The sequence below is a fragment of the Bidens hawaiensis genome, unplaced genomic scaffold, assembly GCF_021521415.1.
Source record: "Bidens hawaiensis isolate Kalapana, Puna unplaced genomic scaffold, B.hawaiensis_p1.1 tig00001433_1, whole genome shotgun sequence".
NCBI classification, from domain to species: Eukaryota; Viridiplantae; Streptophyta; class Magnoliopsida; order Asterales; family Asteraceae; genus Bidens; species Bidens hawaiensis.
In genome coordinates this window covers 104,646-176,734 of record NW_027491080.1, presented here as the reverse complement: position 1 = coordinate 176,734, position 72,089 = coordinate 104,646, and the positions used below count along the sequence as shown (strand labels likewise).

Sequence of the window (72,089 nt, the reverse complement as noted above, 5' to 3'; positions counted from 1 at the left end):
CGAAGCAAGTCCTTAGCAGATTCCAAAGCCTCCATCAGCGAAAGCAGAGATCGGAAGGAATTGTCCGAAACGGCGTCCTTAATATCCCGAATCTCTTCAAACAACGGAGTCAAAAGCTTGAGCCTCCGAGCTAAGTTGAAAAACGGCTTCCGTACGGTAGTCCTGTAATCGGATATCGCCGAAATCTCGTTGACGATATCAATCAGCTTCAGTATCACTCCAATTCTACCTACCTCATCATCCGCCATAACTAAACAAAGTAATGAGATCTGAAAATATTACAGTAAACAAGGGATTCAACAGCAACGGACTCGTTGTTGTTAGTCCATGAAAGAGAATAGAATGGAATATAGGAACTAGGATGTGTCACGAGCAACAGGAAGGAAGAGAGTTTGGCTTTTTGTGAGAGGAGAGAGTGGCGCGGCTGGTGTGAGCTTAACTTAACTTAACCTAACCTAATGGATGGTTGCTTAACTGTGGTTGAGTTAACGGATGATGATGATGATGATGATGATGATGATGATGCTGATGATGATGATTCTGTTATTTTGACAAGTGTTAGCTGGAAGTGAGAAAACAACCATGATTCTTTCAGCTTAAATGGCTTTGTGTTATGCTTTTAGCGTAATATTGTTTTTCATTGTTTAAACAATGATAAACTGATATTCAATATACGGGTTATATAATTTTTGTTTTTTACATATCACACGTCTTATAACCTTATACGGACCTGTATGATATGAAAAAGATTATACGGCTTGTATATATACTTTTAACTAACATATGTGAAGAAAACATGTAGATGGTTTTAGACTTTAGTAATATGTAGTTAGTGCATTGACTCTCACTTTGGCAGAATTTTGGTTAAAAACTGTCTCTGTGGTATGGAGACGGATAAGATTCAATGTTGGGGCTATATTTGTCATTAGACTTATTAGGCTTTTGGTTTGTTGGGTTGGAATAAATATAGAGTTGAAATAGAAATGGATATGATTCCCAAAAGTATCTCGGCCTTTTTTACTAACTTTGTTGTTCCTTACTATTAACATAACCTTTTCCTTGGTTCTTCCTTTTTTTCTTTTTATAGCAGCTTCATTATATTTATAAAAAAACGAGAGAGACACACCACTATAAAATATACTAGGCAGAAATAAAAACAATTATAAAGTTAACAATGGGTTTTACAACCAATTAACCAATTTGGTAATAACCTTATTGTCTCCATTAACTATTATAAACCAAAATAAGAACAGAAAAAAATAAATGAATAAATAAATAATATCTTTAGATAAACTACTCCCGATACATAAGAGTCATCTTGAAAACTGATGCCTTCACACCAAGAAGTCAAGACAACCAAGTGAATCTGTAACAAATTTACCTTTGAAACAGAAAGATGATATATATATATCTTAACTACTTATTCAAAAAAAAGTACAATTTTTTCAACCGATTGTTCAAATATATAGACATATTTGCATATTCAAATTATATTATTTATTCAGCCCGTTTAGTACAAGAGTTTCTTTCATGCTTGTAATTTTAATATAAAACATTATTCTACTAGCAATATGTAATAATTGTTATAATATTAACCCTAACTATAACAAGATTATTAGGGTAATGTGAGAATTTGAATAAAGAAACAAGAGGCTAAAGGGAAAGTGAGAATGTAAATTCTTCTGGATCTCTTTACTCGTTATAGATACATCATATTTATAATGTCAAAACATTATTGAAGAAACACTATTTTGGGGGACAAAGCCATTTAATTGCTTTGAAAAAACGGTCATCTAAAAAGTGAAAGCGTCGGTGGATTCATAACACTCCCCCTTGGATGACACCTTTTCAAAACTTCGGGGTCTTGAAGTACTGCCTCATTAAAAACCTTGCTAAAGGAAAACCCAATGGGAAAAAAAACTTTAGCTAAGGGAAAAAGAGTGCAGTATATAGCTCCCCTTCAAATTGCAGGTCGTTACATTGTTCGTACATGGCGCATGCCAATATCATGGACATGTTTTCTGAATGTTGCTGTGGGAAGCGCTTTTGTGAAAAGATCAGCTGAGTTGTTGTTGGATTGGACATATCTCATCTCAACCTGATTGTCTTTAATAAGGTCTCGAGTATACTCAAAGTATCTTGGTGGTATATGCTTTGTTCTGTCACTTTTGATATATCATTCCTTCATTTGCGAGACACAAGCTGCATTATCTTCATAGATAGGAGTTGGAATTCGATCTTTCTCTAGTCCACAAGAAATCAATATGTGTCGTGACATAGATCTTAACCATACACATTCTCTTGAAGCTTCATGCAATGCAATGACTTCAGCATGATTTGAAGATGTCGCAATGAGTGTTTGTTTCTGAGAACGCCATGAAATCGCAGTTCCTCCATTCTTAAATACATATCCAGTTTGAGATTTTGCTTTATGGGGATCAGATAAATAACCTGCATCTGCATAACCAACTAACCCTTCTTTTGAATCGTTAGGACAAAATAAACCTAAATCAACAGTTCCTTTTAAATACCGAAAAATATGTTTAATGCCATTCCAATGCCTTTTAGTAGGGGATGAACTGAATCATGCCAATAAATTAACTGCAAAAGAAATGTCAGGTCTTGTACAGTTAGTAAGATACATAAGTGCTCCAATTGCACTGAGGTATGGTACTTCGGGACCGAGAATCTCTTCATTATCTTCGCAAGGACGAAATGGATCATTGTCAACATTGAGTGATCTAACAACCATCGGTGTGCTTAAAGGATTTGCTTTGTCCATATTGAAACGTTTTAAGAGTTTCTCAGTATAAGTTGACTGATGCCCAAGTATCCCATTATGCATATGCTTAATTTGTAAACCAAGACAATATTTGGTTTTTCCAAGATCTTTCATTTCGAATTCTTTCTTTAAAAGAGCAATTGCTTCATTAATTTCTTTTTGTGTCCCAATTAAATTTAGATCGTCAACATACACAGCTATGATCACATATCCTGATGTTGTCTTCTTGATGAAGACACATGGACAAATAAGATTATTTGTGTATCCTTTGCTTATCAAATAATCACTCAAACGATTGTACCACATCCTTCCAGATTGTTTCAGTCCATACAATGATCTTTGTAATTTGATGGAATACATTTCCTTAGGCTTTGAGCTTATTGCATCGGGAAGTTTAAATCCTTCGGGAATTTTCATATAGATGTCACTATCTAGTGATCCATACAAGTAAGCTGTGACAACATCCATAAGGCGCATCTCTAAATTTTTAGAGACAGCTAAGCTGATTAAATATCTAAACGTAATAGCATCCATGACAGGAGAATACGTTTCTTCATAGTCAATTCCTGGCCTCTGAGAAAAACCTTGAGCTACAAGTCTTGCTTTATATCTTGTAACTTCATTTTTCTTATTTCGTTTTCTCACAGAAACCCATTTATATCCTACATGTTTCATTGACTTTGGTGTAATGACAATAGGTCCAAAAACCTTTCGATTGTTTAGTGAGTTTAATTCAGCTTGCATAGCATCTTTCCATTTGTTCCAATCTTGTCGATTTTTACAATCATCTACAGATTTTGGTTCAGGGTCATCATTTTCTTCCATGATATCGCTTGCCACAAAATAAGAAAATATATCATCAATATTTTCCATTTCATATCGATCCCACATTATATGTAATTTACCATAGTTTATTGACAATTCTTTATTGGAATCATTTATTTCTTCCTGAGGAAATGTTATATCATTTATTCTTTCCTGAGGGAAGGTTTTGTCAATCATTCCTTCCTTAGGGTCAGTATCCTTCTCAGAACCCTTTCTTTTTCGAGGATTTTTATCCTTTGAACCGATTGGCCTTCCACGTTTTAAACGTTTTTGAGATTCATGAGGTGCATTATTATGGTTTTGCTTGCTTGGAATCTCAACTCGAGCTGGAGCATTAGCAGCTGGTATATGAGATTTAGTGACCCTGTTTATATCAGTAAATGCATCAGGTAACTGATTTGCAATTTCTTGTAGATGATTTTTTTTGAACCTCTGTCTCACTTTGTTTTGATCTTGGGTCTAGGTGTAACAATGATGGTACACACCATGATATATCTATTTCTTGCTTTTTAATTTCTCCCCCTGATGCTGAGAACATTGTCTCGTTAAAATGACAATCAGCAAAACGTGCTGTAAATACATCACCTGTTAAAGGTTCAAGGTATCTTATGATGGAAGATGTTTCATATCCAACATATATTCCCAACCTTCTTTGGGGACCCATTTTTGTGCGTTGTGGTGGTGAAATAGGAACATACACAGCACAACCAAAAATTCTAAGATGAGAGATATTTGGCTCATTTCCAGAAACAAGTTGTGTGGGAGAGTATTTATGATTTGCACTTGGTCTCACGCGGATTAATGATCCAGCATGCATAATTGCATGACCCCAAATAGAAACAGGGAGTTTTGTCCTCATTATTAATGGTCTAGCTATTAGCTGTAGGCGTTTGATCAACGACTCGGCTAAGCCATTTTGTGTGTGTACATGAGCAACAGGGTGTTCTACAACAATCCCCACAGACATGCAATAATCATCAAAAGCATGTGATGTAAATTCTCCCGCATTATCAAGCCTTACTCTTTTAATGGTATAATCCGGAAAATGTGCACGTAATTTGATAATTTGAGCAAGAAATTTTGCAAAAGCAACATTACGAGTCGATAATAAAGAGATATTAGACCATCTGCTGGATGCGTCTATTAAGACCATGAAGTATCTAAATGGTCCACATGGTGGATGAATTGGTCCACATATGTCACATTGAATTCTTTCAATAAACATTGGTGTTTCTTTATCGACTTTTAATGGCGAAGGCCTTGTAATTAATTTTCCAAGATAACAAGATGTACATTGAGGCATTTTATCTATTTTGTGGATCTTTTGACCTTTCAGTGGATGCCCGTGTGTATTTTCAATGATCCTTTTCATCATTGTGGATCCTGGATGGCCTAATCTGTCATGCCATAAGTTTATGATACCAGAATCGCAACAATTTTCTTTGACTGCCATATGTGCTTGAGGCACATTTATATATGTATAATGCAAACCAGAATGGAGCATTGGCAATTTTTCCAATATTTGATCTTTGCTTATGATATGCAAATATTTTTCATTACTAATAGTCCTTGACTGAGTATCATATCCATTATGATATATGTTTCTGAAACTCAACAAATTTCTTGTTGATTTTAGGGAAAATAAAGCATTTTCTATTTTGAGCTTTGTACCATTTGGTAATGCTAAATTAGCTTTTCCCACTCCTTCTATCAAGTTTGTAGGACCTGATATTGTATTGATGATCCCTTTTGTTGGTTTCAGTTTATAAAAATATTTTTTAGATCTAAGTATAGTATGCGTGGCTCCACTATCCGCTATACATATATCTTATTCATTTGTTTGATCTTGTGCTCCGGTGATTTTCATTTTAAATCTTGAAAAATATTAAGAAAAAAATAAGTGTATAACGAAGACATATGATATTTTAATAAGAACTTTATTTAATTGAAACACAAGTAGTACATGAAAGAGGAACTACATAATTAAAGATAATGAGAACACACTTAATAATTGCATCTAATTATAGTAGTCAAGCAACTTTGTTTCAAAGTTCTACCCCAAAGTCTTCAACGCTCAGCTCAGCATTGATATTATTAAAGTTATCAACATGGTTCACTTCTTTCTCTTTTCCTTTTAGAGAGGCTTGGTACAGTTCACACAGATGTGGAGCTGTGCGACAAGCCTTTGCCCAGTGGTTTGTACTTCCACATCTAAAACATGAAGTGCCATTGTTTTCGGACCTACCAGCTTCATTCCATTTATTTTGGTGGTTGGAATTGGTATTGTGTGGGACATGATAATTATTGGCTCTCTGGTTACGACCACGACCACGGCCACGACCACGACCGTAAGAGTTATTGTTCCATTTGAATGGATGCTTACGATCATTAAAATGCCTTTTGTCAAAATGACCACGTCCACGTCCACGGCCTCGTCCTCGACTTTGTTCCCATTTATGATCAGAATTTTTATAAGAACTTTTGTGAGCAACATGTGCTTCTGGTATTGCTAATGAACCCGTGGGACGAGATTGATGATTTTTCATCAATAATTCATTATTTTTCTCTGCTACAAGGAGTAATGCATTTAGATCAGAGTATCTCTTAAAATTCTGCAAACGATAATGTGTTTGCAAGTTTATATTTGATGCATGAAACGTGGAGAAAGTTTTCTCTAACTTTTCTTCCTCTGTTACGGGATACCCACAAAATTCTAGCTTTGAACAAATTCGGTATAAAGCATAGGTGTAATCATTTACCCTCTTAAAATCTTGGAACCTAAGACTGTTCCATTCATCTCTAGAAGTATGAAGTAAAACTTCCTTTAGATGACCGAATCTGCTTTTCAAATCTTCCCATATCATATATGGGTTATTATAATTAAAATACTCATGCTGTAGTAATTCATCAATATGTTTATGGATGAAAACACCAGCTCTTGCTTTATCCTGGTCAGAGCAATCATTGTATTCTTGGATTGCGTCTAACACATCCATAGACTTTAAATGTCTTTTGACATTTGTTGTCCAAAACATATAATTTTCTCCAGAAACGTTGAGTGATGGGAATTCGAGTTTTGCTATATTTGACATTTTTGTTGCTAAACATAATAGAGCAAATAATAAGATAAATATTAGAATCCATATATATCAATCAACAATGAGATACAATACATTGGTAGAGCTATAAACATATAAAAGAAAAAGAAAATGCCGAAATCTTCAGATGGGAGATTAAAAATTAGAATGAGAAGTAGTATAAGCATTGTAGTGACCAACATCAAAACCGGGTGAATCATTTTGAGAATTTTATCTTGGATAAATTTAATAAGAAGAATGTTTGTTGTAAATGAAATGGGGTTAATGGTTGGTTATTTATAGTGAAAATTTATAACCCTTTTATAACGGTTATATTACCGTTTATAACGGTAACATTACCGTTTGTGTGTGTGTATATATATAATATATAATATTAATTATTTTAAAGTAAGATAATAAATAAGATATTAAATACAGTTTATTTTATAAAATATATATAATTAGTATGCACAATAATAAGAATAGAATTGTTAGTGTAAATAAATCTAACTTCTAAATGAGATATTAGTGTGCATATATAAATAAAAGTTAGAATAGTTATCAAATTTTAATAACAATGTTTATACACATTATTGCTATTACTCAGTATATTAGTTAGTATATGTATATGCATAGATATATATCTAATGTACATAATTAAAGAAGTGTTTATGATGCTTATGTAGATACCTTTGTGTCTATTACCTTTCTTGGTTAGGATATAAGCGGCTCGTGCTGATAACGTGTTATAATATTAGCCCTAACTGTAACAAGATTATTAGGGTAATGTGAGAATTTGAATAAAGAAACAAGAGGCTAAAAGGAAAGTGAGAATGTAAATTCTTCTGGATCTCTTTACTCGTTATAGATACATCATATTTATAATGTCAAAACATTATCGAAGAAACACTATTTTGGGGGACAAAGCCATTTAATTGCTTTGAAAAAACGGTCATCCAAAAAGTGAAAGCGTCGGTGGATTCATAACAATAATTTTATTTTTTGTTGTATTGTGTTTAATTATTACAGGTTATAAATTTTCATGAATTATTCGTATAGTACACGGATCTCAAACTAGTTTGTTTATAAAAACTGTTGTTCTAAAATCTTGGAATTAACAATTGTAAAATATGTATAGTATTAGAGACCAAATTTGAAAGTAAAAAATTGTTAGGGGTATAAATGAAAAATATTTTGTTTTAAACATGTAATAGAGGAAAACTATTAGGGTTAAAAGAATGTTGAAAAAAATTATATATTAACCAACCATAAATAATTAAATACAGCCCATTATGCACGCTAACTTTATTTCAACCATTTATAAGAAAAAGACTATGGGTATGTTTGGCAAAACTAGCTGGAAGCAGGTGACTGGTGGCTGTAGCTGGAAGCTGTAGTTTTTAGATATATTTAGGTGTTTGGCAAATAAATGTATAAAATGACCAAAATGGGCATAATTAAAAAACAATAATATTAAATATACTTATTTTGAAAGGTTATTTAAGTAATTAAAATACTAAAAGCTTGTAGCTCTTTCTAAACACTACGGGTGTGTTTGGCAAGAAGCTTTTAAGAAAAAACTCATACCTAACAAAAAGCCTTGTTTGGTTCAATGGGCTTGAAGCTTTTGTATTAAGAGAAAAAGCTCTTTTTCTAAACACTACTACTACTAACGTTTGAGAAAAAGCTACAAGTTTTTACAATTGAATTTACAATTGTAGTACTTGAACTTTCATCAACTTTTGTTAATTTATATAATAGTTACATATTTTACCCTTATTTAAAACTAACTACCCCAATGACTCTTTAAAAGTCCATAACTTTTTCACTGTTAATATTTTTTTAAACACATTACATCATAAAAAAGAGTATTTTATTCTATTTAATTTGAGTATGATATTGATATACTTCTTTATCGGTTACGATTGGCAACAAGTCGAGTCAGAAGAGCTCGGGTCATGTGTAAGACCAAATTAGGGTCGGAACGAGTCGATAAAAAAAGGTTAATTTAGTTTAGTTCGTGTCGGTACGGTTTTGGGTCAAAAGGAGCCAGGCCAGAACATGTTTCAGATTAAAAACGGTGTCGGGTCGGAAAGGGTTTCAAATCAAAAAAGGTTGTTTTAAAAAACTATCTATTTGAAATTACTGCATATTTTAGTTTTGTTTCTTGATTTTCGCCACGATTACACACTTGTTGTCTTTACACGAAGTACACGTCTGCATTCGGGTTATGCGTGCACTAATATCAAGTGAATCACGTACTGACACTGATTATGCGGTTGATCTCAGGTTGGGCGCGCACTCCGCCGCACCGCGCTGACACCCAATTAATTTTATTAAAAGCTCCAGCTACTCTGCCAAATACCTAAATATATCTAAAAAGCTCCAGCTACACTGCCAAACACCTAAATATATCTAAAAAGCTACAGATACCAGCTACAACTACCAGCTTCCAGCTTCTAGCTACCAGCTAGTTTTGCCAAACATACCCTACTAGTTGGAGCTTTAAGCTTTAAGCTTTTTCTTATGACCTAAAAGCTTCAAGCTCCTTCCAACCAAACAAGGCTTTTAATTGAGTATGAGTTTTTTCTTAAAAGTTTGAAGCTTGAAGCCCCTAAAAGCTTTTAAAAGCTTCTTGCCAAACATACCCATATGTCACTAATATTAAAAATTTTAGATCTTTTATAGTTGTATAATGTTTGCCATTGTCATAAAAAAAATGACGTGAGTCTAAATCCTTATAAGTATAAGATATTTAAAAAAAATGTTGTTAAAGAAAACAATCACGTGTTACAATTATATTCGATGATTTGATATTTTTATTTTAATGTAATGTTATCATATGAAAAGAATAATAAACTTGTTGTCACTGGACTTCATCGGTTATTAGTAAAAATTATTATGTATTATTTTCTAGTAGATCGCGTTTAGCGTAAAGAGGCAAAAAATGATATCAAGATGGGGAAGAGGTGAACACAGAAGAACAAAGATACGAATTGAAGGTGATTTTGATAAACGCGTGAGTTTGAATTTTTTTTTTTTTTTTCCATTTTATGTTGATACAATATGGTTTTAATTAGCAAAATAAGGTTCACGCTTCGCAACAAGTTAAATTACGTAAGAAGAATATACAAAGTTGTAATTCCATTTTAAACATCAAAGCACGCATTGACCAAAATTTATGCCTAATAGTATGATAAAGGTGCTTAAAATCCAATTACAATTTACATTCGACGGGATGATCTTTTATAAAATTTATGTGGAAGCTTAGATAAAAATAAGAACGCCGCATGGGTATTTTTGAGATTTAAAAAAACCTAAAAAAATTATAAAAATCCAAAAAGTATCAAAGAATTAAAATATAAGAATACTCATGATAAAAAATAACTGAAAAATAAATTATAAGAAATAACAAAAAGAAAAAAACATCAAGTATAATACAACTAAAAGACTATCTAGTCTTGCACTTGTAAGAATTTTAACATACGTGAAAAGACCAAACATGCAAACGCCATGTTGGGGAAATACGCATAAAAACGGGTTATCTTTGAAAAATCTAAGAGTCATGAATTTAGTGACGGATCCAGAAAATTTTGCCAGTGGGTGCAAAAAATGAGCAACCTAGAACGGGTCAAGTCAAACTAAAACGAACCAAACCAAAATGGGTCGGGTCAAACGAAATTACAGTAAATAAACCACGTATAGAAATGCAAGCAATAAATTTCCCAAAACGCAATAAACAAAATACATATTACAATTAATAAAAACCTTTGCATAATTGTTACGGCACAAAGCTCTTATGTACAAATAAAAAAAATAAAGTTTAATAGTGTAGAATTATAAAAAAGAAATAATACTCTAAATAGTGAATACTATCATATTTTTGTCTAATTTTTTTAATGGCCCGATTAAACTGACAAAATATATCACAATAAATAACTAATTGATGAAGTGGTTAGACAATTGAACAATCAAAGCTTAATTGTTATTTTGTGAAAGAAAAATTAAACTTGTGTTTGAAATGTTGGCTCGGAAAGTTGGATTTGGGGCACCAAAAGAAACACGGATGGAGCACTTGGGGTCTTTGAACCTAATATATTATAAGTTTATAGAAGAAAATACGAATTTAAGGGGATGCCAATGCTTCCCCTTGCTTAATGCTAAATCCGCCCCTGCATGAATTAGCACTTTCAAGTCAAAACTAGTTGTGGTTATCAAATATTTTGATGGAATAAAACTCAGATTGAATAAGCAAGAAATGAGCATGAACTTTAAGAGAGTTTTGTGAACTAGAGAGTCATTGTATGATCAAGCAATGGTTATTATGGTTAAGCGATGGTTAAAAGCAGGGGTGTTGCCCCCTTGAAACCGCTCCTAAGTACCAATAGAATTATTAAATCATAATACGATCAAATAAGTATACATTCTTACACCCGACTTATTTCGATTCATATTACGATTAACTTGATCAATTGGTTAATCCTCAATTACTCTAAAATAGCCAGCATACCACATCACTACACAGTTAATTTATTAAATGAAATTTAAAATGTATCTGAATTTTTTTGAGTGTATACCTTGTTCCGAATAATAATATTTTAACATAAAGTCATAAACCTCTATTTTCAAGTCAACACATAGTTATACAATATTTTAATTTTTTTTTTCTATTGACTTCAATTTCGCCATGATCCGATAATTCATTATCCCTGTTTGATAACTCACTGTTGACTAAAATTAATGGCATTAATTTTATTAAGTTGATTTTATTAACACTAGTTTATTGACCCGTGTACGACACGGACGGAAATATAGAAATTATCAAGTAAACATATTTAATTTCAAATAACAGGTTATTTTTTAATATATTTTTTAAGACAACAACATGATTTTTAGTTACAATTCATATTTACACGCAAGCAAAGTATTGAAATACATAACTTTCAAAAATGACTTTATATAGTAGAATGTTTACGAAGAAAAAAACTTTAGAACATAAACTTCATAAGCTTTAAAAAATAATATGAACATAAAACAAACAAACTTCAGTAACATTAGTCTGAAAAGCAAGTAAATCAAAATATAAGTATCTAGGAAATATTCCTGATAAGCATCTAAGAACGATTCGTGCTTCTTTTCTTCCTGAACCGGGAACAAAGTTGATGACATAAACATTCATACACTAATCTAACAAGCATAGCGACTAACTGACTACGAAAACTGTTTTTACATGTCATGTGAAAAATCTTGCACCATAAGCACGTCCAAAGCGTATTTAAGAAACAGAACCAAATCGAAACCTTTTTAAAAAATGCATGTTTTGACCGGGAATCAAATCGTTACGTTTTGAAAATGACCAATTTTAAGCCGAAACATATCGGTATATTCTAAAATTGACCCGTTATGACCCGAACCAAACGATACGATTTTAAAAAGACTTGTTAAAACCCGAACGAAATCAATACCTTTTTATATTGACTTGTTGACCGGAAATAAACCGATACCCTTTTAAAATGACCCATTTTGACCCGAGCTAAAGCAAATCGAAACATTTCTAAAATAACTCGTTTTCATAAATGAAAATTGAAATAACAAACTTAAAGACTAAGAAGAAAAATGAAGAGTAACACATACAACGTTCTTAGCTTTTGAAATCTTTTCTACCAAATGCGAATTTATTATTACTACTTATGAAGATCCAAAAAATTGTGAAGCATCAATGACTTTAACACACTTGAAAGTTAAAATTCATGTGAACCTTTCACTTAATTTGTGACTCTTTCATATTCTTTTATTTTTTAATAGGCACTAAAACCAAACACAAAACAAAATTAATACAAATTGAAACGAAACTAAATTGAAAAAAAAAACTAAACAAAACCAAAAAAAACATAGATAAAACCTTATACCAATAAAACTTAAACAAAAACCAAAATGAAACTGAAAAACTAAAACCAATAACTCTGAAACCGAACCAAAAACATAAGTTATAAAAACCAAAAAGAAAACTGAATAAAGTTAAACCCGCCTAAAACGAAATTAAAAAAAATCAAACTAAAACGAAACAAATTTATAAAAACTAAAAACGAACAAAAACCAAAATAAAACCAAAATAAAAAAATAACTATTATGAAACTTTAAAAAGAAAAACCCAAACTATTAAGGAACACATGTATTATTAATAGTATAGTGGATTAGAATTAGAATTTAGAATATATAATATGATGAATGTAATTTAATATAAATTTAAATTATTTTATTAGAAAGAAATTATGAGAATGTATATTATTTATGGTAAGAGTTATTGATTTGATAGTATAGTAGACTTTTCGATTAATTCAAATAACTTTTTTAGATTATACGTCAAATTGCAGGGTTGTTTTGACTTGTACTTTTTAAGTTTTAAATCATTACTCTGTTTTAAAAGAATCATAATCCTCTAATCATATAATCATTCAACTAATCAAGAGTATGCATGGTTGCATACTTATATAAGGCTGAGGGGTGTGGGGCTTCAACGGGGGCGCTAGAGCCCCTCCGCTCGCGCCCCCAGGCGCTAACACCACACCACAGGGGCGCTAGCGGGGGCGCTAACGGGGCGCTAGCGCGAAAAAACATGCAGGCGTGAGCCTGTTAGCGGGAGAAGAGAGAGTAAAGTGGTCTTGGTTTTATACAAAGAGCCGTTGGGCTCTTATTAAATTAAAAAAAAAAAGTTCCCTATATAATACCCTATTTCACCCATATCAATCACCACAACTTCAAACCTTTACCCAAAATCAATTCATCTTCCCAACTTTTTTTAAAAAAAATGGTTGGAAATTGGTACCCAAACCTTGATTCAGATTATATTGACGACGATTTATGGTCGTCACCGCACCAACCGATGTTTTATTCGGAGCCGCAAGAATCATCCGGCTTTCAACCATCCAACACACAACCGTCTCCTAACTTTGTTGTTCCGGAGACACAAGAATCACACGGTGAAGCTACGGGACCAAAAAGACGCGTCCACCGGAAAAAACAACTTGCAACGGACGGGTCGGGACCGGCTTCGACTCCGAGGACGAAACGGAAAGCCACTCCGTGGTCATCGGATGAGAAGGAAGCCTTGTGTCGGGCTTGGATAGTCATTTCTGAGGATCGGCGTTGCGGTAATTGTTTTAACGTTTTTAAAAATGATTTTTAATAAAAAAGTTAAATAAAAAAGTTAAATGGAAATCTAATTTATTTATTCATTTTGCAGCCGACTACCAAAAGAGCAAGATTTTTTGGACAAAGGTTAGGGAGACGTTCTATACGCTCGTTGGGAGTACAGAGCGGAACGCCGATATGATTTCGGGTCGGTGGTCCGAAATCAGAAAATTTGTCGGCTTGTTTACTAATCTTTTCAACAGGAACAGCGGTCGTATGAGACCAAGTGGCAGTGATGATTTGGCGGTTTACAATTTTACGGTCGAATAGTGGAAGCAGGAGTGTTTGTGGAGGTATGGGATGGTGAAGACGTGGGACGATTTAAAGTTGTGGGAGAGGTTGAAAAGGTGTTCCAAGTGGGTTGAGCTGGTGGCGCCGGACGTTGATGCGGAAGTAGGGCCGAAACGGACTAAAACTAGTTTGTCTGGAGCGTATAGCACTTCAACCGGGTCGGATTGCCGCGTTTGATTCGACCTAAACATTGCGGAGGAGGAAACGTCTTCACTGCTGATGAGGCGGCCATTGGGAAGGGACTCCAAGGGGAAAAAACCGACTGAGGGGGAAGCCGTAAACATCGTCAATCTTGTTGAATCCCTCAATAAATTCAACAAAACCATGGAGGTGGTCTCTAATGACAAAAAGGAAAAAAGTCGAATGAGAGATTTGGACTTTCTTACTAGAGACTTCAGTAACCTAAATCCGGTCGATCAAATGCTAATGGAAAAGCAAAAGGAACGTATCCGAAAGAGGTTGATCGAAGAAGACCAAGCCGAAGAATAAGAACAATGTTTTTTTTAGTACTTTAATTTTTATTTTATTTTTAGATATTAATGTGTTTTTTTATTAATGTGTGTTTTTTTTAATAATTTATGAGTTTTTTTAATAATACGTTGTTTGAATATATTTATAAAAAAATAAAAAAAAATTAGCTGGAGCCCCTGCTGGAGCCCCTCCACACCAGGGCCAGGGGCTCCAACGGGGGCTCCAACACCTCCCTTATCCAGTTTCTCTCTCTGCCACACGTCATAATATTATTGGTTGGAGCCTCCATTAAAGCCCCCCACACCCCTCAGCCTAATTACACATTCACCGGGTTTTTAAGGTTATAAATGAAAATTTTGAATACAAATTTGGACCAATTCGCATTCCAAACTTGAATAAGTTTTTCGAATTTAAAAATGTCAAATTTAGTTTGCTGGAATGACCTTATGAAAAATATTGAAAAAAATAAAAGGTAAATAAAATAATGTATATATAATAAATAAAATAAACAATAATTCAAGTTCGAATAACTGGACCAATTTAGTTCGTTATAGATTCCGATAAAATTTCAAGATCAAATTCGTAAATTTGGATGATAAATATCCTATATTTGAATACTAGGTTATTGACCCGTACATGACACGGGTGGACGTATAGAAATCGTCTAACAAACTTATATAATTTTATATTATATTGTAATTTGTAATATGTTTTCTGTGACGGCAACATAATATTTAGTTGTAAATAATACTGGTACAAAAAAATAATTGTTAAACATAAAGATAAACCAAAATAAGATACAAAGTACAATGTTTAGAAATACAATTAAAAGTTAAAAAATTAAAATTCATAAACTAATAAGTGTGTAGTTAGCGTAAAGCAATTGTATGTGCCTACCATGAGTTCAAATTCATATTTAACCAGGAAATCAAAGAGATGGTTAATAAGAAAAATTGATTATGGTTCAATAGACTACATATTTAACCAGCATGAATTAAAAATTTGTTACGAGCATCACACCTTATAGTTGATAAATAATCCATTTTCGTTACTCACGGTTTTTGTTAGTATAAAAAAACTTTTATTGATTATTAAATAGTAGATAACATGTTGAGTACAAGTTATTGAGGTGATCATTGTATTAACTTCAATAAAATATGTAATATTATTAATGATTTGGAAATCATATACCATGGGTAAATAATCTAATTTTTAACACATAAAGAAGACAACAAAATGTAGATGTTATAAAAATATGTTTTGAAAAGTAAAATAATTAAAACAATTACGTATAACAAATTCTAAAAACATTTACTTTTCAAACACCAGGTATGTTATAGACTTAGATATTGACATATTACCTTAGAATATAATATAACAAATTATAAAACAAACCATAAATCCATACGATATATAAAAATCCAACACAAATCAAATCAAATTGGAAACATGAAGAAATTGGCTTAGAAAACAAAACATGCTCAAACTGAAAGGCAAAAAAAAGGTATTCAAACGTTACATTCATTTTGAGCCACCAACGTCCATCATATATCAACCTTTGAGGTGCCAAACATCACTCATTCACCAACATTCACCGGATTTGTTATTGGCCTTTAGACTCAATAACTTCAATATACGAACCTTGAGAAAACAATCATTCTTAAGCATATCCAACTCATTAAACATGGGTATTTTTTTTTGGGCTCAATTGTGTTGTTTGTAATAAAATATTAAGAATACAAACAAAGTATTAGATTGATAATAATTAAAATATATGAACAATATCAATAATATGAATGAATTAAATAATTTGAGTAATACAAATGAACTTTACAAAAAATGCGAAATTGCAGAATTTGATAGATGAAAAGCGTGGTGAGAAATTTCTTGTGTAAAACTGAAAGGATATAAAGAGGGGTAATAATAAATATTTTTTGTTAGTTAATTTAAAAATGAATGTTATTCTCAATTTCATTTAAGGTAATTAGTTTGCACATAAATTTGAAATTTGAAATATGCAACAAAAATGGAAAAGTTGAAACCTATAGTTAATCTAATTAATATTCTTATTAATGGTCAAACGGTTTTTAATGTAAAAATGATTTCATAAATATGCAATAAAATAGAAGAGTTGAAACCTATAATTTATGTAATTATTATTGTTATTAACTGTCAAATATTTTTTTTTTAAATTTAAAGGGTTTAGAGAATTCACTTATGTTATGTTGAATGTAATTTATTTTTGAATTATTTTATTATCAACAATTCTAATAATACATTGTATATACGAAAGTTAATCAAATGAACCAATAGAAAACAAACAAAACATATTGTTTTAATAGTATATATAGATTAGAAACCCGAATTTGATGTTGTCATTCAAATTCAATACGAATCAATTTTTGGGTTTTTTAGAGTCATATTTGAATAATAAACACAGCTAAATTAAGCAATAACCACTATTTTTAAATCCAAATATTATTATAAATTAATTCAAGTTTTTATAACTATAACCATATTTAAAATTTTAAAAATATTGTTACAAATTCAAATGATTATAATCAGTTAGGCTGTTCACTATGGAGGGGCTTTAAAGCCCTCCACGTCATCGTCACATAGGAAACAGGGCTTCAAAACCCTTCTACATAACGCACGTTGTAGTATAAAACCCATTTACCACCTCATTATATGTGTCACGCACACACACACATATATATGTACGTGTGTGTAAGAAAGTGACGCCACCCCCCTTAAGTGTCGGTCTTCGTGAGGCCGCCTTCTGAACACCCCTTGGCGTTGTTCAGGCCCGAAGGAGGGCACCCCCGCTCCCAAACCCGCCCATAACAACTCAGTCTTAAAAGAATAAAAGTGTGTGGAGATATTATTGATTTGGGTTAAAGTTAAATCATATTGCAAGATCTTAAATAATGATAATGGGTTCTATTTAAATCACCGATTGTAGTGGTTGGGACCCACAGCATGTGGGTGGGGCCCAAAACCACTTGGCTGGTAGTTAGCATGTGGAACGCAATTAACAATTCAGTCCAACCCAGTTTTAAATTTGAAATTTCATAAGGTAAAAAAATTCATTTTCTTTTTAACTGAGATATATATTTGAAATATATATATTTAAAAAATTAAACAAATAAAACCAAAGTTTTCTTATTAGTATAGAATCATTATGGCGTGAGCCTTGATACACATATGGAGTGGCAGGGGAAAGCTAATTGAGGTGAATGGTGATCAAATGGTTTGTAAACGGGAATTTCATTATTGTAAACCCGGTAAATATGACATGGAGGATATACATGAATCTGATGAGAAAAGTGTAACGGTAAAGAATGAATGTGATGAAAGAGAATGTTCTGTAATCGATGTCAATCTCATTGATAGTTCCCCTAATACGTACAACTTTCTATTAATAATCTACACAATGACTACCTTTATGTGTAGAAGACTTGTGCTTATGATATCTATTTCAGAAAAATTTAGACGATTTGAAACAAAAAATCTTTTGATAAAGATAGAGAGAGTTTAATCCTATGGATTTTTTTAAAGATCATGATTACTTAAGATTTGTACGGATACCCACCCTAATCACATAGAGGAATTTAGCTTTTTTATTAGATGGTTTTGATTTAATAGGTGTTAAAGTTGTAAGTTGATCACGTTTTCTTCTCCTAAGTAACATTCATTGTATTTCATTTGTAATACGAATTTCATTAATGAAATAAACGTCACACTTGGTCACTTCCTATACGTATTTCTCCTTCTCATAATATTTTGCTTTTAGGATAATTTCACAACAAAATGGTGATATTATAATACTGATATATTAGTTGTCATCTTTCTACGAGAAGCTAACACTCTGAAAAATCAAACAGTTAATAAACTTTAAATTTTAATGTATATTTCTTTTTCTAAATTTTATCAATTACAATTTTTGATTGAAACCAGACAAACAACATAGCGACATATAGACAAAAGGATACACTATGATCCTAACCTATTAATCTAGTCATTTAGGATAAATTGATATTCCGTAGTAAATCAAAACCTTCTGGCAAAAACCTAAGATAGAGTTTGGTATACAGGAATGACACGAGGAATTGAATGATTCATTGCGTGATAATGAAAAATATGGAGTTTGGTTGCTCAAGGGAATGGAATCATCCATTACATATGGAATGTCATTCCATCAAAACCATTCCTTCCTACCCCTCTTCTTTTTTTTCATTCCATTCCTCCTTCACCTTACTTTCTCAATAACACTACCACCTAACAACAACCACCACAACTACCATCGGCACCACCACCACCTCCGCCGCCGCCGCCACCAGCGTTACCACCGTCACTGCCGCTACCAACAACGGCGTCGTAACTGTCGCAACCATTGTCACCGCCGCTGCTTGACCATCACCGCCACCACCAATGTCACTGCATGACCACCATACCATACTACCATTGCCATCACTACCAATTCTACTACCGCCACCTGACCACCATCACCACCACTACCATTTTCGTACCGGAGCTACCACCATCGTCATTGTAGGTTTTTTTTTAAGTATTTTAAGATAGAAGTGTTTTTATTATTTCTATTTCATTCCTACAATATTTTTTTGGATACCAAATAAAATAAAGTAATAATTTATTTTATTCTCATATATTAACCAAACAAGACAAAGGAATGTAATGATCCATTTCATTCCATAGTCCATTCCATTCATCCTCCTATTCCATTCCCCCTTCATTCCATTACCTTCAACCAAACATACCCTTAGTGGTACTCATCGTTTAGATTATTAATAGGAATTATATTAGGCAAATTATCGATGAGATCAGCATTGATTACAAAACATTCTCTTTCATCACGGTTATTCTTTTTTGTCACATTCTTCTCATCAAATTAAGGTAGCGTTTAGTATGCAAAAATGACAGTAGGAATGGAATGATTCATTACGTAGGAATGAAAAAGTGGTGTTTGGTTGCTCAATAGAATGAAATCATCCATTACACATGGAATCCCATTCCATCAAAATCATTCCTTCACACCCCTTCTTTTTTTTCATTCCATTCCTCCTTCACCCTACTTTCTCAACAACACTACCACTTAACAACCACCACCATTGGCACCACCACCAACTCCGCCGACACCACCGCTGCCAGCCGCCACCCCGCCCACCATTTTCGTCGACGGGGCTACCACCGTCGCCATTATAGGGTTTTTTTGGGTGGGGGGTAAAAAGTATTTTGAGATATAAGTGTTTTTATTATTTCTATTTTTTTTTACAATACTTTTTGGATACCAAACAGTAAAAATTAATAATTGATTTCATTCCTATAGGTTAACCAAACAAGACAAATGAATGATAATATCTCATATTTCTCACATTGAAAATAATGAAGTTCTTGTTCACAAACTTTGTATAATCATTCACCTCAATTAGCTTTTCCCATACGACACCGGGTTAATCCATGGAACCTTCATCTGTGAGAATAATAGACCTACGTATGTGAATGATGGCCTTTAGCGTTGCAAGCAATCTTAATAAAAATTGAAGCGTTGACTTGGTGAAACTGCCTCAAATGACCAATACATTGTTAGCTTTTACAAACTCCAGCATTTTATTAAGTTTATAAATCGAAGACGTCGATCTTAATTAATGAAAATGCCTAGGCCTAGGACGACCAACTCATGATCAACTTTACATATAATGACATTGTACTAAGTATGAAAGTTAATCGGCACAATCAACGTAATAAATTGTTTCTAATTATACATTACTGTATATCTTCATTATCCAGCATATACTAACTAGACTCAGTCACCCAACTCCTAATATTTGAATATGTACTTGGTATACAAGATACTTATGAACACATAAACATGCCACTTTGAATATATTATCTTCGAGACTTCGACTTCAAATTTAACCAGTCCTTTTTGATTGCTCATAAAGTTATGGTTTCTTTACTTCATCTATTACATTCTAAAGTACAAGGAACCGGTTAAGAGCAAGTTTCCCATTTTTTATTTTTTATTTTTGAAAAGTTGTGTTGAGACCAAGCGCCGTACAAATGAATGGAGCCAAGAAAATGTATTTACATGAATTACATTAAAAGACGAGGATTTTTAATCCACTCATCCTAAGAATATTTAATTTTACCATTTCTAGTAGTGTACCATAAAAAAAGAATAATGAACAATATTCTTCAAAATTCTTTCTACCTGCAACCCTGTTGTGCAGCTGGCTTAAAAAACAAGTTTTCTTAACTCGACATTAATGATGCACAATGTTTACAAAATTGACTAAAATCAACCGCAAAATTATATTTAAAAACTGTGAGAAAACCAAGTCACACGAACAAGCTATCCCCCTATCCCAAAGTTTTTTCTACAATATATCCCTCTATCCCAAAGTTTTTTCTACAATAAAAAAGCATTTTCGCCTTATTTGTTTGACTGATGGCGCTTTGAATAAAGAAATTAGTATCAAGGCCGGGTTAACGGCCTCAGAGGCCTAAAACCAATTAAAATTTTGAGTCCTTTTTTGCTTTCTTTATGCATATAGCAAGCACCCAAACGCATCCAAAATTTATGGAATATGAATTATATGTAGAGACAATTCTTCTTGGCTTGTGGCTCATCAGTGAGTTACTAATTCTAAAAAAACCTCTACTTTCAAAACCCATAATATATAACCCCTGTTTAAGATTGAGGCCCTATAAAACTAAAGGCCTAAAGCAGTTGCCTTATTTAGTTTACCCACGAGACGGCCTGAGTAGTTAAAGTTAAAATAATGTTTTATGTTCGTCTCTACTTTTAGGCTCCATCCTTAAGGTTTAAAAATCACATTAAACATTCTTTATGCTTCCTTTTTATTTTAATATTCATTATTTATCACCCACTCTGTTAAAGCATTCACATTAAATTCTTTATAATCTTCCATACCTTTAAAATGCATGGAAAACAAGAAAAAAAATTACTACTAAATCCTATTTACCCTGCAGCATAGTTTGTCACTTTACGAGTCCTTACCTAGAGCCCAAACTTGTGTTCTGTTAACCCAGTCATTGAGCCCAATACATCCCAATAATAACTTTTTTGGCATGATGAATGAATCCATAAAAGACTTATTTGAGCCATGGACCTAGCCCAAAAGATCAACAGAACTGGACCACAACACATGAAGAGAGCGTCAGTAGTTTTTAAATCGTCTTTTAAGAGAAATATATTAACTTAACTTTGATGATGAGTAAATACCTTTTTTTTCTAGCATTTAAACACAAAATATTGCATACTATTATCCCCTTCGAACAATAATAATTAAACATGTTAAATATATTTGCAAGACCTTTAATAACAAATAAATAAATACAAAGCCATTGTAAATCCAAAACAAAATCATTAATCACTTCAATGGATTATCTTTTAGTTTTAAATAATAGAAATGAAGAAACACTAGTTCAAACCTCGGTCAAGATATCGAGTCCTTAGGTGGAAGTTAGTCTTTCCCATGGGGTTGGTATATCGTTCGTTTGATTTGAGTGGAGTAACCTGCAAAACAAAAATTGCATGAGCTCGTTACGAGAATGAGAAGAGGGGCCTTCTCATAACCACCTTCTGGCGTAAGAATCAGTATGGATAACTGAAGAATGTATGTAAGTACTAGAGAATATTGATGTGTGGAGTTGGAATACCTTTTACCATTGATGGTAGAGTGGAATTTGTAGCCGAATGAGGAGAGGGAAGGAATGGGCCAACAGTGTTGTCAGGAGATCCATCAATCAACGAGCTTGCATATGTTCAAGGAAAGTTGGTGGATAAAACAGCGGACTGATGGTGACATTCATACTATGTAGTACTATTGATGATGTGTTGTCACTATTATATTGGTTGGAGGTTTATTTCTCCAAGATACTCCATTTTGTGTCATACCTAGGATGACCTTTATAGAATGTCAGAAGGGATGTCTAGCGTAAGGTGGGACCTCCGCCAATGTCGTGTTCTTTTGATTCACCAAGTACCGGTGTTCCGCGGAGGTGTGGACCCTCAGGCGGAGACTTCTATTGTCTTCAGGTGGGTTTGGGACCCTACCTCTTTAAGTAAATATATTGAACTACGCGCAACAAGACAGTCAGAGTTATCAAGTATAAAATAGGTCACTCAAAGACTACAAAAGAATTAAAGGCAGCAAATAGTCTCAACCGCTCGAAGACATCAATAGCTTATGAGTGTTTTAATTTCATACTGCTCCACCTTAACGTCTTGACTGTTCGAAATCTCACACTTAATGGGTTAGGGTTCCCTCATCGCATATTATGTCAATGTAGTCAAGTTATAATACAACTGTTTGGCTACATGTGATTGTGCTAATTAAAATTGCAGTTCGTTTTGAATTTCCTAATCAATCTGAAAGTTAATGCCTAATTTGGTTAGGCTTAAAGCCGACTCGAGAAATTAATTTGGTTAAATTTTAAATGGCTTCGGTTCAATTCTAAACAGTTTAGGTAATATTCTGACTGAAAAATTTTGTTTCACAAGTTATTAGCATTTGAACTTGATATGTAAGAGCATTCTTATCCAACCCCTCATATTATATGAGGGGTGTTTTTATAATTTAAAGAGTGATTTAAGGTGTTGTGAGTGAATAGTTTTTATATTTTAGAAAAAATAGTGATTTTTCTGTATATTTGAAAAGTTACTGTTCATCCCATATAATTTTTTAATATATTTTGAAAGTGGTTGTGAGTGAAGGAAAGAGAAAAGGTAATGATAAAATATATAAAAAGTATTATTTAATTGAAATAAAGAGAGAAATTCAAGTAAGTTTTAGTGTAATTTTTAGTTTAGAAATAGAAAATGAGATGAGAATAATTCTTAGATAAAAATATCAGACTAAAAAGTGTCACAATCCGCATGAACAGTATAATATAATCACTTATTTTGAGTTTTTATTAAGTATTGTTTCATAGTCATGGGGTCGTTTTTGTACAGTATTTTATGTCATTTTCCTAAGGAAAAAAGGATCTTTAAAATTATATCTACAGCAACACCTCACCAATACAAGATATTTTTCAATTTGACTTTATAAAAAATAAAAGTTAAGATAACACTATTATCTTTAGTTTTTTTAAAAAGACGCCGTTAAAAAATATCTTCTTGATAGTTCAAACTAAAAGTATTTTATTATTGATGAGAGTAGAAAATTATAGCATACTAAAGAATTACCGTGTTTTTCTTTAATGGACTTAGGGGCTGTTTAGGATTTCTTATTGTCACCTCCTTATAACTTATATGGAGAAGTCATAAGTTATAAAAGTGTAATTTATCAACATTTTCTCTCACATAACAAGGAAACCAAACACTTTTTTTTTAACTTATCATAATTTATAAGTTATAAGGAGGTAAAAATAAGGAATGCCAAACAGCCCCTTAGTGTGTTTGGTTGACAAAGGACTTCCAAAAGGTTTGTCGCTCACATACAACCACATTATCTAAATTCGAATCGTTAAACAATGTGTTCTTCATAATTAGTGGCATATATTTGTTAAAATCAAACCAAAACCCTGAAAAGGTTCTCATAAAATTCTTGTCACATACCTGGTGCGAACCGTAACACATTCCCCTGTTTCACATTTAACATAGCTAGCATTTACCAACTAAGCTAATGATTATTAACAGATGTTACAAAGTTGAGAGTACAAATATGTTTACCCAATGTTGTTAAGACTGGGCCGGACCGGCTGGTCGAACCGGCTCGACTAGGATTGATCCACCAACGGTCGGTTCTATGTAGTTCGTTTGATTCTCCGAAAACCAGTTGGTCCAGACCGGTTCACTGGTCCGACCGGAAAACCAAACCGGTTGCACCGGTTTACTATGAAAAAAAATAAAAAAAAAATTTTGAAAAATTTTTTTCCAGTCCAAACCGCTATTTTTGAGGAAGAATTGTGTGGTCGGTATGACCGGTCGACCGGCTGCCCATTCAGTTCGTTATCAGATCCAGTTATGAAAACATTGCTTTTACCAACAATTGATGATAGAAAAATCAATAAATTACAAAATAAATCTTGTAAAGAAACTTTTTGTATTTTTTTATTATAATTATTTAAAGTAGATAACGGTTTTCTATAATTAAAAAATATATAATTATATATATAATTAAAATGCAACTAAGTTTAGTTTTTTAAAATTTTATAATATAAGTTTCAAACATTAACCTTTGACATCTTAACTTTATTTACAAACATTTGTTAATTAGACATTTACCACAAAAGTTTCATTTATATACTATTTAGTTATTTTACATTTGTTTTATATATTTACTTTTTAGCTCATCAAATTTGATAATGAAAACTTTACATTTTTAGTTTTTGGCCACTTAACTTTGTTAATGAAACTTTTGCCCAAATACTTTTACCATAAGGAACCGAATTGATATTGAATAACTTATCACCATGTTTCAACCGCAACACATAATAGATTTTGAACATGAAAAGCCTTTAACTCGCTTCCTCGTAAAGTATGGGTAGAAATACTTGTTAATAATTAATAATAAGTAAATATGTAGAAATTGTTAAACGTAAGTTGTACTCTCGTGACTTATCTTCCAAATTAGTGTAATTTTCTAACGAGATGAAACAAGAGTCCAAGACTGAGGAACAAAGGTCAAAAATCAAAATAATAAAGTTAGGAAAATAGCAATTATACCTTGACGGCTTGACTAAAGATGGAAAACTAGCTTGTCACATACTCGCATCTATTTTTTTTAAGGCAAATTTCTTTTCATCTTTGTCAGTGGAACTTGAGCATGAGATCTTTTCTTTTCAATCTTAGTTTTGCCTTTGCCAATTGATCATATCCCTAAATTAGTTTTAAGGTTTTTGAAAATTTCATATTTATTAAACCATGCGTAGTCAAAACCAGACAACCCTGGACATTTTACGTCATGTGGTGCCGAATCAACATTTCAAAAGTTTTGCTAAAAACAAGTTTAGTGGGAAAACGTCACAATTCTCCTAACATCATTATTTTATTCCCCCCCCCCCTCTCTCTCACCCAAAACGCCGATCTCCAAACATTATGTACACAATGCCGGCCACAAATTTGAAGACCAAAACGCAAGGGGGGGGGGGGGGGGGGCGTTTTGGCCCAAAACACCTGCCACTACGGCTAGTCTTATCTTGGCTCCATGTATTTCTTCTTGTATTCTGTTACCCGAAATGAAAATAAAATTCGAAAACTATCCGTCTAGAAATTTATTTGATTTGAAAAACTAACATTAAGATGGTTCCTTGGTTTTTGAGGCCGTTTTTGGGCTTGATTCGAACGCACAAATTGGTTTCCGAATGTGCTTTCAAAATATTGAGGGGTTATTTGGTTTATAGAATTTTTTTAGTGACTTTGTATTTGTTAAAGAAATTAGAATTTAAAGTATTTAAATTTGATATCTTAAATTAAAGGAATTTACACTTGAAATATATTTGGTTGACAAAATAATCATGCTTGGTTTGTTAACTTGTTAACAAAGTAGGAATGTGAAGGTGGTGGCGGCGGCATTAAGAATGATGTCAAGGGTAATGAAAACGAAATGGTGGCAGCGTTGTGACAATGTTAGTGATGGTGGCGGAAGCATTAGTGGTAACACCGTTGGAATTAACGAAGGCTAGTGATCGCAACAAGGCCCACAGCTGTCTCGATGACGATAATGGAGGTGGTGTGGCAAAGTTGATGAAGTCGATCGTGGTAACAACATGCACAGTAACAATGACAATTGTAAGGGGGTTATAGCAGGGGTGATAACAGCGATGGTATCGGTGGTGAGTGAATGAAAGATTTCAACTCCTTTTTCTTAACTTTTTTATAACTTGAAGCAAAACTAAACTCCGTAACACAATGAATTCGAGGGAGTTTATTCTAATTTCAATTTAATTCAGTTTTTACCAAACATTGCATCAATTAAAAATTGCATCATTTGAATTTAGATTCTCATTCCCGTGACTTCCAAGGAACTAAACTTTCGTTGACTTCTCAATCAACCTGACTCGAAAAGCCATATACTATCATTTGTATTGATACAGGGGGTGGGGGTGGGGGTGGTTTAAAAACCATCACTTGCTCCCACCAATACAAGTGTGCCACCTCACCCCACCACTTTCCATCACTAATGATGGAATTTTGGTGGGGGTGGTGGTGTGGTGTGGTGTGGTGTGATGAAATTTTTTTTTTATATTTTTTTACAACTTAAAAATTAAAAACAATAGTAAATTAAAAAAAATAAAAGTTACATTAGTAAATTATTCCTCGTCCGAATTCGGAAATTCCAAACCTAAAGAACCTACAAGTTCAACTAGATCATATCTCAACCGATGGTGAATATCTTCGTTCCGCAAGTCTAATTGCACGTTCTCAGGAACGGGAACTTGAGTGGAGGATCCGGCACCCAATCTGGAGAAATTGCACGTCCGTCTTCTTTTATTAGCATATTGTGCAATATGATGCATGCATATAATATGCTAGAGATCATGGGTTTTTTCATTGCACGAACCGGTCAACTAAGTATGCACCATCTACCCTTTAAGACACCGAAAGCTCTCTCGACATCTTTTCTTGCCGATTCTTGCAACTTTTTGAACGCCTTTTCCTTGACCTCGACAGGAAACGAAAAGGCTTTCACAAAAACAGACCACGCCGGGTAGATACCATCGACAAGAAAGTAGCCACGTCTGTAATATCTCCCGTTGACAAAATACGGACAAAAGGGTGCGGTACCATCTGTCACGCTTTGAAACAACGGTGATGTGTATAGAACACTAATGTCGTTGTTTGAGCCATGAACACCAAAATAAGAATACCAAATCCATAAATCATTTGACGCAACCGCTTCAAGTACGATAGTCGGTCGTTTAATATCACCCCTAACATACGCCCCTCGAAACTCCCGTGAACAATTCCTCCATTCGATATGTGTACAGTCGATGCTACCGAGCATCCCTGTAAAATGCCATCTAGCCTCATGCGCGGCGTAAAGACGTGTAATGTCGTATCTTGTTGGTTTTCGTAGAAACTCTTTGCCATACAATTTAATCGCGTTACAAAAGAATTGCAGACATTCACGTGAAGTTCTCTGAGACATTTGTAAGTATTCATCGAATTGATCGGGTGGGTTACCTGTCGCTAATTGACGAATAGCGGATGTGCATTTTTGAAGCGCCGTAAAACTTCGTTTGCCCCTCGCGTCGTAAGATTCTTGAAACCATTCTTCACTTGCTTCGACGTCTGCTACAATCTTTAAAAATAAAGATTTCGGCAAACGAAACCGATCCCTGAACGTCTCGTCATTGTATTTCGGCTCCTCCACAAAATAGTCGTTCATTAGCACTTTGTGGGCATGTATACGATCACGATCCACCATCTTTTTCTTTGGACGGCTCGGGCCTTCAAGTTCGTTATATAAAAATGGGAACCATTCAACAATGTCATCGTCCGAAGACGAAGAGCTATCGGTGTCTAGCGGAAACGAGTTGCTCGGAAAATCCATATTTTTTTGTTTTGAATTGAAGTGGTGAAGAAATAGGTTTTTGTAGTAGAAGATTGAGAGTGTTTTGAGTTGGATTGAAATGGTTGTTAATTTATATTGTTAATTTTTTTTTAATTCCCCAACCCCAACGGTCATCCCCCACCCCAACGTTCAAATTTCTTGGTATTCACCACGTGATGGCCATCACGGCCGGACCCCCATCACGCGTGATGGGGGGACCGGCGGCGGTGTTCGTGAGGCCATCACGGTGTATAACGGACCACCCCCACTTCCCTACTGATTAAAATTTATCCTGAGCTTAGGACTTAAGAACCCATGAATATTAGTTTAGTTAGTAATTAGTAACTATGATTGTTAGTAAGTAATGGATTTATCTGTTTTGTACACACGCTCTAAACATCATTTTGAAGGTATATCCTCCCATGAAAAGGCTATTGACACAAGGGACTATAGAGGAAGAATCTTTAGCTTTACCTATATGGTGTGTGTTATAACTTACAAATTGGTCCTTAGTTTTAACTTTACTCTCTTTATCTTCCATGTGGCACCTTTTGCCATTTAAGATGTTTAATGTTGAATGTGGTTCACATTCTATACACATGAATCCTTGCATTGATGGTATAACCTACCTCCTATAGTTTTATATTTAAAAGTAAATAAAAAGAATATTTTTGTTATAAAAATGACAAAAGTATCGGCTTCGAGTCTCTTACTTTTAAGTATATTTAAAACCTACCTTTTATAAGTTCATCTTATGTGGTTTATTCGATAAACAATGTAGTACAACTAAGGCTTATTTCTATTCTGGTAGGATCTATCTATTTATATAAATTTCTATAAAAAAAAAAATCTTATTTGTCATTCTCTGGTTGTTTTCCACCCCTCTCAAGTTATCAGATTGTTTGATTTGCGATTTGAGGTTTCTTATACATTTGATCCGAATTCATGGGCATTGGTCTCACCAAAACCCGAATGGTTCTTAAATGGGTTATAACATCTCATTTATTTGTGAAACCCTTTTATCATCAAACATTAATTTGGCGGGTCATGGGTCTCACCAAACCCGGATAGCCCTTAAATGGGTTATATCATCTCATTTATTTGTAAAATAACCTCTTAATCATCAAACAATAATTTCCGCGGGTCATGGGTCTGACCAAACCCAGATGGCCCTTATATGGGTTATACATCTTATATATTTGTGAAACTATTTCATCATCAAACCCCAATTTAATTTATCCCTTCTACATATTCTCCATCGTCGATCTATTCTCTCCATCCCAGGATAACTTCTGAATACCACTCACAATCATTAACCTCTCCTCTCATGCATCAACCATCATCGTCGCCTACATCAACCGCCATTTTTTCATAAGATAAATATTTGTGTTCATGTTTATTCATTTTAAAAAATCAACATGTTCTTGCTCATGTTCATTCGTTAAAAATCTAAAAAATCTACACATCTCAATAGAAAGAGCTCAACGTTAAAAAAATATAATGAACGCAACAAACTAATATATGCGTGTTAAATCAAAACTAAACTACGTTAAAAAATAAAACAAATCATTACAAAATATAAAATGACAAAAGATTAAAAAACAAAACTTAAATAAACATCCGTAACACGAGGGACCCAAAATAGTTAATTCATATATAGTTCATCTCTTATCTGCAACTAGGTTGATCCGATAAACTAATCTAGCTAGTACGAAAAAGGTGATCAGCAGATAATTATTCAATCTCTTGTAAAAATAAATTCACGTCTATGCATAAACATTTTAACAAGACAAATTATTAGCATCTTTAATTGTAACTTCAAGTACGCGTCTTATATATATTAACTACTATTCATAAATCCCAAATATCCCGAATAAGAATTAAACTATGTCTAACTATAAAGAAACGTGGTCGGATTTCATGATAGAATTTTAGAGTTTTAGCAAATGCAATTATTACGATTTTTACATAATATGATTGGTTAGTATGATTTGTATGAATTTAATAAAAATTTATGGGTAATCTGTATTCTAATAAAAAATAAAAAAAAATTCAGGACACATGTTGCTTTGTGGTTCAACCTCACACTTGTTTTGATGCCTAAACCTGACACCCACTTTCATAACACGAAGATCCTATGTTACTTGTTTGATCTTCAACCACATATACTATTTACCGGTTAAAGATTTAAGTAATTAAGCCATGAAATTTATAAACATCCATTTTTTTTTGTAGGATGTATGATAATAAAATAATCACCGTCGTCGCCATCACTAATTTAAAAATTAAATGATTGATTCTGTAATGTGTGAATCTAAACGAAGCCAAGCACCTCCAATAAAGCATGAGACACAATAATGAATAATCTATTAAATTCCAAGTACAAGTCTTCATATTCTCCGTATACGTGTGTTACCGTGTTGTCCAGCTTCACGGTGACTTAAATACATTAAACTAATCATCTTAATTTTAAAATGAATTTATATATTCTAATTCCTCTTGCACTTATGTTTCCTATATAAAACTAAAACTCTTGGCAAGGAGTAAAAGTTTTTAACATCATAAAAAACAATCGGTTTTTGATTGACATATCTAACATGTTTATAAACGTGTTATGTTTGGATTAACTTATTTAATCTACTTAGTTAGACACGTAACTCAAAAGCATGCTTAATTAAACAGGTCGACCCACTTATAACTAACCATATATGACAAGTTTAACTCATTTTATGCAACCCACCAACACAATTAGCACGTATACAACTTAATTCATACCTGTCAACCCATTACACGTTTAGACAAATGAGTTATATAGGCCGTGTTCGGGCTACAAGATTTAAACGTGTGTGATTTTTTTTTAACCAACAAGCATGTGTCAGTTAGAATTGATTTTAAATGAATAAATGTGGATCGTATTTGGAGCTATGTATAGCTATGTATATCATAGAGGTATAAGTATTTTTAGTATTATCTTGTTATATTTACTAATTAAGATGGATGTCCATCACTTATCGGTTTAATTAACATTCAAGTCGGTTATTATCAACATATATAAAGCTACAAAATTACAAGTGTACACGCATAGACACTTGATAGTTGTCTTGATAGTGATTGAGATGTATACCGGATTGCGTGAGAGATCAGGGGGTGAATACTAAATATTGCATGCTTTGGACCATTTAATTTTGTTGTTGAGACCGCACCGGCCGGTCGAACCGGTCCGACCGGGAATCGGTCCATCGACCGGTCCGGTTCTATATATTCGCTCGACTGCAAGGGAACCGGCCGGTCTGAACCGGTTTGACCGGTCGGACCAGAAAACCGGACCGGTTGAACCGGTTTTTAATGAAAAAAATATTTTTTTTTTGAAAAATCATATTTCAAGCATGACCCGTCTTTTTTTACCGAATTTGTTCGGCCGGTCCGACCGGTTCAACCGGTTGAACCAGTGAACCGGTTGGCTGTCCGATTTGGTATCCGGTCCGGTTATGAAAACATGGCATTTATTGCTTTCATTTTGCGTCATGACATTGAGATTTGAGTGTCCTGAAGCTGTACCCTGATGAAGTGAACCAACTTGTGTTCTTATGCTTTCAACATTCAACATACAATTAAATAAGGGGTACATAGTTATATAAGTTTTTGAACTGATCTTCATAAAACAACCATAACTTTAACTAAATATTTAAAATAAGTCTTGATTTATATAAGATAATCAAAATTATACAACATAGATTTAGAGTAGAGAAAAGCCCAGGAATATATTTATTGGTAGAGATTATCAACCATAACGAACCAAAAACGTCTTCGAGTCATTTCTACTCAGATTTTCCCCTTTCACAAGGGAAAAAAGAAAAGAAGAAATTAAACACACGAAACTCGCTTATCACATAAAGATCTCTGGATGTTTTTGCACAAATTAGAGATGCTCTTAAACAATATATAATATATATTTGTAGCAAATAAATGAATAATTAAAGTTAAGAGAAATCATCATCCTTGATCAAAGTTAATTATTTCACTTCACTATTTAAATCAAATAATAATAATAATTCGGGTACCAATACCACAAAACCCTTTTCCCTGGAAAATAAATTTTCAAGTCAAGTAAGGTAAGGTAGCAAAGGGCCAAAGGCCCCACTACTTCACTAACTTTGGAATCTCTAAAACTGCCCGTAACCCACTGACACCTGCCCGTAGTCAGCCTCCCACCTGCCCGTCCGCCACCTTTGTCCCCATTTATCTCCCCCCATTCTCAAGTCTCCATAAGTGTAAATGCCACACCATTAACTAACCTCAACTCTCCATCAGCCTCAGCAACATGGGCCAAGGTCTCAGTTGCAGGTTCCAAGATGAACATGGGTTGTTTACAGCCGTTCAGTTTGGGGATTTGGAGGTGGTGAAGATGCTTCTGGACAGAGATCCGAATATTATTCGGGAAACTACTGTTTATGATCATCATTCGGCTCTTCATATTGCGGCTGCCAATGGCCAGATCGAGGTGAGTAGTTTGACGGGTGGGTTTGTTGGTTTATTGGTTTTTGTGTTTGACTTTGATCGGTGGATTTGGTGTTGTTTGCTTCAGATTCTGTGTTTGCTGTTGGAGAATCGGTCTGTTAATCCGGATTGTTTGAATCGGCATAAACAGGTGTGTGAAGTTTTGCGGTTTGAATCCGGTTCATGATTCATCAACCGGATTCAAGTTAACCCGTAACAATAGAGGGGTAAACGAACCAAGTCCGAGCTCAACTAGGCTCGACTTTGGCTCGTTTAACTAACAGAGCCTTTTCGAGCTCTCATCGGTTTGAGCTTGAGCTTGGCCCATTTCCTATTTATTAATTATTTTTTATTTTTTATTTTTTATATATTTATAGTTATATGAATTTTCTTATTTTAATTATATTTTTATATATAACAAATATGTATTATATGTTATTTTTATCATAAATTTATATATGATAACGATTATATATATATATATATATATATATATATATAGGCTAAGTATAAAATAAAAACTGTGAAAACTCTATAAACCCATTCTCAACCACATGTTTTTAATTAATGTTTAAATCTTGTGGTCCACAATTAAAGTGAATAAAAAATGTAAATATAAATATAACTTTTTCTCTCTTCAGAAAACATATATAAAAATTAGTAAAAAAATGTTAAAAAATAGCAAACAATTTTTTTTAATGTTTCGATATTTTGTATTAAATGTTACAACATATATTACATGTAACAAAAAAAAAACGATGTTACATAGGGTTTTCGCGGGTTTTTACAACTCAAATGGGTTTTCATTTTAACCTTAGCCTATATATATATATATATAACATATTTGATTAGTGAAGCTCGGGCCCGTTTATCAAATAAGCTTAATTTTAGGCTCAAGCTCGATTCGAGCTTTTTTAGAGCTGATCTCGGGTAGCTCGCGAGCTGCATGGCTCGTTTTCACCCCCATTCCTGAATCATGATCCTTGGTAGATTTAGGTTTTACTAAATTTGTGCAATTAGATTAATGGAACTCACTTATCAGACTCCGTTGATGTTGGCTGCAATGCACGGGAAAATCGCGTGTGTGGAGAGGTTAATTGAGGCAGGGGCTAATGTATGTTGATTTCCCCCTTTTCAAACATTGATCAACCATGATTTTGTAATGCTGTTCAATTAAGAATAGTATGCATTGATCAAAATTGGCAGATTTTGATGTTTGATTCACTAAATGGAAGAACATGCCTGCACTATGCTGCTTATTATGGCCACTCTGATTGTCTGCAAACTGTTCTATCCTCTGCAAAAACCTCACCTGTTGCGGTTTCTTGGTAGATGTCTTATCTTTTTCCCAAATTAAACCTTCAAATTTGTATAAATTGTTATACAATATGAATTATTGTATTCAAATTTCAGGGGATTTTCTAGATTTGTGAATATTAGAGATGGTAAAGGCGCGACACCATTGCACTTAGCCTCCCGTCAAAGACGACCCGAATGTGTTCATATACTTTTGACTAGTGGCGCTCTTGTTTGTGCCTCCACTGGTGGATATGGGTACTAATTATTTCATTATATTATAACTTATGATATAATTTGTTTGCTAAATTAATATCATTTTGCAGACTTCTTGGTAGCACTCCGCTTCATTTGGCTGCAAGAGGCAGTTCAATCGATTGCATCCGAGAGTTGTTAGCATGGGGTGCTGATCGGCTTCATAGAGATGCATCCGGGTAAGATTTATCATATCTAATTTAATAATAATGTATTTATGGTAATGTGTAATCTAAATGTTTTATAATTACAGGAGGATACCGTATACGGTTGCTTTAAAACATAAAAACGGAGTGTGTGCGGCTTTACTAAATCCTTCATCTGCAGAGCCATTAGTATGGCCATCGCCGCTAAAGTTCATTAGCGAGCTTAATCAAGATGCAAAAGCTTTGTTAGAGCAAGCTTTAATGGAGGTTAATATGGAAAGAGAGAAGAACATTTTAAAGGGTTCGGGTTTCTCTGTGTCGTCCCCGTCCCATTCTGATGCCGCGGGTATCGATGACTAACATCTCAGAGGTAATTTTTACTGTAATTAGAAAATATGATTTGATTAAGTTACAGTTGTAGTAATTATCATTAGAAGAATCCGACTCTGATATCATATAGAATAATAAAAGCCTTGTAAGGATATTTATAAGATTACAGTCAATGAGGTTATATTGGTATTACTTATTTATTTGATTATGAAAAAAGGACAAAAGGAATGGAAAGTTAGTAAATAAACCAAAAACTTTTTGGATTGTTTTAGGTTGAAATGGTCATAGTTGATGACTTTTGACTTTGATCAAAGATATTTATGTCTTGCTTTCGCAGACACGTTTACATTTGGCTTAAACTAGTTTAATGAAAGATAATATTCAACTAACTTTAATTAATTATGTTTTGTAGGCAAGTGATTCACAATTATGTTGCATATGTTTTGACCAACCATGCACAATCGAGGTTCAAGATTGCGGTCACCAAATGTGCGCCCAATGCACACTCGCCTTGTGTTGTCACAACAAGCCCAACCCGATAACCTCAACCTTACCTCAACCCATTTGCCCGTTTTGTCGTAGCGATATTGCACGGTTAACAGTCATTTAAGTCAAAGTCAACTCTGCTGACCAAGACCTCGACCTTTATTCCTCTCCTAAGCAGCGAAAATCGAGAAAATCACAGAATTTGAGTGAGGGAAGCAGCAGCTTTAGGGGGGTGTCGGCTGTACCCTCATTCGGGAGAATGGTGGGCCGTAGCTCGGGTCGGGTCGGGTCTCGGCTGACCGTGAATGTGATAAGCCATGAAAAACAATCGGGTCAACATCGGTCCAGGGCGTTTAGGCATTGTGTATAGAAAGATCAAGTCTTGAATTCTGTTATTGAATTGGATTTGTGGGGCAATAATTAAGCAAATGAATGGTGAGTATTGTTTAAAAAGTTTTATTTTTGTTACCTAAGGCTAGAGATTCAAAATTCATCTATGTAATGGTTTAATGAAATATGGTGAGAGGTAAATTGAACCCCACCTTTTTGCTTTTATTATTTTATGGCGTGACAGTTTATATAATAAAGTAATTTTATTTCTTGTATATGAGGGCCAAATCTTGTTGCAAAAAGGTATGCCAACCTACATTCGCTTCTAAAAATGTAAGTTTGGTGAGATTTTGTAACATTTGTGTGTGTATATATATATATATATATTATCTAAAACTTTGAAAGAAAGTAAAAGGTTTGTTGTGACTTGTGAACAATGATAGAGATTAAAAGATAAGCCAAATATCAAATTAGCAACGTTTAAGAAACGTGACTTAAGGAATACTACATTAATAAGAGATTAAGAAGTGGAAGAATTAAACACATGAACTTAAGTGGTTCACTCAATTAATTTAATTGGACTAAATCCACATGCTACACTACTCTAGAGATTTTTTATTAACTTCAAACTTGGATATATGTAGTAAAATTTGCATTTACAAGAAATTTTCTTTGAAGAAATTACGTAACATGTATCTATTTTTAAAGTGCTCAATCTTGCTTGTCATCATGTTACATCCTTTATGTTCTTTAACTGACTTTTTCTTGTAGACTTTAATCTACCATTACCATTTTTAAGTTATATCTTTTTTAAATTTTAACCTTTTCAGGCATGTTTTATGCTATCAAATTTGTCAGTGTAGAAGTTTGCTAACTTTTGAATTAACCTCTTATCACTATCATTTTTAGTTTTGATTATGATTATTTAGTTTATTATGGTATAATTAAGTAATCCTTAAGCCGCTTCTTCCATCAACCAAAATCATGTCCATCAAAATTGGTGATCTTTACTTTACCATCTTATAACATTGCCCCAATAGAATCTAGAAGCCTAAAGGTTTTAATACAAGTTGCTAACAAGTAAGAAAACATGTAACCTAACAAACACGACAATAACATTGACAAGGTCAAAAGGGATTGGAACAATATGAACGCGTGAATGTTGTTTGGTTCACTCGATCAATTTGATCAAGATACAACTATGGTCGGACTAGTGAGTTAGTATGAACTTTACAACTCCAACTATGTTGTAAAGTTTATCATTACAATTTACAATTAGATGCTATTTATATTAGTAATAGTGTGGTTAATAACATATACATCAAGTTTACACTATGAAGTGTCTTTGTGTGTCATATATTAACACACTTACTTTAGTTGAACCTTGAATAAAATAAGCTTCTCAACATAAAAAATAACAATAAGAAAACATTTTTCACTAGAAAACGAAAGAATCAATAACATGTGCCATCCAAAGTCTTAAGAGCTCGATGATTCATACTTAAATGATTCTTATAATAAAAAAAGTAGTTTAATTTATTTGGTTTTCATGGGTGAAAAAGTTATTGCCTATTAAATACTGACAATTCATATATTAACACATACCACGAATCTTTATACATAACTTATAACATAATAAAGAACGCCAACTATGATCTATTATCCACTATATATTATATTGAAAAGAAAATAATAATAAAATTTTAATAATTCATATCATGATGTATATGTACAGCTTGTATGGTATGACTGTACAACCTTGATTACATAGTGTTTTAGTTAAGGTACAAGTGTTAGGTTGCAGGTCATGTGATCACTGTCTGTTGGTTGGTTTCAATAATTTGTTGTACCATCATATGTGTTCATGCCTCTTATGTATGAAGACAAGTGAGATTGGGATTTGGGTCACATAATGTGGGGACCAGACTGTAACTTTCATCTAAGTGGTGGTGGTGGTGGATTGCCAAGATTCTAAAGTTTTGTGGGGTTTAACTTTGATTGCCTTTTGACACCCTTCAATTTCTATTATTTTCGAATGTGACACTCGTCATGAATCATGACGTTGTGGCCCATTGATGTCTAGCTGCATTCTTAAGATGGTGTTATGATTGATTATATGTCCAACAACGTTAATGATGTGGTTGTTTCTTTGAAGAGGTGTACATTTAAACATTCTTTGTATCACACATCAAGATAACGCTATTCGATGAATATATTAAGGCTTTGTTTTACATTAAGTGTTTTGGTATGATTGACTTAGTGATCGAGATGACTCATACTAGAAGATGACTTGTGTTTTGGAGACCTGGGGTAGGACCAAAGATGGAGATGAATACATGTAAATTCATGTTAAGGCACGTATGAACAAGACTATCTAGTGTAATTGTATGTTTTAATTTTTTTAGATTTTTTTCAAGTGCATTTGGTAGTAAATCTTCTGCTCAAGTGCACCAACATATGACACCTACTAACACATGGACACATGGTTAATACATGTGCGTATAAGCTAGACCAATAAATCAACCATAGAAGTACTACTTCTAAGCTCCAACCCATGTTACATGATATCTTTGTAGTAATAACTAATAACGTTCATTTATGATCCCTCTAAAAATGCACCTACTAACACATGGATACATGGTTAATACATGTGCTGAGTCGTTGCCGACGACTGAGTGTGCCGATGTGGTGGTGATTGGTGTTGGAGGAGGCGGTGCGTGAACGGTAGACTGATGGTTACGAACACATATGAAAGAATAAAGGGCTAAAATTTTTGTATATCATCATTTTAAAACTTTAAGGTTAAGAAGTTTGTTGACCGAATTAGATGTTTCATTATGGTGAACCAAACACACTTAATACTGATTTGATTCAAAGATAGCCTCTTAATTAATGAAATCATTAAAATACAACTAAATAGTCACACACAAGGGAAGGTTGTATCACAATTTGTACAGAGAGATCCAATATTCAATAACTACGATTTAGCAAAACCTTTTACAAAACCTACATATCTTTAAAATCAAATAAAATTAGTAGGTAAAAAAACCAAAATTAATGTAAATTTGAAACCGAACCAGATTCTTATTTCTGTTTTGAATGTAAACTTTTTACTCAAATATTTAAATCCAATTTACATACAATCTTTAAAACATGGGTTCTTAAATCCGTTTGACTTCTTAAATAATTCTTTCGTTTTTTTTTCATATACAATTGAATTTTCAATAATTTAATTTATATGTTGCAATTTGGCTTTGATTCTTCCATGTTTTGTTAGTTTCAACAACCGAAATTTTATTTCAACTTCAAAATTTCAAAATTCATAACTCGATTTCATTAACTTGAGAAGCCCGAAATTTAATTCGATTAACACCTAAAAGACCAAAGGCTAAAAGGTCCACCTTGACTTTGATATTGGTTGGGTATGAAGACCAGTTACGCAAGCCCGGTCATCTACGATCTAGTCTTCGTATCAACTATTAACAACAGTCCATGATCCGTACATAAACTGGACCACGTATGGACCCACCCCATTCTTGCTGCAGGACTTTAGGTGGCACAATTCAGAAAGTTGGAGGGTCATAAATCATAGCGTATCAATAGGAGTTTAACTTAAACTAGCTAACCTTTTATACGTGTCAAAAGATTCTTTTATTTCTTTTTTTTTTTAAATAATAAGTATATTTGTTTAACCTATAAGATATTATCTAATGCTGGTTAATTATTATTCAAATATGACAAGAATAATTAGAAAATCAAATCAAATCATAATCTTAATAAAGTTTACATTAAACGAGGCTAATAATTTTCTATCTAATAGTTTATTATTGTTTTCTTAATTTTTAATAGTAGAATAGTCATCAAAATATATGAAATTGTTAAAATAGTGTTTATATATAATAATCTAATCGTTCAAAAGTTTGGATAGTCAAAAATGGAAAATAAATAGAAGAAAAAAACAGTGAAAATGTTTTGAGGTGGTCAAAGTTTACGGGTATAAAGTAATATTTTTTCGTTCTAGCATTATCCATAATATTACTTGTCATATTATATGCACTTTAATCCTTTTTCTTTGGAACGTGTGTAATTAGTACACCTTTTTTAAAACAAATATATTTTTTAGGATGCAAGATTTATTACAAATCAAGAACTAGGAATACAAACAAGTTGCGCGTCCTTTTAAAAAGGAAATCAATAAAAGTTTATTTTGGAAGTATTTATTAGGGATAACATACAAGATTTATTTTTACTCTATTTTAGCACTTAAAAACAAAAAGTGACTTGAGCCACCAAAGAGTACAATATTATTAAGGTGTTAAACATAGATTTGTCATTAAACATAATAAGCTTTATAAAAACTTAAAAGAAAAACTACAGAAAAACCACCAACGATGGTTACTCAATCCATCATAAGGAAGTAAGGAGTGATGGTTGAGCTCAGGAACTTGGTGATTTAAATTAACCATACAACATTAAAAAATGTTCTTAGGGGATAGGGGTGGTGGCTGGTTAGTTGAGTTTTCCTAAGGGGTACACAACTGTAGTCGTTCTCGAGCACCCCTTATGGGTAACATCTCTTTGCATAAGAAAGAAGAGGAGAGAGAAAGAGAGTGTGAGAGAGAATAGTTATGAATGAGAGAAACATGCCCCCATGCGGCTTATAACGGGTAGTTGCAGATATCCGATGTGGCCATCGAGTTCACGGTGAGCGCCCCTAGTCGCCTTATATATTATTATTTTTTTTAAGTTTGAGGAAGACTGTAACTTCAGTCGAGGTTTATGTTGGAGACTTCAATCAACAACAACCCTGTTATAGTGCTCGGTGTTTTGAATTTTAATTTGTGTGGGTGTGCGGGCTTATCCTAGATTAAATCTTGTGAAGTTGTAAACTGATGGATGACCTTAAGGTATTAATCTACTGAGCCTATTCTAATAAAGACCTTAACTGTAGAGTAAGTAATTATTGAATGTGAGAGCTATAGTAACTAAGCTAATATTTAATTAAAAAAAATCAGGCCCAAACTTAGAAACATGCCCTAATTTACTGTTAATTTTATTTTATATTAGTCTACCTTTTATATATGCAGAAAAAAAATCAGACCCGTTTCAAAAGAGACCCTTAGTGGTGGCTATGGCCCAATTCAAAACGGCCTATATCGTGGCTATGGCCCGACCAATCTCTGGGCCGGCCCTTGTTGAGCCGAAAATAGATGAGGTAGTCAATATTTGGAGACTTTCGATTGCTAAGAGTCGTGAGGGTCTGGTAGACGAGCCTTAAACATGAATTTAGACTTAGGATAAATATATTAGCTTGTCAAACACGGGGACATGATAATTTACTAACTGATTTGAAAATTTTTGGACCCGTATAACCTAACCATTCACATGAATTTGAATATACAATGGATTCATTACTAGCAAAGTTGAATATAAAAAGTTACATGATGTAAAACTTGAACAAACTCATTCCAAAATAAAAATGCAACAATATTGTTTCAAACAAGAGGACAAAACTTCGGTACTCACCACATCTCAATAAACAAAACATAACCTCATAAAACGTTATTAATATCGAAGTGAGATAGATAAAAACATAAAACAACTTTAAAAACAAGAAGTTATGAACCGTTTACTCTTTCTTTCCTCATTAGCATCCAACCCGGAGCATGGGGTGGACCTAGTAGGCGGCATGATCCGACCATCCACAAACAATGAGTTAGACGAGTCCCTAAAAGGTTGAGCTAATGCGAGCTCATCGGCTCCATAAACAAAAGGACTATGTTGACCTCGTCTATGATCTTGAGCCGCTCTTCTTTCCACTTCTAGAAAATGACCGAGGGGTACAATGTTGTTCATAGAGACGTTGATGATGTCATCATTGTCTCTATGGCATAAACAAAAACAAAAGCCGAAACACCAAGGTTTTGATTTAAGGTTAGTTTTTGTCTTGGGTTCTAAAGAGAGTGTTTCGGATAACATTTTGCCTCTTCTTAGGGATCTTCTTGAGAGCTCGACAATGCTTGAAACACCCATGAGGTTGCCTAGAGTGATGCTCCTATCATGAAAGAAAGATCCTGTCGACTGCATGATGTATGATCTCATTAGAAACATTGAGAATTTGAGTTTGTTGACAATTGTATACAATGCAATATAGTGTGCTATTTATTTCCAGCAAAACATGTTTTTTTAATAGTAATGACACCTAAATTAAGTACTACGATGCTAAAAAACTGCAATGAATATATGTAACACATGCATCCTTCATATTAATAACCTAGGGTTGAGAAAAAAAATTGATTAATTGGAGAACAAATTAAACTGAAATAATCGACCTAAATTAATAATAAATGGTTCGTTATGTTTTTCTGGATTGAAACTTGAAAGTTATGGTTTGGTTTTAGTTATGTCTCGACCCATAACCAAACTAAATCGTGTGACAAAACCATATCACGCCAAATTTAATATTTTAGGCTAAAAGTTTTATATCCAAATTTTCTATTGGTGATAAACAAAAATTTAGCCTTAGAATTTTTAAACCAGATTAATTATTTTGGTCATTTTATTAAGGTCCAAAAATTATGGGCTTAAAGTTTTTGAACCATCATTATGGGTCGACCCATTTACAAGAATACCATTAATACATGAGGGTTAATGTTTATAAGACATATTAAAAGACAGAAAATATGGCATTACAAAGATCAAGTGTTCAACAAAATTTAATGCCCGTTTTCTTTCACATATTTATGACAGGAAAGATATCCATCTATTAAAAAAGAAGGTTGCGTTCCCTTCAACCAATGTGAGATGTTACATACAATTAAAAAAATAAGAGTCATGGTTTTGCTAGTGAAAAATCTCAAGGAACTCTAGAGGTTCAGTATGAACATGAGGTTGCTCTGTATTTGCGATATAGTGCAACGAGTATTCTGTATTAGGGTTATTTCGTGGAAGATGCGTTCGTTCAATTATGCCTTCCTGATATGTTTTGTTTGGAATTTCCTTGTTTCAAGAGTGTCTTTATGTGGGATTAGTTGGTTTTACTCTTGATTTTTTATGTGACGGATACTCTTAGTCTCGTGGTTCAGGGTTGTTTCATGTGTTTTTCGGTGTAATGTTTTATTTTCTTTGTAGTATATTAGAAGTTTAAAGACTTGTATACAAATTATATTACACGGTATAAGTTTTCATTATCTATAACCACAATAAGTTGAAATATTAAATTATCTACCAACAAATTAGCCTTAATAAGGTAACAATAGCATCACCTCCTTTTCATAAAGAAAAGGAGATTTAATTATTATTTTTCAGAAAGATTATGAAAAGAAAGTTTAATTATTATTTTTCAAAAAGATGGCCACGATTTCCCAAAAATGTGATAATTCACTTATCTCAAGGTATAAAAGTATTTAATCATCAACTTTAATCTTGCACCAAAAGAAGACATGTCCAAGTGATCCAAACTATTAAGAGACAAACTTAATAATACGAGTAAGTTATAAATTTATAACTAACATAATTACACTCATCCTTTCTAATGAAATGTGTCATGGTATAGAATACTTTCTGCAGTACTTTCTGCAGTAATGGTTGTACCTCAACATGCAATGATCACATGAATACTTTTTTTCTCTTTCATGATTCTAAGCAAGTCTTTCAAATTGGTGGTCATGAATTTGCAAATTTCAACTAACATGGCACATGGATTTTAATTGTTTTCCTTAAGACAATATCATTTTCTATAAGAAAGGACAATAATTCATCAAAATTAATTCAAAACCTAGGAGGGTGTCAAGATTCTACAACATATACCACTAACTCGTAGCAAATTTATGTACGGACAAGATATGTTATATCCTTCTACATTTGGATCAATCAAAATAAAATAAAAGATGGACAGAACTTATAAAAGATAACAGAAATATTATACATAAATATCTTAAGGGATGGTATATGTAAGTTTTGGTTCAAATGAGAATATACAAAGTTGAGAGTCCAAAATAATTACATGTTAGCATAATGAGAATAAGTCGATTTATATGCAAATTATAAGAAAAAGTAATTGAAAATTTTAAAATTACATGTGAATATAAACATAACAAATAAAATATAAACATAACAAATACCATACGAATTAAAATATAATATTTTAAATTGTCTTTCGATCTCATTCGAACCTCGATTATACACACAATAGAAAACTATGTGATTATGTGTTACATGATCGACTTATCTGACAAACAAAGTAGTTACGAGTGTTTATGCATTTCCTTCTATCCGTGTCCGAAACATATAACTCGTCTAACCGTGTCCGGGACATATAACTTAACTAATATGAGCGACTAATAATTCATGTGTGTTATGTATGTGATTAGATGCGTAAAATCACGCTTTTTGGTATGGATGCAAGCAGGTTAAGTCATTCGTAAGCTAGTCAAAATTCAGTGACGTAATCAGAATTTGTTTACCTGGGTCAGTCATAAGGTCCTCTTCTCTACCGGCTAAGCGAGAGGGTCCTAATATTGCTCTTTCGATAAAAATTTCTGATTTTATATATAATAATTCAGAAAATTCTCATGGTCGAGTTGTCAGTGGACCCTCTTAACCTCCAATTTAGCCCTTGCCGAAATTAGCTAGCTAAAGCTAGCTCAAATCAAGCCCGACCTTTAGCTTATTTGGAGCTCTTTAATTAATAAGCTTGAAGTCGAGCTTCACTTATCAAGTTTGACTATATCGCAACTTAAACAAACTATATGTTTACATAATAATTAATATGATATGTAAAATTTAAAATTAATTAAGTAGTTTATGTATGTGATTTAATATAGAAAAAAAAATTATAATTTAGATAAAAATCGACATTCACAAAATTTCTCTAGACAAATGTGCTCCACTATGGGGCTGTTTGGGATTCCTTATTTTTACCTCCTTATAACTTATAACGTATGACAAGTTAAAAAAAAGTGTTTGGGTTTCCTTATTATATGAGAGGAAATGCTAATAAGTTACACTTTTGTAACTTATGACTTCTCCTTATAAGTTATAAGGAGGTGAAAATAAGGAATCCCAAACAGCCCTTATAAGCCTCTAATAAAACAATTAAACCTAATTTACAGAACATATTCCACATCAATTTATACTCTTTATCTCCAGAAACAATCATCCTATAAGAAGTTGTGAAACATCCAATAACAAATGTACATTTTTTACTTTAGTGATTCTAATAAAATTCAAAAAATAACCTAGCACTTTTTAAGAAAACACTAAATGAGATTCAAACAATTTTTAATGTATTCCTAAACAATAGCATTACATTTATAAAAAATATATATATTTAAAACCAAATTATCAAAGGACACGTACCTCAGTGTCTAAATCTGAAGTTGAAGAATGTGATGAAGATGATGGAGAGCCACTGAGTAGAGTACTGAATGAAACAGCTCTTAGATTCAGAGGCTGCAACCCTAACGGCCATCCACCTTCTTCAACCTGCAGTCAAAACAATCACATCAAGAAACTTAACTAGAAATTACGGTCACATGGGTTCGTACCTGTCGAGCCATGCATGCACCTGCAAGAGATGTACCGGGCTTGATTAGGTTGCTGGTGCAGTTTGTGTTTATTTGAATGTGGTTTGTATGGGTGGAAGGGTCAAGTCATATGATGTTGGTGGGTTAGGATTTAAAGGGTAAAAAACAAAAGAGGTTCAAGTTTACAACACATGGCTTAAAGAGTAAAGAGAACAAAACATGATGAAGGTCAAAAAGAGGGTCTCACCACTTATCATTGCACTTCACCATACATTGTATATGTGGTCAAATGTTTAATCACTAGTTTAGTTTTAAAGATACGTGATTATATTTATTTTGTTTTAACAATATCCACATTAGGTGGCACGTAGCCCTAGGGAGTGCGACGTGAAACAATATGCACAGACACTGAAGAGAGGGGGTTGAGGTAGATGACTACAGTTCATGGTCATAGGTCGTCCATGGGTGAAGAAGTCGAGTTATAAGAGAGGGATATGAGAGAAGGGCGCATTCGAATGTGACTTTGGAGTGTGAAATGTGCGTTTCTGGGTTTAGTAGAAGTCCTTGAACTTTTATGATTCTAATACTTTAAATAGTTTTAAGTAATTTCTATTAACACTCAAAACAGATATTATTTTGATATGACAATACAGTATTAAGTAATTTCTAATAACACTCAAAAATGATATTATCATGATATGATAATACTTAGATTTGTAAGTTTCATGGAATTCGTATATGCTTGGATGACCTTCTGAATCAGGTGTTAAATTCACTTTTAGATTAAACTACTTCCCGTCTAACGAAATCAATAATTGAGTTTGGCATATAGTGTTATACCTAAAAACGAGAAGTTCTTTAAAAGCTTATGAAAATTGATTGATTGAATTAGACAAGATGACTCTTTTATATAGGTGTTGCACCATTAAAATGGTTGTGGTGTAACATGGCACGCTTCATAAACAACTATGTAGTTAAGGTGTAGTAACCACGGTTACATGGCATCAGGATTTACCTTCGATGGTAAATTCGGTAAAAACCAAAGTTCTAAGATTGTACATAACACTACCGCATCGCAGTTTTTATTTAGCTTACTAGCTACCCATATACAAAGTAGTTGCCGCTTGAACCAAGTTGCTACCGTGCTTTAGCAACCAAGTTGTTACCTACAATAGCAACTTCTCACTTATTTCCGATAATTTTTTAAGATTTTTTTCCATGCAACCTCTTACTTTCCATGCCGATCTGTTGGTGCGTTTCTGATGAAGTACAACCACAGCCAGCTAGGAGCATTGCCCTTTGGACTCCACAAGGGGATGCCCCTTGACTCTACTAGGACGTTGCCCTAAATCTAAATCGCCAAGCAGTGGCTTCCATTGGAAACCCTCGAAAGCTATATTTACCTTGAACGAATGTGTATTACACACCTCATAAATTATATTAAAGTTTATTGTGGTTTCTCATTTAGTCAATAACCAATGTTGTAAAAGTCGGATTCCAAGGCCGACTAGTCGGTCCTCGGACCCCTACCTTGGAGACTTTTTCCAAGTCGGCCTGGATTAGTCGAAGGCGGCCAAAGTCGGTCAAAAGTCGGACTAGTCGGGCTAGGCGGTCAAAAGTCGGGCTAGGAATTTCTAAAAGTCGGTAAAAAGTCGGCCTAGGTGGTCAAAAGTTGGGCTAGGCGGGCTAGAGTTCTCTAAAAGTCTGTTAAAAGTCATTCAAAAGTTGTTGAGTCAATTAGAGTACCCTTTTGACATGAATTATGCTTATTTTGACAAATATATAATGTCCAAAAAATAATTTTCATTATATTACCATGTCCGAGTACTCTGACTACTCCCAACTTCCCAGTCAACCGTCTATGGTCCGCCTGGCGACTTTTGCAACATTGTCAATAACTAAAGTGTTTTCTTAATAGTGGGTGCACAACTTTTGTACCTTTTAACCTCATGAGAAACTTTTTGTGATAATATGGACACGATGAAATGTACCAAATAATTACTAAAATATTCTTAATTTTTTTAGGAGAGTTGGCGAGGAAAAGACATAAAAAGGATCCAATAAAGGAGAGCACTTTTGTGTGTGGAATTCTTTTTGTAGGGTCTCTATATTGCATATTAATGTTATATGGTGGGGAGAGTGACATATATAAGTATTTTGGCTAATTTTTTTAAATAATTGTATGGTTATTGTTTAATCTTGATGAGATACAATCTAATTGTATCATTAGGCGTGAAGCAATTTCGGACCATATGAGGGCAAGATTTGTGGTTCTTTTCTTTTTCATTAAGTAATGAATTCCTATTTTTATATAGAACTCTTTATTATTTCTGACTTCTGAGTTATTGAAAGATGGGCTTTATTAAAAGATCATGTTTCATCTTTTCTAATTAAAAAAGTTTGATATTTTTAATGGCATGTCATCATGTGAACTCAACTATATGATATGTTTTCTCAGCATTTTGGCATGAAAACCATCTATTTTGTTAAGTAACCATAAATTAATCACCAAACCAACTTAGTATTTGATTGAAGCCGGAAATTATCCACATTCGAATAACTTTAGGTCATAAATATTTAATATATCTGAAATAAATAAATAAATAAATAAATACATTGATATAAATATAATACCGTGGATGGTTAGGATTTTACCAGGGTCGTCTTCGAGAACCTTTTAAAATTTTAGGGCCTAGGACGAGTGAAAAAACAAGCCCTTAAAATCGCGTTCTAAATTATGTTATAGATAATTTGACAATTTTACCACTAAGGTTGACTTTCAAAAGCATAAAACAAACAAATAATATAAACATGTTACTAAAATGATTCATATAAAATGCAAATGAATGTTTTTTTGTCTATAAAAGAAAAGAACACTAAAATTGTGAGAATAAAACCCGTGACCTTTGTTTCAATAAACTATAACACTTTCCATCTCCATCCAAACAATGAGTCATTTTGTAGACTTTTATGTTAAAACAAAATTATATATAAAATAAAAATTTTATTTTTTTAACAATTATGGGACTTTTAAGAGAGTGGGCCTGGATCTGTCGCACTCCTCGCCCTCTCCTTGGGCCGGGCCTGGATTTTACATTCCGAGTAGAACTCAATTTCATTTTAATATTTGGGCTTTTCATCCTCGCTTTTGCTTATGGGCTAGGACATATAAGGCACCATAGTTTTTCTTCAATTTTAGGATGTTGGCCCAAACTTCATCAGTCACCTCAGGCCCACCTCACCCTGAACACATATTTACTGACCTACAACTATGGTGTGTGTGCTATGAAAATTATAGGGTGCATCCAAACTGGATTATTATTTGAAAGCAATTCGAATACCGATTTGAATCCGATATGATTCATTAATTTGAAATCGCTTTGAATTTTCAGGATACTGGTCCAAAATTTATTAGACACCTCAAACCCACTTCACCCTAAGGCCTGACTAACACACATCTACCGACCTACGCCTATGGTGTATGTGCTACGAAAATAATAAGGCATATCCAAGCTGGATCATTATTTGAAAGCAATTCGGAAACCGGTTTGGATCCGATATGATTCACCAATTTGAAATCGCTTTAAATTTTCAGGATACTAGTCCAAACTTCATTAGACACTTCAAGCCCACCTCACCATGAGGCTTGACTAACACACATCTACTCCTACGGTGTATGTGCTATGAAAATTATGGGTTGCATCCAAACTGGATCATTATTTGAAAGCGATTCGGAAACCGGTTCGGATCCGATATGATTCACCAGTGTGAATCGGTTTGAACATATATAACTTGAAACCAATTCCAATGAGTCAATTTGAAAAAAAAATAAAAAGAAAAACTAGTTATATAAAGTGTTGGATCTTGCTTGAAATTAGTTCTACTTAATCTAATCTAATTTGGTTTTTCACTAGAAACCAGTTTCTATTCATATATGTTTTTCCTTCCTTTGTTTGATCCAAACTGGTTTTAAAAATGATCTAGTCTGGTCCGAAAACTGGTTTGTGCATCTTTATCAAAAGTATAAAAAACAAAACTAATGTTTTCTGAAAGCATAAAAAAAAATTATGATCGACTTTATATTTATTTTTCATAATCACATTATTTATTTTGAAAAGTATCATAAAAAATTATAAATAAATCTAATTTAATATGAAATTTCTAACTTTTATCAAGTAGTTTAAACATAATTTAAGTTATATTATTATAAATTTATAACTTAATTTTACTGAGTTTTATATTTATAACTATAAAAGAAGAAAAAGATGAGATCCACCTCCATATTAGTCAATCATACTTTTTTGTTTTTGTTTTTAATTTAGTTAAAGTCTGCTCTATGCGTAACAATAACATGACGTTTTAACTAACCAAACCATAACATATGTTACCCTTTTATTATGAACAACTGCCCTTTAATCAAGGATGGGTCAAATTCACTTCTCTTGGGGGAATTGCTTTTTGCACCACTCAAAACAAAAGCCTAGAATTCGGCATTGGGTATTTGTTTTAGGCAAAATGGGTATCTTGGACTCTAATGTTTAACCCTATATTCCTTCATTCATTTCTTTGGCATTGGGTATTTGTTTTAGGCAAAATGGGTATCTTGGACTCTAATGTTTAACCCTATATTCCTTCATTCATTTCTTTAGGCTGAGGGGTGTGGGGGGCGCGAGAGGGGGCGCGAGTGGGGGCTCCAGCCAATAATATTGTGATGTGTGGCAGAGAGAGAAACTTGATAAGATGGGTGTTGGTTGTGGTGCTCGCGCCCCGGGCCCTGGTGTGGAGGGGCGCGAGAGGGGGCGCGAGCGGTTTTTTTTTTATTTTTTTATAAATGTATTAAAAAAACGTATTATTAAAAAAACAAGAAATTATTTAAAAAAACACACATTTTTTTGAAAATTCATAATAAAAAAAAAACATACTAAAAATTAAACAAACAATAATATTTAATAATAAAACTAATCTAATACAAGATCATCTGGTCGCCTCGCCCACAAATGTTCAACCAACTCATGTCGAAGATCCCCGTGTATCTCACGGCTCTTGATATTTGCTATGTTATGAAGTTTTTGTTGATCACTGATTGTGGACGGTTGTGGCGGAATGTCACCTTGGTAGTTTTGGCATATAGCTTTGCCCTCGTCTTCTAACGTCATGTTGTGTAGGATAAGACACGTGTAGACGACGTCCATTATCCTCTCCCGAGTCCAATAACGTATCGGGTTCGCCAGAACATAATATTGTTTTTTTATAGCTCCAAAAGCTCTTTCAATATCTTTTCTAGCAGACTCTTGCTTCTTCGTAAAATACTTCCGTTTGTCGGCGATTGGATCTGTAAAAGCTTGAACTAACACAGCCCATTCGTTGTAAATACCATCGACCAGATAGTACCCGTACTTGAAGAGTTCTCCATTTGCAAGAAAATATTGAGGTGGTTCAACCCCGTCGATAAGGTCGTTGATCAAATGTGACTGATCGATAACATTAAGGTCGTTATTTGACCCAGCAACACCAAAAAAAGCATGCCAAAACCAAAGATCCTGTGACACCGCCGCCTCAAGTATGAGGGTCGGCCCTTCATGATCACCACGGTGGAACTGACCTCGCCAGGCCGTTGGACACATAGCCCATCCAACATGCGTACAATCGATGCTACCTAGCATCCCAGGAAAACCATGTTTTTCTGCGTGCACCTCATATATGCGTTGGATGTCATACGTTGTAGGTTTACGCAAATATCTCCGAGCGTAAGTCGATATGACTCCTACGTACAATATATATTACAAAATGTAATAAATATTTAATAAAAAGTAAAATTAATGTTTTTTACCTTGGCAGAAAAAATGAAGGGATTCACGTGCAACCCTTTTCGACATCTGTAAATACTCATCCAAAGCGTCCGACGAGATGCCGTACGCTAATTGACGGATAGCAGCCGTGCATTTTTGAAGAGGGGTAAAACCGGGAAGACCCCTAGCATCCTCCCTTTGTTGAAAAAAGGGATACCGTGCCTCTAAATCACTCGCTATACGCGTGAACAATTGCCTGCTCATTCGAAAACGAGTTCGAAAATCCGACTCCGCGTATACCGGTTGAGGGCTAAAATAATGCCTCATCAAAGTATCGTTAGCACCCGATCGATCACGATCACGAGGTGGTGCTCTAACCCTCGGGAGTCGGGGTTGATGGGCTTGATTTTGCAAGAGATTGACCACGGTTGCGGTCAAAACTCCCCTACATGAAGAAGCAAATCATCCTCTTCGGAGGAGTCGGAATCAGACGAGTACGACGACATTATTTTTAAAAAAAAATTGGGACGATGGGTTGTTTTTGGATTTTTTTTTGAAGTTGTGGTAATTGATTTATATGAAATGGGTTATATATAGGAAAAAAATTTTGGGTTTTATAAAGGAGTTTGGGATATTATATATGAGTTTGGAGATTGAAGTTGTGTTTGATATGGTTAAAATGGGTTGATTTAGGGGTATTATATAGGATTTTGTAAAGGTTTTTTTAAAAAAATACCCGAGCTCAACGGCTCTTTTGGGTGGGCCCACCAGCTTTTCCTCTCTCTTCTCCCGCGATCACCCTTGCGCTCGCCTGGAAATCCGCGCTCGCGCCCCTCTCGCGCCTCGGTGGTGTGGTGCTCGCGCCCCGTGGCGCGAGCGGATGGCCTCACGCGCCCTTTCTCGCGCTCCACACCCCTCAGCCTTACTAAATTCCTTATATCAATAATTTTCATGTCACATCACACTATTTATTGAGAGAAAAATATAACAGATGTATATCATTTAACTTTTTGATCAATGGTTCATATTTTTGAAATTTTTATACTTTACAAATGTGTAGGTATTTACATAAAAGAGAAAAAAAATAATCAAATTAATTTGTTCATGTTTTTTATACTTATTAGGTGCAGGGAAATAGGGAATATCATTTAGCTTATATATATATATATATATATATAGGGTAAGGTTAAAATGAAAACCCGCTTGAGTTGTGAAAACTCTAGAAACTCATTCTCAACCACATGTTTTTAATTAAAGTTTAAATTTTGTGATCCACAATTAAAGTGAATAAAAAATGTAAATATAAATATAAATTTTTCTCTCTCCTGAAACATATATAAAAATTAGTAAAAAAATGTTAAAAAATAACAAAACATTTTTTTTTATGTTTCGATGTTTTGTATTAAATGTTACAACATATGTTATATGTAACAAAAAAAAATTTATGTTACATAGGGTTTTCACAACTCAAGTGGGTTTTCATATATATAATTATTTTATAGTTTTAAAGGGGAAGCAAAATATAATGCACGAACAGTTCAACCATAAGTCCATAATTGTGTTGCCCAGAAAGCTAGACCCACTAATGACAAAGCCCATAAGTTTTCATTTATAAAAAGGTAACCCCACCGGCCGATCCCAATCTCCAGCTAGGCCCATCAATGTTCACAATTATTTAAAGATATATGGGCCTCACTTCGGAATTCGGAAAACTGGATGTTGATATTCTTAGAATCTTAGCTGAACTAGGATAGAGCTCGAGTGATACACGTATGATTAAAAAATAAAATAAAAAAGTTATATTTAATAATATACATATTAACTTTAATTTTGGTTCATTTATTTCAAATAGCAAAACTTATTTTTTTTATTATTTGACAAATTTCGTGTGATACACGGGTCCAAAAGCTAGTTGTGTAATATAACTACATAAGTTGGACCGTATGTGCAACTGATTAGTGATCTACATTCTACAATTACGCCAACTTCCTTTACACAAATCTCCATACAATATAACCTACCTTGTTATGATTTCGACACTCTTTTCGCGAATTGAAAGTTGTAAAATCTAAAATCTTGAATTATGATGTGATATTCTTAGTGCAACATATCTCAAAACAAGTATGATATTTCTGTGCCTATACCAAATACGTGGAGTCCGACTTTCACTCTCTTTAAGAAATAAACGTTGGACGCAACTTCATCCTATATAAGCAAACGACCAACCTTCATCTACAATTTTCACGATTTGGGCTTCATATCACTAATGTTGTTAAGATGTGTATTATGTGAATATAAAGAAGTTACGGCTCATACTATAATGCATGTTTCAGGTCATTTGCTAATAGATATTTCCTAGCATTTATATACGACAATTCATTACACAAGTTTAAAACTCGATCTTCATTTTCTATTAAAAGTAACTCTTCGTATGAAGTATTGTACGAATCAATGAGTGAAAAAAAATCTGTAGTACATATTTGTATTACTTGTAATTGAATAATTACGTTATAACAAAATACAAGTAGATTAATAATAATTACACTATATTGTGAGGTATCATAATAATTACGAAAATGCCATCACGTGTGCTTTTTCTTCACTCACCGCAAATATTGTTTGTATCTATCCGTCCTTACATTGTATAATTGTATATATACAACTTTCGTTTGGGTTAGTTTAAGACTAATATGATAATTTAATCAATTACTTTTGTTAAACAAAAAAGTCAAAGCAAGAACAAAAGGATAAATAAATTAAATATTAACGAATATTGAAATATAATTAAAGTAGTAATTTCATGTGACGAAACGTGAAAACAAAGATGAAAAGTTGGAAGAGTGCATGCTACTCGATCCAACCGGTTTATTTTATTACGTCTTAAGCTTGATCCATTTTTTATTTGAAAGGCTGCAAATTTTAATGATATAAAAAATTATATGTACACTTCAATAATTGATAATACTTTATTTTATTAATATAAAATAAGTTGAATTAATAATATAATACCCTTTAAAAATGGCATTTACCGTCCTATAGCCTTGTATATCATTCCTACATGATGGAGACTTTTTAGTTTTTAGAACAAACCAAGAACTAAATATGTCATCCCAACAAGTCAACAACTAAATCATGTTTAAAGATCTAAAATCTATTTAAAAAGTTAGATAGTTTAAATTATAAAGTTAAAATTAGATAATTTACTCATATATATAGATAGTCTTATAAAAGTTATCATAAATTTATTCTATGCTGTACAAAAAGCATATGGCACACTCAGGAAGAAAAAAGGGCAATAAACATTAATAAACTCCTATAAAAGTTATTTGAATTATGATTTATACTTAAAACTTTTTAAAAATGTTCAAATCGGTTATATTATAAAGTTATAACAGGTGTACAAATATAGTATGACTTATTAGAAATTATATTCATTATTGTCTGCCGGTGGCCTGGTGCCCAGACTTTGTATCAAGAATGGTTATGCTATTTGTGTGGATTGTTTATTTTTCACCAACATATTTAATTGTTTTTAATGAAAATGAGTCCCACAAATCTAGAATGGCCCTCCCTCATATAATACTTGTTCACCTTCCTTTCCAATCAAATTTATTTTTTAAGGTATGTATGTAAACATCCTCATGTGTATTCACAAATTAATTTGAGTGATCAGTCTGTCAGAAAATCATATATATATATGCATGCATATACACATGGGCTGCTCAACAGGATTCAAGTCTATTAAGTAAAAATCTCACTTTTATTTGGAGTTGAAGTGAAAACAATAAACCAAATAGTTTTTGGTTGATCGGATTCTGAAATATATATATCTTATTTTAAAGGTATGTATATGTTCAAAAACAATACATAGAGTGTAAAATTGGAACGTATGTTGACTTATATTGAGTTTGTTAAACTGATGGACCTCCTAAGGGACGTAATAAATCTAGTGAAGCCGCTAAAAAAGAATGGAATTTATGACCAATTCAATATCATAATTAGCTCACAAGACACGATATCTTTTTTAAACGCCTAAGAAGCACACCATTTAATTTTACTTCTAAGTCAATTTGTCCACCATAGGCTTGTACGTTCAACCACATGGGAAGTCCACCTTTCGTACACAACTTTATATCGTTAGGCTAAAAGCCCTTTAGTATAAGACATTATACCTATGCATTATATTTCCAAATTATACATTTATTTGTATAAAGCAATTGCTTAAGAATGTTGTGGGAGCTATGCCGAAGTCAAGGAAACACTTCTTCTTGACCCTAACTAATACCAGGGTTTGGTTAATTTGAAAGGCTTGAAAAAAGTTATTGTTTTGTAAGATTTATTAATGGCCTATGAGAGCAGTGGATGATAATAAATAGCGATTGTTTTTGGGATCAAGAACATATTCAAATCATGTAAGATTGACCGGTCAATATAATGCAGTATGCTGTTTGTGTGTTTTTAGTTGTTTTGGGGTTGTATTCGAGGTTTCGAGTCTGTTTTCATGTTATTTTTTAGTCCTTGTATGCAATTCTTTTGTACTTTCTACTTTCCTGTTGATTGTGTTTCAATATAGCCATTAATGAAAAAAATTAAGACTTTTAAAGTAGAAATAGATAAAGAACATGCTTCTTGGTTTTCACCCATACATAGTGATGGGATATTCTCTCATTTATCGACATCTACGATCAACCCTTTCAACATGCATGCATCAATCCATCTACCTAATTAACTACTAATTATTCACAAATTAATTAAACAAGTTAAGACTTGTAGTTTAGCAACCACCTCACAATTATCAAATTATTTATACCTATTACAATCACTCAACCTGGCCTATGCATCTTCCCTCTAATTAACTACTAGAACAATAAAGAACAATTTTCTTATTATGCAGGCGGCACCGGTAGAGTAAATTTGTTAGATGTTTAGAAAATATTATCAATTCAAAACCAACAAATAAAGTAATCAGTAATTAAAAAGGTGCTTGGTGGTATAATTTTTTGGGTGCCTTTGAATGTTAACCCTTGTATATGATACAGTGTTGTTGGTCGTTAAAAAAATCACAGTGAAAAGATTAAAGAAGTTGCCTTGAGACCATGATAATTAAGAAATTTTCTTTGTGCTACAAAATTCAGGTTCAAACTTAATCAACAACAATGGAATTAAAACAATTCACATAATTCTCTACACAATTACGATAAATTAAAGTAAAATAAAATATTAAAAGATAAGATGTTAGAACTACGCTGATGAGCCAATGGTGACATCATCGGCTTTCTTGACTTTCTTGGCTCGGTCGCCGGCGCCAAGATCTCCCGCCATAATATCATCAACGGCGACAATTTCCGGCGGAACACACATTGCATTAAACACCACCATCAAGTCGACTGATATTCTCTGAATATTCGGTGTCTTTCTCTTATTATTATTATTATTAATGTTACCTTTGGAAACTGATCTGGGTTTTCTCGGTGCCGGTGGACACGTGGCAGGTACCGGAATTTTGTGATCTGATGACGTGGGAGTTGTGGGCTCATCGTTGTTGGATTCTTGAACGGTAGAAGATGGTAGTTTGATAGACAAACATGAGTTGTTTTCATGTTGTTTTTTAGTACTATGTTGGTTGTCGGGGTTCATGGTTGCCGGAGTCGGCGCTGACCGGAGATGGTTATTATTATTAATATTATTATTCTGGAAGCTGGCTCTGAAAACAAGGCGAATTAAGAATGGAGATGTGGATGTGAAAGATGGAAAGAGAGAGGTGTGTCGTATATGAATGTGTGTCTTGCAATATGGTTATTATAACTCTTTGCTTTTTTTTGTTTGGGAAGAATAATATTATTTGAAGATACAGGTTTTGTTTTGCTAAAAAATATTATCCAATTTTAAAGATTTAAATAAATTTAAAATATGTGTATGATTATCTTGTAAACCTACTCTTTTTATAATAAATATGATTTTTGGTAGTTTAATTTTTAGTAACTTATATAATCTAAGTTTTCACACAAATGCAAATATTTAGTTACTTAGTTAATTAGATTAGATCTTTAGTCATAGACTTTTTTGATTGGAGATAATGGAATGGAAAAAGAAATTAAATTGACAAGAGGATGAAATAGATCATTACAATTTCTTTGTTTTGTTTGGATAATCAATGAGATTGAAATGAGGTATATTGCTTTATATTATTATAAAAGAAAGTGGAAATTAAACATAAATGAAAAAAATACTACTATCTTAAAATAATTTTTTTTACCAAAATAAAAAAAAGAAGTAATGGTGACGATGGTGTGGTGACAACGATGGTGGTGGTGGCGACGGCAGGGGTTATGGTGGCAGTGGTAGCACGGGTGGTGGTCAGGCAACGATAGTGGTGGTGACGGTGGTGCTCTTGCGGTAGCAATGGCGGTGGCTATAATGACAGTGGTGGTGGAAGGTCATTTCAGAAAAGATTGCCCCAAGCTGAAACAGAATGACAACAATGGGGGTAATAGAAGTGGCAGTAATGGTGGAAGCAATGGCAAGGGAAGAGCGTTTGTGATTGGGTCGGGTCAAGCCCGCAATGATCCGCACGTGGTGACTGGTAAGTTCCCTGTAAACGATTGTTTTGCTTCTGTATTGTTTGACACTGGAGCTAATAGGAGTTTTGTGTCGAAAGCCTTTAGTCAACTCTTAGACGTAACTCCAATTCCGTTAGATGCTAAGTTTCCTGTTGAATTAGCTGACGGTAAGACTATAGTAACGACTCACGTACTTGCGGCATGTAAGTTAAAACTGTCAGGTCATGTCTTTGATATCGACCTTATTCCTTTTACGCTTAGTAGTTTCGATGTCGTTGTCGGCATGGACTGGTTATCCGAGAACCGAGCGGAGATTATATGCCACGATAAGATAGTCCATATTACCACCCCTTCCAGCGAGATCATTTCGGTCCGAGGCGAGAGAAGCGGCATGACCACCAGCATCATTACCCTTATGAAAGCGCAGAAGTATCTACGAAAGGGTCATCCGGCAATTTTGGCGCAGATTGTTGAGAAACCCGCGGAGGAGAAACGAATTGAAGATATACCTGTTGTGCGAGACTTCCCGGAAGTTTTCCCGGAGGATTTGCCCGGACTCCCTCCTATTCGTCAAGTCGAATTTCAAATCGAGTTGACACCCGGTGCAGCACCCATAGCACGAGCCCCGTATCGGCTCGCACCGGCGGAACTTCAGGAGTTGTCCACTCAGTTGCAAGATTTGTTGGATAAGGGTTTTATCCGACCTAGCTCATCGCCGTGGGGAGCCCCTGTCTTGTTTGTCCGAAAAAAAGACGGGACTTTCCGAATGTGCATCGACTACAGGGAGTTGAACAAGGTGACGGTCAAGAACCGTTATCCTTTACCCCGAATTGATGATTTGTTTGACCAGCTTCAAGGATCGAGTTACTACTCGAAGATCGATCTGCGATCTGGTTACCACCAGCTGAGAGTGCGCGAGGAAGATATCTCAAAGACGGCTTTCAGAACACGGTATGGTCATTACGAGTTTTCGGTTATGCCTTTTGGCCTAACCAACGCACCAGCCGTATTTATGGATCTCATGAATCGAGTATGCAAGGCATACCTCGACAAGTTTCTGATTGTTTTCATCGATGATATTCTCGTCTACTCCAAGAACGAGACTGACCACGAAGAGCACTTAAGGGTAATTCTGGGACTATTGAAGAAGGAACAACTGTATGCTAAACTCTCGAAATGTGAATTTTGGCTTCGCGAGGTTCACTTTTTAGGACATGTGATCAACGAGAATGGTATCCATGTCGATCCCGGTAAGGTAGAGGCCATCAAAAACTGGGAAGCACCTAAGACTCCGACTGAGGTGCGACAATTCCTAGGACTGGCCGGCTACTACCGGCGTTTCATCGAGGGATTTTCAAAGATTGCTCAACCCCTCACCGCTTTGACTCACAAGGGCACTAAGTACAATTGGGGTGACGCGCAAGAATCCGCTTTTCAACTGTTGAAAACCAAGCTTTGTAGCGCCCCTATTTTAGCCCTCCTCGAGGGAACGGAAAATTTTGAGGTACACTGTGACGCATCTATACAAGGTCTCGGTTGTGTGCTGATGCAACTCGAGAAGGTTATAGCCTACGCCTCTCGACAACTACGGGTTCACGAGAAGAACTACACGACCCACGATTTGGAACTCGGAGCTGTGGTGTTTGTTCTTAAGATAAGGAGGCATTACTTGTACGGCAAGTTTACCATTTACACCGACCACAAGAGTCTCCAACATATCTACGATCAGAAGGAGCTGAACATGCGACAGCGTCGTTGGGTCGAGCTGCTCAAAGATTATGATTGTGCCATCAAGTACCACCCTGGCAAGGCCAATGTGGTGGCCGACGCCCTCAGCAGAAAAGAAACAGATAAACCCAGACGGGTGAGAGCATTGCAACTCACGATTCATGCCAGCTTACCCGATCAGATTCGCGATGCGCAACTTGAAGCTTTGAAAGATGGCAATCTTCCATCGGAACTCATGCGGGGCATGAACAAGCAACTTGAAACCAAATCGGACGGGGTCCGATATTTTGAGAACCGGATTTGGGTTCCACGATACGGAGAGTTGAGAACTCTAGTGATGGACGAAGCTCACAAGTCCCGATATTCTATCCACCCTGGCTCAGATAAAATGTATCATGATTTAAAGGCACTTTACTGGTGGCCGAACATGAAAGCCGACATTGCCACCTACGTGAGCAAATGCTTGACTTGTGCCAGAGTCAAGATAGAATACCAGAAACCATCTGGTCTACTGCAACAACCGGAACTCCCAATGTGGAAATGGGAACACATCTCAATGGATTTTATTACGGGTTTACCTAAGACACCGACGGGATGCGATACCATCTGGGTGATCGTTGACCGGTTGACTAAATCGGCACACTTCCTAGCGATTAAAGAAACGGACAAAATGGAAAGACTGACTCGTGTTTACATGAAGGAAGTAGTGTCGAGACACGGAGTGCCTGTCTCGATCATTTCCGATCGAGATTCTCGTTTCACTTCGCACTTTTGGAAGTCGCTGCAAAGCGCACTAGGCACCCGTCTCGATATGAGTACAGCATACCATCCTCAGACGGATGGGCAAAGTGAACGGACTATTCAGACCCTGGAGGATATGTTGCGTGCATGCGTTTTGGATTTCGAAAAAAGTTGGGAACCCCACTTACCCTTGGTAGAGTTTTCGTACAATAACAGCTACCACGCAAGTATTAAGGCAGAGCCGTTTGAAGCGCTGTACGGACGGAAGTGTCGATCACCACTCTGCTGGGCAGAGGTGGGTGACAGCCAAATCACTGGTCCAGAACTGGTACTCGAAACTTCGGAAAAGATTGTTCAAATCCGAAATCGCATGGCAGCAGCACGAGACCGCCAAAAGAGTTACGCAGACAAGCGCCGAAAACCTCTTGAATTTCAAGTGAACGATCGGGTGTTACTCAAAGTCTCACCTTGGAAAGGTGTGGTTCGCTTTGGGAAGCGAAACAAATTCAACCCACGGTATGTTGGTCCGTACCGGATAACTGAGCGCATTGGTCCGGTGGCGTACCGACTGGACCTACCAACAGAACTCAGTGGCGTACACAATGTATTCCACGTGTCAAATTTGAAGAAATGCCTGTCTGATGAAACCCAAGTAGTCCCTTTGGAGGAACTACAAGTTGATGAACAGTTACGTTTCATTGAGGAACCAGTCGAGGTTTTGGATTGGGAAACCAAAACGCTCAAGCACAGCAAAATTCCAATCGTTAAGGTTCGATGGAACTCGAGACGTGGACCGGAGTTCACGTGGGAACGCGAGGATCAAATGATGAAAATGTATCCTCACCTTTTTGAAGGGCTAACCAAACACAGGAAACCGCGAAACTCGGAAAACCGTCAGACATCACCGGAGGTATGAATTAAATTTCGGGACGAAATTTCTTTCTACTAGGGGATGATATGACAGACTGAAATTTTTTTTTTTACTCTTTCAGACTCTCATCACGACTTGACTCAAATTTTCGGGACGAAAATTCTTTAACATGGGAATGATGTGACAATCGTCAATTTCAGGTTAACTCCGTTAACTCAACTCCGTAAATTCAAATTTAATATCACTAAATCTATAACGCACACTTCATTACATTTAAACTAGGGTTTAAATGACGCTTAACACTTACTACATGTGTAGTCTTTCGGGATTTGCACCGAAACGCAAACAAGTTGACGCAAACGATTGATGAATAAACGAAAAACGTCAAAACAGTAATTATGTGATAATTATGTGTTAGACTTATATGTTATGTGATAACATGGTTATAAACGTTAACTCAAGATGAAAACAAGTTAGTTAGGCTAGAAAAGTAAAACTTAGAAGTGGAGGGACTTGAGTGTAACTTGTGTGTTTATAAATATATCCTTAACTTAACCCTAACTTATTATTATTCTAAACCCAAAAACCCCGATCGGAGCTCTCCTCCCCTTGCTCATTGGCTGTCGTCCATCTTATACACACATACAACCCTCAAATCAAGTGTTTGATTGAAGAACTAGGTGCTAGGAAGGTATAATTGATCATCCTTTACATTCTTGTTGATTGATTTTGATGTTTGTTGGGTTAATAACAAACCCTAGGCTGCCGATTTTGAGTATGTACATAGCTAACATGATTGTTGTTATTTGGATGATAATTTGATAACTATATTGAATCTTGTTGTATGGTGATTGTTGTGTCTTTGATTTGAGTTCAAACACAAACCCTAATCTTGTATGTAATGTGAAATTGATGTGCATGGATGGTGTTTATGGGTCTAGAGGGTTATATGGATGCATGATAGTTCATAGATTGTTATTATGTTGAGTTTGGATGCAAACAGATTCTGGACAGAATGTGTATACGATGTTTAAGTGACTGTAACGAAGTGTAAACGTGAAAGTTGGTTGAGATTGTGGGTACTGCAGTAAACTAGGCTGAGTCTAGTTTCTATAAAGTATAAGTTTGTAATTTTTGGACAAGTAGAAGTTAACTTTTATGATTTTATAAAAACGTTGTGCAAAGCTGAGCTGTTAGACCTGCTGTTAGGTTATGTTGTAAATGTTATATCTCATGAACTACGAGACCAATTGGGTTGGTTCCACTTCTGGAAGTTGACTCATTGAGTTAGGAACCAAACCCAAGTGGTCTTGCATTTATTGGATTTTTCGTTTAACGGGAATTGCAAATAACATTCTGTTGTGCATGAATCTGACTGTTATGAGTTTGCTGTAATGATTTGATGATTGTGAGAAAACTATGAGGAATAAAAATATAATAAAATATGTTCTGGAAACCTAAGATATATGTGATTCTGTGATGATTTTTGGTAAATTAATTTAGATGCTATGATCGGTGAAGTAGTACAATCTTTCTAGTAGGATTTCTGTCTCGGTGAAACTAGCTGCTGAGTTTTGTGAAAATGCATGAAATATGAAACTTGCTAATTTATTATCGTGTTTTGACCAAATTGCCCTTGAGGGGAATGATTGCAAAATAATTGTCGTGTTTTGACTAAAATGCCCTTGCGGGGAATAACTGCTAATTGATTGTCATAATTTGACCAAAATGCCCTTATGGGGAATAATGGCTAGTTAATTGTTATTTGTTGACCAAAATGCCCTTACGGAAAAAATTGCTAGTAATGTACGTTATGAATACATGACACGTATATGATTGCTTATACACGTGACGTGTCACAAAAACACTTGTTAAAGTCACACACGATTCACGAACGAAACACGAAACATGTTATGTGCATAGGTATTATGTGCCGGGTCTAGAGACTCGATAATATTCCGACACTTAGAAAAATCTCTTTGTTGTTTTAGAACGTTAGAGAGAGTTTTTCTGTGACGCGCATCTTGGTGATTTATTTTGGGAAATTCTTCGCAAACAGTGAGTTTCACTTTCCCCTCTTTAAACTGTTTTCAAACGCTTTTCACTTGGGGGAGATAACATACTCCACAACACATTTAAGATTTTGTTATAAATTATATATCACTTGTAAAGGCTAAGTGGCAAACGAAATATTTGAAGTCCTACACATCGAACCGGTTAATATTAGAATAGCGAGTCACTGTTGAGTAGTACTACTGGGTTTGACAAACCCCACCCAACGCTAAACTTGACTAGAGGTCGAGCGGGTGTAATTTTGGCTAACACGTACCATGGTCTGGGGGACCTGGTGACAAGGCACTTACTAAACGAGTCAGCTTCGGTGTCGAACACTTAGTAATACTTGTTGTATAGACTAGCTACCTATCGATATATAATTTGACATAACACTATCTGGTAACGCAAAACGCCGTAACGTGGTTACGCAAAACGCTTAACGCAAAACGCTGAACGCAAACGCTAAACGATTTATTTTTATATAACTAGCGAACTCACCAACCTTGTGTTGACACTTTTATTATGTTATTCTCAGGTAGCCGAGGCGGGGCGCGCGGTTTAGGAACATGCATTGCTTGAAAACGCTTTTGTTATGCAAACTTATTTTTAACAGTTATCATTGGTTTTAAGTCGTCCTGCGTGACGCAACTTTTGGTTAAAGGTTTTTACGCTTCCGCATTTAATTACTCGTAAACGTTTTCATGGTTTTGAAACTTTATTTTATGGTTTGATTATAACTGATGATTCCGATCCTGCCAGTTCACACCCTCTGACGGTAAAACTCTGTTAGTGGATTTTGAGGGTGTGACATAAATGGAGAAACAGTTTGCTGTTAATACTTATTATTGATTATTGATGACGCTTTAAAGTTAACTTAAATCATAAAAAAAGATTTGACTTTCTTCATTAGGCATGCTTGTCGTGATTTCTTTAAAGGGAAAATCTCATAGAATAGTAACCAACTTTTAAAAGTGTTCAAATTAGGTCACTGATGCATATTTTTCATAAATCGGGTCACTAAATCTTCAAATCAAGTCTCACCGATTTTTGTGTACGTCAAGAAAGAAATGGATGATAAGATGTGGGTGTCGAAATTTGCAATATATATAGTTAAATTTTTAAAAAACGTTAATTATATTAAAATTTAAAAATAAAAAATAAAATTCACGTCGCCACTCAACGTCAACTTCAAAAAAAAGATAAAAAGATTTCCTATGTGAAACAGAAAAGAAATTGACTAAAAAAACATGTTAAAACTTTTAATTTAATCAAACATGAAAGTTGAGTGACCTAATTGGAACATTTTTTAAAGTTAAGTGACCTAATTGGAACACTTTTGAAAGTTGGTTACTATTTTATGAAGTTGCCCCTTCTTTAAATTACTTTATTGCATTACATATTGAGTATTGCATACGTTTTCTTACCTGCTATAGTTTTTTTCTATTTTTATTGTGGTACTCTTTCGGTCTTCCGGGTGTTCAATACACCATCTAAACAGGTAAGACCATAAAACAGATTGAATAGGTTATTGGTTTGGTTTAGTGGATTCTGAAAGGTTTCTATATAATTTTTAATCGGTGTTTATTGCACGAGGCTGTTTGGTAGCCTCTTAATAATTCCATTGAGAGATTGTCTCCGAGTCTGTCAGCGTTAGGTGTGCTTGGTTCACCAAAATGACACATTTGAATTGGTCAATAAACCACTTACCCGTTAAATTTCAATATAACGTCGAATAGAAATTTTGCCACTCTATTTCTTCACATTCACATGTGTTCATAACCCTCAACAGATTTAAACCAAATCTGTTCGGTTTTGACCACTACCAACCCGTCTCAACAGGCGAATTATCTGTTCTCAAATTTATATCAAACTCGCAATTCGGTTTAAAATGGGGATCTTTTTCACAAACCGGTTCATAATCAATTCCGTTTCAAATTAAATAAAAACCATGCTAAACCAAACTTTGGAACCAAGTATGTGGGCCTTAATTCTACTTGTATTGTGAAATTAACCTTTTAAATAACAACATGGGCCTCTAATATTTATCTTAGTGCGGCCCAAAACAAAACACAAACAAATATCATCTTTCCCCTCAAAACCGCCCAATTTTGCACACTACAAATAACACAATCATCGTTCAATCTCCGGCGAATCAATCCACACTCTCCGGCGTAATCTCCGTCACCTCAATCGTAAGACCCACTTACTTAATTTTAATACCCCCAATTCACAAACCCTAGAAATTTACAAACCCTAATGGGTAAGAACGAGTTCCTAACTCCAAAGGCAATCGCCAATCGAATCAAAGCAAAGGGTCTCCAGAAGCTCCGATGGTACTGCCAGATGTGCCAGAAACAATGCCGTGATGAGAACGGATTCAAATGCCATTGTATGAGTGAAGGCCACCTGCGTCAGATGGAAGTCTTCGGCCAAAACCCGAATCGTATCGTTGGTGGGTACTCGGAAGAGTTCGAGTCGACGTTTCTTGATCATATGAAAAGGAGTCATAGGTTTAGTAGAATTGCAGCTACTGTGGTGTATAACGAGTATATTGCAGATAGGCATCATGTGCACATGAATTCGACTCAATGGGCTACGTTGACCGAGTTTGTTAAGTATTTTGGGAGGACCGGGAAGTGTAAGGTCGATGAGACGCCAAAAGGGTGGTTTATTACGTATATTGATCGGGATTCAGAGACGTTGTTTAAGGAGAAGATGAAGAATAAACGAGCGAAAGCGGATATTGTGGATGAAGAGAAGCAAGAGAGGGAGATTAGGGGGCAGATCGAACGGGCCGAACAGTTAATGACGGGGGAGAACGCGGACAAAAGTTTAGAGAATGAAGATGCAAAGCTATTGGTTAGGTCGGATGATGGCAGTGAGAAGAAGATTAAGCTTAGTATCGGTTCGGTAACGACTAAGGTTAAAGAGAAAGGAGAGGGGAGTTCAAGATTTGTTTTTGATGACGTGGATAATGTTAATGATAAGGTTGAGAAGGGTGAAAAGGAGAAAGGTTTTAACGGGTCGGCGTTGGAAGAGTTGATAAAGGAGGAAGAGAAGGCGAAAGAGAGGATTAACCGGAAAGATTATTGGTTATGTGAAGGGATTATTGTGAAGGTTATGAGTAAAGATTTCACGCCCTGCTTGCGGTGCGCGCATATAATGTATATATGTGTGAACCCACGGGTGGGCAAAAGTGAAATTACACTAATTTTGACGTTATTTTACTAATCTCGTGAAAATAACGTTAAAAGTGACGGAAGATTAATCAGGCATCATGTGGTGGCGTTGATAGCCGAAAGACAAGGGTACATGCACCAATCAGCCGATGTCCCGATGATTGAGTGTTATGTGCCTTATATCCAAGGCTTGATGCAAAACTACTATCGAGCCGGGGGTCTCACCGGAAGCAGCCTCTCTATCCCTATGGGGTAGAGGTAAGGCTGTCTACATCTTACCCTCCTCAGACCCTACCATAGCTTTGCTATTGGCAGGATATACTGAGTACGATGATGATGATGATGATGAGTAAAGATTTGGCAGAAAAGGGTTATTATAGGCAAAAGGGTGTTGTTCGTAAGGTGATTGATAAGTATGTAGGGGAAATTGAGATGCTTGAAAGTAAGCATAAGTTGAGGGTGGATCAAGAAGAGCTTGAAACGGTTATTCCTCAGATTGGTGGGCTTGTTAGGGTTGTGAACGGTGCGTATCGTGGGTCGAATGCGAGGTTGCTGTCGGTTAACACTGAGAAGTTTTGTGCAAAGGTGCAGATTGAAAAGGGTGTGTATGATGGGAGAGTTATTCAGGCGATTGAGTATGAAGATATATGCAAAGTTGTTCAGTGAATGTTGGTGATGAAATCGTTTGGTAAGATCGTTTGGTGATGTTGAATAATAAAGCTTTCTGTTTGTCATTGCATATCTTGTGTTATAAACAATTCAAGAATCGTTTTTTTCAACTTGTTTTAGTAATTGAATGATTTTTTTCAAGAAGTTGTTGGTTCTAATCTGCTTGTTTAATGTGTTTGATAACACGTGTGATGCATATTATAATTTTATCTGCAAGAATTTAGTGTTGGTAATTGGTACTCTTAGGTTTAAAATAAGTGCTCCTTTGTAATTTTTTATGTGATGATGATGTCTTTTTTTTATATCGTAACACTGCCTGTTATATCAGATGCATAGTAATGCTTTTGAGGGCTGGTTACATCTATGCAAAATTTGCGCTTTCTGTCCAAATTAGGTTCAGATTGTTATTGAATATATAGTATCGTTACAGCATCTATGCCTGGTTATCAAATAATCATTAAATTTTAACAAATTATCAAATTTGAAGCTGTTTGAATCTACATTTCAAAGTTTCAAACCGTGTTTTCTAGTTCAACGAACAGTCTAATGAAATACATAAACTAGGTCTTCAACTAGTATCACTGTTATGAACTTGGTCAAAGTTTGTCAATTTGAGCATCAACTGTTAAGTGAAGTTTTTTGGCTAGAGTTTATAAATATTATTGGTTTTGCATTAAAAAAGAAACCTGGCCAGTATTGTGAATTTCTAATTAATGCATAAACTACTTGTTTTTCTTCATTTAGGGAGAAGCTACTAAATATTATATGAACTGATTTTAAATAAAAAGTGACCTGATTAATATTAAATATTACCCGAATTCATCTGAAAAAATCGGAACTTGGTTCAGTCATTCAGGTATGTATTATATTTGTGTGGTTTTGTATAGAATCCATATTTGTATCTGTTAAATATGAATGCCCGTATGGTGTATATTCTGGATCAATGTAAGATTGTTGTCTGTTAACTGTTAATACTGATGAGTTTTGTTTAAAGGTGCAGATCGAAAAGGGCATATATGATGGGAGTGTTATTGAGGCGATCAAATATGAAGACGTGTAACCGTTAATTTCTGTGATGAAGATGAAATTGCATGATCTGTAAGCACAGTAAAATCATTTTTAAGATCCTTTGATGATGTTGCTCAATAGAGCCGTTTGTTTGCAGTTGCATATCTTGTGTAGTAAACATTTGAAGGATTCCTTTCGACATGTACTAGTAATTGACTGGTTCTTTTCTTATATTGTGCTTTCTCAGTTTACATGTTAGGTTAGTTGTGTAATGGTGTTTGTGTCTGTAATAGTTAGTTCTACATACATCAGCAGACCTTTAAGTTTGACTTTTGAGTGATATGTCGTATATCTCATAACTCAAAACTTTTTATTCAATAATTTCAAATATTTTGTATTTAGTAAGTTTGTTAAATTTGATTATAAGGATTATCTTTTGGTAAAATGATTTTGGAGGTGTGTTGTAGATTTTGATTTTTGATTACTTTCTGTAAAATAAACTATGTTCGCTTCTCTATCTTGGAGAATCTATTCTTACTTCTGATTGTGTTTTAATATATTTTGTTGGTACCTATAAAAGCGTCAGTTTTTTCATTCCAATCATTATCGATAGTGCCAGTTTTACTCGCGTTGTTCTTGAAATTACTCACCCTCAAGTGGGGGCGGTACCAAAGGAGGATCAAGAGGGTCTATTGACCCTTGTGGCCTGGCTTTATGTTAGCATGTATATCCAATTGATAATCATTATTATAGCTTGGCACCTTCAAAATTCATCATTTTGAGCAGTTACTGTGAAGAAACAAAGAGAGTAAAAATAGCATTTCTTAGAAAACTCTGGCGGCCGACGGCGAGCTAAGTCTGTTACGACCCCCCTATTAAAATATTCTGGTTCCGCCACTGCCCTCAAGGCTCAACAACTTTAAAACTATAGCGGTTTTTGTTTCCTCGTCCATATCTAGTGCGCGTAAAATGCGTCGGTGACAATTGTGATTAGACATTCCTTATGACACTCTCATGTGGATGTAACGATGTAGAATTTGACCAAGGTTTCACAATGTTATATTGTTGACGTCAAACAGCTTAGAAGAGCTCGTGATGCGTCTTTATTTTGTAAATTCAACAGCGTTAAAAACTTAAACAAGCAATTTTAGATAGCAGTTACTCTGGCATCTCAGCTTGCATATGTTGGCCTTATGAGCCATAGGCAACGAGTCAGCCACTAGGACCTTTGTTATGGTTCTAGCACACATCAGATTATACTTCTATGTTTTAACAAGTTCAGTAGATATAAAGATGGAACATCCCCTAACCAGCACACATTATTATGAGCATTTCTCCTACAATCAAAACACATATTTTTAGCAACATTTAACATATGTGTAAACCTTAACAGTAAATTCAATTCCACTGTTTTATTATATTCTATCCTACAACAACGTAACACTTGTATAAGTTTTGAGCACATATGTATGATCTCCCCCTATAACAAGAGAATTGTTACAACAAGAAACCAAATAAGCAAACCATTTCTTCTTGCTCCATTTGATCAAATCAGAGACATTTTTGCTTCATTCTCTTCATCATTGAACGGATGATTCGCTTCATCTACCATAACCGACAAATTGTTTTTCTGGTCACCCAATAAAGGATTTGATTCCCCTATTGGCACAAGAACATGATCCTCTTTTGGAACCATATTCTCTTTCAAACTCCATTGACTTCCTAACTTTTCAACTGCCACACTCTCACTAGATTCGCTAATAGGATCCGAAAGTTCGCTTTTCAACTTAACAAGGTTTCTTGATTTGGAACTCTCATCTTGGATCATGGGTAGGACATTGCTTTCTTGAATATTTTGATGGTCAATGAATTGGGAATTAGATCTTTTGAACTTTTCAAGAAAAAGTTGTTGATTAACACCATTTTCTGAAGAAGTCCTTTGGGCAAAGCTACCAAATCCTTGTATCCCTCTGCTTAACTTTCTTGCTCTTGCTCTCTCTTCTTTCAAGATACTCAAATCATTCAAAAATTTCAAGATTCTTTCTGATTTCATTCTTACATTTAGCCCCCAATTGAATCTGCACCATAGAACATCACAAAAATTGAAAAAAACTATTAAAGATCAAATCTTTATAGATTAAGATTAAGAACCTAAATTTATCAATAAAGATTAGATTTTTATTCCAACAAAAATAAAAATTAAAAAACCCTTTTTCATCAATATTTTGAAAATTGGTCATTTCCTGAATAACATTTTTATGTGGCTAAATATTTTGTTAAAAATCAAATCTTTATAGTAAAATAATAGAGCCCATATCATAAAGAACCTAAATTATCAATAAAGATTAGATTTTTATTCCAAGAAATTAAATAAAAAAATGTACCCTTTTTCATCAATATATTGAAAATTGGTCATCTCCTGAATAACATCTTTATGAGTCTGAAATTCTTCAGCAACACTCTCTGGACCATGTGTCAACAAGTGTTCTAATACCACCACAGCTTTATATGGTATTCTCCAGTTTTTAGCATCAAATCTAGCCAATCTGTAGTATGACTCAAAAAGTCAACACTCAATAACTCAAAAATAAATAAATAAATCAAGAAAAACCTGTTGTGAAGAACATTAACAATTCTCCAGTAATCATCAATTTCAAAAGCTGCTTTTGATATGATCTTCAAGGTTAGTGCATCTGGTGCCCATGGATTATCATTTGTTGCCTCTTCAACCAATCTTCAATAAGCCATCAAAAGTCAAAGATTGGAAAGTCAAAATTAAAATCAAAATTGAAATAAAGAGAAAGAGAGATTACAGTTGTGCAGGTGTGACATCAGTCAAAGCTAATCTGGCAGTCTTGATCTTCTCTTTGAGGAAGAAAGAAGCTTGTTTTTTGAATATGTGGAAGGAAGATGAACCAAGATTTTCATTGTTGCCTATGATAGACATATTTTCATGGAAGAAAGTGTTGAAATTTTGAAGGGTTCTGTTAAATATACCAAAAGTATACCAAAGTCATTAATGATGTTTGATTCCAAGAAGCTTTTTTGCTCAATTTCCAAATTTCACAAAATTCAATGACATAACTTTGGTGAACCAATCATAAACACATCTCCCAAAAATTCAACTTTTAATTATTAAGTGTATTATTTATTTTTTTATTAACTAATATATTATTAACTTTTTATTATTAAGTTTTTTATTAACTTTTTATTATTAGGTGCATAATTTATTCTTATTATTATTAACTTATGTACACATATTTTTATTAACTTTTTATTATTAACTTATATATACATGTTTTTATTAACTTTTTTATTATTAGGTGTATCATTTATTCTTTTTTATTAACTTATATATACACATTTTTTATTAACTTTTTATTATTAAGTGTATTATCTATTCTTTTTATTAACTTTTTATTAATTTTTAGGTGTTCGGGTCCCATGAAGAATTGATGAATTGGGTACAAAACTTGGCACGCTCTCTTGGTGTTGTCGTCGTCACTAAAAGATCGAACAAATATCCTAATGGGTTCGTGTATAAAGTTGTAATCATGTGTGATCGTGGCGGAAAATATAAATTTAAGGATTCAAGTAAAGTTTCTGGCACAAAAAAAAAACTGACTGCCCATTCGAATTAGAAGGGAAATATTCAATAGAAGACTAGTAATAATTCATAATTGTATAATAAAATATTTAATATACTATTATTAATACTAGTATTGCAAAAAACTAATTACAATAGTCTTTAAAAAACCTAATTAAAAAATAGATATTAGTAGTTTAAATAATTATTATGTAATGATTAGTAGTTATATTTAAATAAAATAGAATAAAAATGATGATTGATATGATTAGTAGTTGATTGAATGATTAATAGTTGATTAATAGGGTTGACTTGGTATACCAAATAAAAACTTTTGGTATATTTAAAGCCCCCCGTTTTGAATGATAGTGAAGAAAACTAAGAAGTTGTTGGATTGGGTCAGTCAAATCTTGGAACTATATGATATTCAAATTCAAATATGGTGTCACACTTAAATAATTTATTCATTTTGAGTCCACAAAAGTGGCACATGTGTCCTTGGACTTATTTTGATAGAAGTATGCTAACTAAATCACTTGTTAATTAATTACATGAATGGTACTTGTGTTTTACGCTTTTAGTTCAAGTAACAACTATATGGTAAGTTTTGAAAGTTTTAATTTTAGGATATGTAATTTTAGTTTTGTAAAATGCTTGAGTTTCTCATAAACTTTTGTTAACTTTTTATTAAACTTACTTAAAATGACCGGAATACTATCTAACTAAAAAAACATAATTGGTGGACCATATTTTTATATCTTGCTATATCACGAATGTTGTGTGGCTAAGAATTAGAAGGTGGTGCAATATTCAACCTTTTTATGTTAAAAAAGTTCAAGAATTATTTGAGGC

The 72,089-nt window shown here is 34.1% G+C and overlaps 4 protein-coding genes and 1 pseudogene across 5 annotated transcripts in view; 2 read left to right on the top strand and 3 right to left on the bottom strand.

Moving 5' to 3' along the window:
- LOC143576075 (U-box domain-containing protein 13-like) overlaps positions 1-248 on the bottom strand; it is a 3,561-nt gene extending 3,313 nt beyond the window's left edge. Inside the window, exon 1 of the mRNA XM_077060271.1 lies at positions 1-248. This exon is cut by the window's left edge and continues 31 nt beyond it. Within this exon, the coding sequence (XP_076916386.1) occupies positions 1-248 (248 nt within the window).
- Positions 249-32,505: 32,257 nt separating this feature from the next.
- On the top strand, positions 32,506-35,596 carry LOC143575895 (putative E3 ubiquitin-protein ligase XBAT31; annotated as a pseudogene). Its single transcript, XR_013142853.1, has 8 exons — positions 32,506-32,685; positions 32,770-32,832; positions 33,724-33,795; positions 33,888-34,009; positions 34,095-34,235; positions 34,304-34,411; positions 34,486-34,724; positions 35,083-35,596. The product of XR_013142853.1 is annotated as a putative E3 ubiquitin-protein ligase XBAT31 (transcript).
- A 5,481-nt stretch (positions 35,597-41,077) lies between these two features.
- On the bottom strand, positions 41,078-45,240 carry LOC143575850 (uncharacterized protein At3g17950-like). The gene is made up of 3 exons (XM_077060116.1): positions 45,073-45,240; positions 44,885-45,010; positions 41,078-41,605 (listed from the first exon to the last, which is right to left on the bottom strand). Exons 1-3 carry the CDS (start codon positions 45,082-45,084, stop codon positions 41,129-41,131), a joined length of 615 nt encoding a protein of 204 aa, XP_076916231.1. The 5' UTR covers positions 45,085-45,240; the 3' UTR covers positions 41,078-41,128.
- Positions 45,241-65,032: 19,792 nt separating this feature from the next.
- Positions 65,033-67,983, top strand: LOC143575842 (KIN17-like protein). Its single transcript, XM_077060110.1, has 4 exons — positions 65,033-65,944; positions 66,325-66,662; positions 67,644-67,741; positions 67,809-67,983. The coding sequence occupies exons 1-2, from the start codon at positions 65,052-65,054 to the stop codon at positions 66,638-66,640; spliced, it is 1,209 nt and encodes a 402-aa protein (XP_076916225.1). The 5' UTR covers positions 65,033-65,051; the 3' UTR covers positions 66,641-66,662; positions 67,644-67,741; positions 67,809-67,983.
- A 1,171-nt stretch (positions 67,984-69,154) lies between these two features.
- LOC143575833 (ENTH domain-containing protein C794.11c-like) lies at positions 69,155-70,625 on the bottom strand. Its single transcript, XM_077060102.1, has 4 exons — positions 70,465-70,625; positions 70,263-70,385; positions 70,036-70,197; positions 69,155-69,729 (listed from the first exon to the last, which is right to left on the bottom strand). Exons 1-4 carry the CDS (start codon positions 70,596-70,598, stop codon positions 69,198-69,200), a joined length of 951 nt encoding a protein of 316 aa, XP_076916217.1. The 5' UTR covers positions 70,599-70,625; the 3' UTR covers positions 69,155-69,197.
- Between the last annotated feature and the right edge of the window lie 1,464 nt (positions 70,626-72,089).

Coding starts and splice junctions, on each gene's coding strand:
- LOC143575850 (XM_077060116.1), bottom strand. Junction 41,606..44,884: donor CTTCAGATTTAGACACTGAG/GTACGTGTCCTT, acceptor TACATCATGCAG/TCGACAGGATCTTTCTTTCA.
- LOC143575833 (XM_077060102.1), bottom strand. CDS start 70,598: ATGTCTATCATAGGCAACAATGAAAATCTTGGTTCATCTTCCTTCCAC. Junction 70,198..70,262: donor GTTAATGTTCTTCACAACAG/GTTTTTCTTGAT, acceptor GTCATACTACAG/ATTGGCTAGATTTGATGCTA. Junction 69,730..70,035: donor CAATATATTGATGAAAAAGG/GTACATTTTTTT, acceptor TCTATGGTGCAG/ATTCAATTGGGGGCTAAATG.
- LOC143575842 (XM_077060110.1), top strand. CDS start 65,052: ATGGGTAAGAACGAGTTCCTAACTCCAAAGGCAATCGCCAATCGAATC. Junction 65,945..66,324: donor GATTTCACGCCCTGCTTGCG/GTGCGCGCATAT, acceptor GATGATGATGAG/TAAAGATTTGGCAGAAAAGG.